Source organism: Photinus pyralis, unplaced genomic scaffold (assembly GCF_008802855.1).
Source record: "Photinus pyralis isolate 1611_PpyrPB1 unplaced genomic scaffold, Ppyr1.3 Ppyr1.4_LG5, whole genome shotgun sequence".
NCBI classification, from domain to species: Eukaryota; Metazoa; Arthropoda; class Insecta; order Coleoptera; family Lampyridae; genus Photinus; species Photinus pyralis.
Genome location: NW_022170596.1, coordinates 49,022,342 through 49,089,410, shown reverse-complemented (window position 1 = coordinate 49,089,410; position 67,069 = coordinate 49,022,342). Strand labels below are relative to the sequence as shown.

The 67,069-nt window shown below is 37.0% G+C and overlaps 2 protein-coding genes and 1 long non-coding RNA gene across 4 annotated transcripts; 1 reads left to right on the top strand and 2 right to left on the bottom strand.

Moving 5' to 3' along the window:
- Positions 1–10,550: 10,550 nt before the first annotated feature.
- LOC116170785 lies at positions 10,551–29,080 on the bottom strand. Its single transcript, XM_031487288.1, has 8 exons — positions 27,894–29,080; positions 27,702–27,844; positions 21,679–21,968; positions 21,517–21,625; positions 11,435–11,563; positions 11,007–11,075; positions 10,843–10,956; positions 10,551–10,793 (listed from the first exon to the last, which is right to left on the bottom strand). Exons 1-8 carry the CDS (start codon positions 29,078–29,080, stop codon positions 10,672–10,674), a joined length of 2,163 nt encoding a protein of 720 aa, XP_031343148.1. The 3' UTR covers positions 10,551–10,671.
- A 19,112-nt stretch (positions 29,081–48,192) lies between these two features.
- Positions 48,193–54,053, bottom strand: LOC116171767. 2 transcript variants are annotated; one of them, XR_004145514.1, is made up of 3 exons: positions 53,568–54,053; positions 53,351–53,489; positions 48,193–52,913 (listed from the first exon to the last, which is right to left on the bottom strand). It is a non-coding gene; the product is annotated as an uncharacterized LOC116171767 (long non-coding RNA). The 2 variants fall into 2 exon arrangements; XR_004145515.1 differs by lacking the exon at positions 53,351–53,489 and having other exon boundaries at positions 48,193–52,246; positions 52,300–52,913.
- Positions 54,054–54,122: 69 nt separating this feature from the next.
- On the top strand, positions 54,123–55,583 carry LOC116171766 (uricase). Its single transcript, XM_031488745.1, has 4 exons — positions 54,123–54,264; positions 54,322–54,836; positions 54,902–55,212; positions 55,294–55,583. The coding sequence occupies exons 1-4, from the start codon at positions 54,239–54,241 to the stop codon at positions 55,468–55,470; spliced, it is 1,029 nt and encodes a 342-aa protein (XP_031344605.1). The 5' UTR covers positions 54,123–54,238; the 3' UTR covers positions 55,471–55,583.
- The last annotated feature ends 11,486 nt before the right edge of the window (positions 55,584–67,069 follow it).

The following is a 67,069-nucleotide window of genomic DNA, read 5'->3' as shown; positions in this document are numbered from 1 at the left end:
CGTTCGTCATCTCTAGGCTCTCAATTCTAAGGGCCGGTTTTACAATTACACTTTTACGCATAATAAGATATCCTTGGAATAACTGCCATAGCAACATGTATCTCATTGGTTGACACCATTGTAACCAACGCAACCGTCGACAATTATTCTAGGTATAGCTTATTCTCGGTATATACCTGCATTGTAGAATCGGCCCTAAGTGTTGGAATTTGAAGTCCGCAGCCAGCTCCTGATGCCGATAGGCATGGGCGTACGCAGGAAGGGGCAGGGGGGGGGGCAGCTGCCCCACCCCGGCCTGGCCACAGGTTACGTTTTATGTTATTGTGAAAAAATATCTGTAAGAATTTTCTTTACCTGAAACCGTCAAGAAAATGTAAATTTCAGGGCTATTTTGACATTAGAAAGTTGATCTTTACCTGACTAGTACTGTAATATTTTTGCCTGACTCCCATTACAGTCCTAGTACATGCAAAATAACAATTAGATCATTCGTTGAATAAGTTATTCAATCAACGATTGGATAATTATAATGCAGACTATGTGGATATTTTAAATATTAATATACCTACACAAAGGATAATGGTTTTTTATTACGAACAATTAATGGAATATGTGTGGAAGTAATTATTCCTTTAGTTTTGCGCCAGTCATTAAAAGGTTTCTACGCCTTTTCGTACCTTTTTTTTTGACTTTGTGGGGAGCGAATATTTCACTACAGCGGCCGCAGCTTCGGCTACATTATAACAACGTCTTGCATAGGTACTCTTCTTCACTGATACCTGCTTTTGTACCTAGTTATAAAGACTGTATAGTTGAAAAGTACAAAGTATAAACTGAAAACTGCGTTAAAAATGACACTGACTGTTTTAATTATTTTGAAATCTCTATGGAAACAATTAAATAAAGTGATTTTAGCATGCGTGATTAGGTATCAAAATTTCACACATGAATAATTTAATTTGGAAAAATTTTCTACATGTTGCGGTTTCAGGTAAAATTTTATACATAATATGTCATGAAAGTGAGTCTACCTGACTTGGAGGCATTAAAGAGATACTCGGACGCTACGCGTCCTCGTACTTTTCAATAAGCCTCCGCGTCATGTAAACGACCACTTTCATGACTTATTATGTAAATAACTATTGTTGGCTTCTAATTCAATCCTTTGAGATTTATAGTCTAGGCCGAGGTCTAGGCGATAGAGAATGTAAAATAGGCAAACTGAACATTTTGAGGTGGAAAAGAAAAAAATGGTGGAATATGTTCAGTTAGGTGTCAGAAACAACATATTAAAAATCCCCCCCCCCCAGACCCTGTGCTAAAGGCTCCAGCCACCCCACCACCCCCCAAAAACCGTGTTTTCGCCCTTTTTGGCTGATATCTCGCGATCTATGAGGTCTATATGAAATATTTTTAGCTGAAAATATTTCTCGTGAAATTTCATACAAGGTAGATACTCAGAAGTTAGCCTAGGTGTACCTCTTAGCCTAGGAAATTCATAAAAGCAGGCGAAAATCATCAATTTTCGTGTTTTTTTGCGTTTTTTTGCAAATATATCGCGACCTTCAGGGCTAGATGAAATATGTTTAGCTGAAAATGCTCTTCGTGCAATTTCATACGAGGTAGATAACTGAAGAGTTGGCGTAAAGTCACCTTTCACCTTCAACTTTCATGTGTGAGGAAATATTCATTGTAAAACAAAGTATTTCTATGTACCATTTATTCACGTAAAACAGTATTTTCATATCAAAATATTCACACATTCATTTATATCCCAACGTAATCATTCTCTTCTTCGGATTCCACTTCTTCAGTCTCTTCGGCGTCCTCTAGTGATAGTGGGTCGTCTGAATTACCGTTACCGACTCGTAGTATTCTCCTCGTCTTCCGCTTTACCTGCATTGGTACCCTGAAGAGACGACGTGGCATTTAGGCACGATGTTCCATTACACTGGACGCAGAGTTCGTTACACTTCAGACCTACAACAAGCAGCATTATGTCAAAAAAAATTTATAATTAAGTATACGAATATAATATTCTCTCGTGTGTCCTAACTCCCAAGTGCCCGGTGGAGAAGGTTTACCTAATTTTCTGAAACTGCAAGCAGTCATGCAAACACGTTCACAGCCACATGAAATAAGTTTGAGGAGACTTTCCTGACACCTATCACAACGACTTCGGATCCAGCACCGGAAAGTCTCCTCAAACTTATTTCATGTGGCTGTGAACGTGGTTCCATGACAGCTTGCAGTTTGAAGTTTCAGAAAATTAGGTAAACCTTCTCCACCGGACACTTAGGACACACGAGAGAATATTATATTCGTATACTTACTTAATCATAAATTTTTTTTCAGGATACCAATGCAGGTAAAGCGGAAGACGAGGAGAACTACGAGTCGGTAATTCAGACGACCCACTACCACTATAAATGAATGTGTGAATATTTTAATATGAAAATACTGTTTTACGTGAATAAATGGTACATAGAAATACTTTGTTTTACAATGAATATTTCCTCACACATGAAAGTTGAAGGTGAAAGGTGACTTTACGCCAACTCTTCAGTTACCTACCTCGTATGAAATTGCACGAAGAGCATTTTCAGCTAAACATATTTCATCTAGCCCTGAAGGTCGCGATATATTTGCAAAAAAACGCAAAAAAAACACGAAAATTGATGATTTTCGCCTGCTTTTATGAATTTCCTAGGTTAAGAGGTACATCTAGGCTAACTTCTGAGTATCTACCTTGTAAGAAATTTTACGAGGAGCATTTTCAGCTAAAAATATTTTATCTAGCCCAAAAGGTTGCGATATATTTGCAAAAAAACGAAAACAAAAAACACGAAAAAATTAATGATTTTCGCATTTCTTTTATAAATTTCCTAGGGATTTACAACAAATGTTAAGTTATTGAACAAATTCAGAACAATGGAATTATACTCATATTATTGAACAGCACAGTTCACTGCTTTATGTAAAGGATTTAGTCACTGTCTTCCGAAAGTTCACTAAAACTCACTGTCCTCCGATCCGAGTGAAATAATTAATGGTTCTATAAGTGTATCCATTAAGCCATCCAATCTACACATCTTATTTTCTTCCTTAATAACGTGTTGCACACAATTCCGCCCGTCTTAGCTCGCATTTGCAACAGCGTTATGACCACCGGAACGTTTAGAAGGGGTAACAATCCAAGTACTTCGATCTTCTTTAATTATCCGATATACTGTTGATCGTGCAACTGCTAATATGTGTCATACTTTAATAACCAAATATATACCTACATCATTACGTTACCTGTGGTAGATGCAATCTTCAACACAAGCGTAGCAAAATTCATATCCGGAGTATCAGACAACATATTTTGTTCATAAGTGTTTATAGTAAACTGCTTCTCGGAGACTGATAAATGACCCAAAAGCGACTACGTTTTTCCAAAGGAGACAAGCTTGCTTTACTGGTACTTGGAGTTGAATCTATCACTAATTCCAGTACACTTAGGACGCGAAATACCAACTTTAGTTCTCTTAAAAGAACTGTTTTTTTGTTAAAATTTATGCAAATGGACTAAGAACCCACAAAAACTCAAAAATAAGTCCAACAGTTAAGGACGAGAATCGCGATTAAATTTGACATTAAATCATGTCAATAGCAATTTTACCTGGGTGTAAAACGGGCGCAGCGCGGGCCAATAGAAACTAAGATTTTTTGCGGGAACTTTTAAATCCGTCTTCCTAGTTAAAAAACAGAGTATAGACTATTAAGCAATGAAAGAGGTTTTAAGCTATAAATTAGGGTACCGGCTCGCCTGCCGTCGGGCTGAGCCAAGTTATCGTTCACTAATCGCGCGTTAACACAAACCACTGTGCAGTGGTCACCAATGATGTTCCGTCTACCGATTTTTCGGTAGAGCTACCGATTTGCCTAAAATTCTACCGATATACCGAAATGGCCTTTATATCTACCTATCTATTTTCGCCCCGTGTTTTTTTTGCATATTGAATACAAAATTAATTGATATAAAAGCGGTAATGGGTAACTAATATTTTGAGATATAATAATTTTGAAGACGTTTTTAGTAACTATTACCTACTAAAAATAATCTATTATACATCTGTATGAATACATACAGGAGAAATAACTCCTTTATAATTAAAATGCAAAACATTTTCAATGACGGCGCTAGTAAATGTAACTAACAAACAATAACAATTTCAATGCAAGTTTGCCAATCTTGCGAATCCAAGTTTCTCCAAAACCCTTGTATCATGAATAAGCACGCACTGTCATTGAGGTTCAGTCAACCCCATTTTAGATGTTCCCCTCCGCTTCGCGTTACCAAATATTATGAAAATGATGCATAAGTGTTACATAGGCAACAAGTAGCATTGTTTAATATTCCTTTGTTGCCACTGAGATTATATTCGCAATCGGCCGGTAAAATTTAATTACACCATTTGCTTACAACATTTACACGTCTTAAGTATTAGCATATTCCAGCTTGGGGTTAATGTTCTTAATGAACCTACATATGCAAGACTTGGAAATTATCTCTCGCAATTATTTGTAATGCGGTGGTCTATACATATAGCGAGAGTTTCGTTGTCTTCGCTTTAATTAACAATTTCCGTTCGTGTCTTCAAAATTTACGTTTTAATAACCTTGTAACATATGATTATTGGGGTTGGTAATGAAGAGGAGGTTTAATAGGTGCCCAAGAAGCGGTTAGAGATAATCATGCTGCAAGATGGCGTCTTTGGCTATATAATTTAAGAAAAAATGAGACTGAAAAGTAAACTGCTACTTAAAAATAGCAACTCCTTGAATAGACACATAGTTCATTATAAGTTGTAATAAGGTATTCTAACTATACTGATTTTATCAGAGCTTACTGTCTAGGGAGTAGTCCGTATTTTCAAAAAGCAGCTATTCCATACGCAAAAGGTAATAATAAATTCGTATAAACCAGCAAGTTCAAAAAGCATCAATGTTTCTCTTTACAAGTTCGTGATTGATACAGAAAAGATTCGCATATTACTTTACCTACTTGCTTGTATACGGTAGACATTAAAGGTTATATTCCATTCTACTTTTGAACTTTTTCATTTATTGAAAAAGCTTTTTCAAAGAATTTCGATTAATCTTTGGTGGATCCCTTCCACAAAGGCGCGTCGTAAATTTTACACACCGCATTATTCTGAACATAAAATTATTAATACCGTGCCTACTGTTTAATAGAGGTAAATTTTACGTTTACTTGCTGGTAATACTGCCCCGAAATGGTAATTCGTGTAATCCCCAAAATGTTTCCTTTCGTACCTTGATTATTCTCGTTGGCAATTATTCGGTAATTAGAATTTATGAGTACTGATTCGAATGAGAAACGCATGAAACTCATAACGGCCATATGCTCAATTCTCAGATATTGACACATCTTGACTGTTGGTAGCAACACTTTCGTCAAATCATTAGCACGTTACCTTCACAAATTGGAACCATCGAGTACCTAAGTTTAATAGGCAAAGAACGAAGCATTCGCTTTGCCAATTATGGGAATAGTATGTAAATCTCTCTTTGATTTCCTTTTGTTATGACGACAGGTGTCTGGTATAAAAGAATATTTAAAAAACGGGTTTAGACACATTACAAGAGTCGAAGACCTCACTTGCATAAAATAAAATAGAACCTCTACTGCACTGGCACTGGTAATAAAAATGTTTTTATACCCCTTACCTTGCGGAAGTTTGGCCTCTTATCTCCCCTTAAAATCTGAAATTCAATTGAACTCTAATGAATAGGCACGTGTCCATGCTAAATTTGGTCTACATCTAAAATTCACCTTTACCACATATGAATTCCTGGTACATTCCCTTTTTTAACACATACAGCCCTGAATACTGAACACAGTTTTAATCCAGTCAAAGGGCTAGTATTACTGCAATTTAAGACAAAATTCCAATCAATAATCCAAAATAACTAAAATCCTTTGTTTGAATTCCATTCTTATCAATAACTACAATACAAAATCTGTTCATGCAAATGCTTTTCACGAGTCGATTCCCTTAGGAATATTAAAATTATTTATACAAAAGTATGTAAACTCCTAAAAATAATCGATCACTACTTTACAAAAATCCAAAAATATAAAATCAACGTGTAATTTCAGGTTACAATTGGCCTTAGCTCTCCCGAAAAATGCCTCTCCCTTTAGAAATATGCAAATAGGCCACATCAATGGTACAGGTTACTACGTGGTAAATGCAAAACAAAATGTCCCTGCACAATCTTAATTAAAAGTTCACATCATTTCGTCGTAATCTGTGGTTATGTTACTTATATTTCGTCATTCTTTAAGTTGGTGAAACTGAAAAATCTCCAGAAGTTACTAATTTTTGTAAGATGTTATGTTAACTGCTTCGTCTACTAAATTGAAATATGCTAGGTTTAACGTGTATATTAAGAGTTAATGTAATAAAAATGGTCTATGGAACTTGGGAGAGATATTCCTTCCTCTTTCGGGTGTATAAGGCAGTCGATGCTAGTCACCGGTTGATACGAAAAAGGCGTTCGAAGTTAATCGGCGGTCGATAACGAGGAGGCGGTCTATGAAAAATGCGAGAGATGTCCGTTCCCCTTTCGAGTGTGTAAGGCGATCGATGATAGTCACCGGCTAATATGAAAAATATTTTCGAAGGTAATCAACGGTCGAGACGAAAGAGTCGGTCTACGTTACTAATTGGTGGTCGATGCGGAAACTTGTTACGTACACGAACTCTTATATACTAAAGCAATCACTCACCTCACTTACTGCTGTGACTGGTAACAGTAGACCACCATTATCTCTTTTTCTTTCAAAATAATGAATAAGATTACAAATAAGCGGCTTACTTTTTCTTAGTAAACCCGATGGCATTTTTGGGTTACACAGCTTTTAGCGCAGAAAATCGCAGTGAGAGTTACGGAAGCTATGCTTCTATTATACGTTATGAAACTAACGGTTTTTTTGTCGGTTAATGTAGCAGACAGTTCTCCAATTTGACCTATCACAATGTAAACGTAAACTACCACAATTTCGATTGACAGGTAACCTGAAAATTAAAAAAAACCTTTTCACTAAAGGTGAAAGGTTTAAATAACGCACAACTCCGCCTCAAGAACCTATATTTTGTGAAATTCATAGATACGTAATTCCAACGTTGTGGTTTAAAATGATTTTTTTACTTTCTTAATACGTTAGTATTACAATGTTCTCCAAAAACAGAATGGATGACGTGCGCTCAAAACTAAGGAAAATCGTTCTACACATATACCTACATTTTATATATTTATAGTAAGCTATGTAGGTGTCCGTAGTCAAGGAGTGAGGGCGTTAGGGTTAAATTGAGATAATTGGTGACCAATCTAATTCATTAGAACTTCTAATATTGCGTGTTACGTAAGATGCTGTCCTTCGTATGTATACCACATACTCATTATACTCATTACCTGAAACCAAACTAGACTCATTTAGTAGGTACCTAAGGGAACCTATTGATAGGATGTTAGTAAATAAAAGCACTAGTATATACCTAATCACTGTCATTAGGGCCGGGGTAACAATGCGCGGGATAATGCCCGGTTTACTTTTGTATTCCCTTCTAGTTAATGAGATAATCGTGCGAGGCGTTTTAAGCGCAACTTAAGTTGTCTATCTTTATACGTTAGATTTTTTTTTCTGCACATTGCTTAATCTATTTTTACCACTCGCATGTTAGTAAGGGAGGTATTGCATTGGGTTAAAAAATGACTCTCCACTTTTTTTACGGAAATACACGTTTTGAAGCACAGGGATCGGATTCAAACAAAACCCAGATGATGTCCATCGGTCTGTCTGTATTCTTATTTCCAGCTAAAAGGCTGAACCGATTGGACGCAAATTTGGTACACATATTCTTAGACATAAAAGGGCAGAATCGCGCACACGCAGAAGTACGGGTGGTATCTACAGCAAATTATTGTTTTTATTACTTGCATTATCACAGTAGATGGAAATAACATCACGTGCCGACGTTAAAGACTGTCGCACTTCCATATTGCTGCTGATCGTTTTTATACACTGGGTAAGAGTGTTTTACGTATCCCCATAGCGTCGCCAAAAATTCAAGATGGTAGAAATAGGGTCGTTTGGGCAGGAATTACCGTAATAGTTTAAAAATAAGACTGACTTAAAAAAAATACCACAAATAATTGAAAACAAATGTATGTACCTTGTTCCTAAAGTCAACATAAAGTATCACTACTACGGTGGAGGCAAAATAAATGAACCAAAGAAAGAAAAAAAAACTTAGAAATCTTCGAACGGAAACGACACGGTTTGAATCTGGTTCTTAAATACTTAAAGGCGGGTACACATCTAAGTATAATCGATACGTTACCTGAGTTATATCTTCAAATCAATAAATACTATCAAATGCAAGTAATACATCGCCTGCTTTATTTATGATGCAAATGTTATAGGGTACACTTTAAATAAAAAACAATTCCCTGTAAGATTCGAATCATAATTTAAAAATTTATCTTAAATCTATACACAATTTGAATGGATATTTTAATGACAAAAAATTCAGCTATAATGTACCCCCAAAGTCTTACGCGCAAACGATATAACGAATTGTTCAAAGAAACGCAAACGTTTATATTTAGGTACGTATAAAATGTAAACAAACTAACCTTATCCTGTGCCTGTAACGTCACAATAAACATGCAGATAAACGACTAAGCCCCATTCAGATAGATGGTAGTGTAGTGCCGTTGTCTTGGTGTGCGGTGCGGGTGTGGGTCGGTGTTGTCATGTTGACATCTGCATTCACAATCGCCACGCGTGCGGCTTACTTTAACCTAACAAAATTATGAACAACAAACAACAATAGCAGCAGCAAATCGTCAAAATCCATCAATCAAACAATAAATTAAATGCACAACCCGCGCAAACACTATGAAGAGCTTATGTAATTAGCTGTGACAGATTGCCATGACAAACATGATGCGTTCCTATCGGTGCTTGCTAACCGTAGTGTGCAGAAAGTTTGAAGTTTACATACTTTCGGCAAGCGGCTGCAAGTCGTATGCACTGCACATGTCATTGTGAATTGTCATATGGGTATGCGTATTTCAAACTTTTATACAACGGCACCGCACCACAACAGCACTGCACTACCACCTATCTGAATGAGGCTTAAGTTCCCACAATCTACGGAAAAGTATAACGATAACAAAGGCAGAATTATTACAACGAAGGCCTGCTTCCAACCTGACGTTCTCATATTATATCCATTCATTTGCCTTATGTAGGAGAGTTCTAACGGAGGTCTACTCGACGGATACTCATCAAACGTGATAAAATGAGTGTTATTAACATGAGCAGACTCCAGAGGCGTACGTTGTCGACATTTGGTCAACTTCTGATTCCACGGTTTTCTGGTAAATGATAAGGGAAACTTTATCGACACGAATACTTAGGGAACTAGCCACCTCTCTGCCTACCTAATTGGTGTTGGACTTTGAGGGGTTGTGATATATAGCTTGGAGTAGGAGAGAGAATCAGCTCTGCTGAATAATAGGTAGTTACGATTCGTGCAAAGGTGGTGGGGAAAGCTACCGAATCGTCATAACGTGTAGGTCGTCCACTAAGATTGTGGTTCGCTAAAAATATGAGTAGCACAATCGAGCATCACTCGCTTTAGAGTACGGACCATTTGCGAGAATTTCAAACGCGGAAGAATCAAAGTAAATACTCTTCAAAAACCTTAAAAAGTTAGTTGGTTCGAAAAAGTTTGAATAAAGTTAATGCCAGCGGGCAGTTTCAACCTCAACGAAGTTAAGGGTGGTATTAATAAAAGACTAGAATATCAAGCGGGCCGGTATAAATTCTGTGTGAGCTAGACTAAGGACGAGGTCCATAAATAAAACTCGATCCAGCAGCAACGAAGCATGTAAGCGCATTGCTTAATTCACCTTGCGAAATACGTGACATCGTAACCTAGTAGCTGCATTTTGGAGAGAGCGGCGTATGAAGTGGTTTTCTTTCTGAACTTGAACGACGGCAAATTAATTTCGTTGTACAATCGCATAAGCTAAAAATAGAAAAGTTATATTTGCGCAAAATTAATCAAACATAATCCAAGCCGCACGGACGTCGCGTCGATGAACTTTATCACTGAAGTCTGAAGACATACCTTGCCGTCAGGAAACCTGAAGCTGTAAAAATCTATTGCAAATTCACCTTCATATTTCGCACAGTTGAATCACTGTCAACTTTATATATGTACCTCGAATACGAACTTCCACCTAAGTGAAACCTGAATCCAGACAATTTCTATGGGAATCGATGCGACTTTGCAAGAAGACTAATTAATTCTTCAACCGCCGTGAATTATATATTTTAAGGGTATCATAATAATTTCAATGTAAAACTTCTGGCTATGTGTAAATTTTACCGAGGTTCGAGGTCCATGGTTTGAAGAATGCCAACCCAAAAAAAGCGTACTGGAAAATATAAAATTACGTGAACTAGTTTATTTACCAAATTATCATTTAATAAATATTATGTCTAGTGATAGTGGTTTATCTGTATAGCCTTCGACATTTCAAACCGGAAATTGTAATGTTATCATATAATTGCACTTCTAATTAAGTGAAAATAACAGTGTATATGTCTTTACATGCAACTTCGTGCGCCGTAATACTTTCTCTCATTATCCTATTTCCAAAAACGACGCCCAAGGCGTCCTTGGAGGTTGGATGCATCATAACTGAAAGACGTCTCATCATTTAAATATTAAATCATCATGTTCAACTCACATGACATTTTTTCCGTTATTGGGATGCATTTGGAAGAAGGAATTTGCGTTTTGATTATTTTGCAAATTTTGGACGCGAGGTCCTCCTTGCTATTCAGGAGCAGTCCGCATATATCTACAAAAGTGTAAATTAGGCGTCGGTTGTTTTCGAGCACCTTGGCTGACCTTTGCTAGGTGCATCTTTTTGTATCGGCGTTTTACCCGCAACTAATCGTTCCGGTTCGACTGTTGGGACTGAAACAAAAAAAATTACTACTCGTGTAATTGTTAAAAAATCAGGAAAAGGATAAAATGTAGGTTAAATCGTACACGGGATTCTCTCTGAGAATGAAAACCGATTATAACCGGTTAGGGTGCCAAAGATCGTCCTTACATTAACTTATCAAAGCGTACAACTGGTAAATACTACTGAGTACTGACATAAGTAGTGTTAATTTTGAATTACAAACAAAACATAACCGAAACCCCAGATTTATAGATAGGGATCCACCCCAACTTCCTATGGTACTGCCCAAAACTATGAACAGAGGTATGATGCAGAAACGTCATGATTAGTGCTATTCTAAATATAAAGAGTATATCTCCATGCTTACCATCAATAAGGTCACAGTCCGTGATCATCTGCCGGCCACTAATCCGGAATCGTAAACTGGATTTGACTGGAAGTGTTGATGACCGTACATATGTTATGGGTAATTTGGTATCAGCAAACTCGATAGTAACTAAAAATAAAGTTGATTACGTTCAATTTCTAATATTAAAGACTAAAACCATGCAAAATCATTTTTGAAAAATTGTTGAGATACCTGCTTGGAACCCAAGCCAATCTAACTAATTTATTCTAATCTGAATTATTTAAAACAACGTTATAGTATATTAAGTATGGAGAACGGTAAGGGATTTTTACCGTTCGAAGACAATTGTTTGGAGGAGGAGCGAAGCGACGACTCCAATAATTATTGTCTGAGAACGGTAACCCTTAACGTTCGACGTGCTTATAACATTTTTTGCGCGATCGAAATTAAAATTATCCAACCAATATAAATATGCACTAAGAAATTAACGAGCAGAATAAATCGAAATAATCGAAGTGGTTTGGTGTACATCACTAGGTAACCAGTTTAAATGTCAAAATTGAAATTAATAATTTCATAAAAATGTGCATGTGTCTGATGTAGTTTACTAGCTTTGCACTTCCTTTATGACTTTATGAGCGTCTTGCTATAGGAAACAACAGCACAAATTGTACGTTTAATGTACCTAACAATAATTAAAGATTAAATGTAATATAAGACTGTTGATTTTTAAAAAGGCGTCGGTAAGTATTTTTGCTGTTCTGTTTTTAGATCGGTAAGTAATTTTGGCGTCGTCGTAATCATAGCAACTGGTAAATTCTACGTACTGTCATAGAAACATCCATGGTAAATAGTCAGAAATGACCGATCGCGCAAAAAATATATTTTAGTGGGTAGCGCACTGGATTGACCTTGTCAGTTCACAAAACCGCCATGAAGCAGTTTTTTAACTGCAAGCTTTAAATCCGAGTTAGATAAAAACTAAAGAGTCCAAACAGTAATTGCAAAGTCTACTTTTTTCGCGATAAAGGTTTTTTTCAGTTGCCAAATTTATCAGCACATGGATAGATGTGAGAATATTTTTAGAATGCCTGTAGAATCCCTAGAATCTTCAAATCTTCTTAAAAACTTCTTAGATTCTTCTTAAAATCCCAGTAGAAAGTATCTCAAATCCTTAGAAAGGTCATTGAATCTGTTTACCATGTTCTTAGAAATCTTGTCCCTATCTCAGAATGTCCTCTCGGCCTTAGGATCATCTCATATTTTTCTCAGGGTTATCTTAGGAACTTTTTAAAATCTTATTGTCTTCTTTGTTAGAATATTTTTGGAATCTTTACAACCATCAAAACCGTTAAAATCTCCCTACAATATTCCATAGTCTTAGTAAAACCCTCTTGGAATTTTAGAATTTTTTGGAATTTTCTTATATATTCTACGAATTTTTTTAGTATCCTTTTAGAATACTTTTTGAATTCTTTATTAGAATGTATATACGGGAATTTCTAGAATATACAAAACTTGCAGAACCCTTCGATTTTTTTAGGATTTCAATGAGAGCATTCTTGAATCGCGGTAAGATGTACTGTGTGTGGTCGTTAAAGTAAATAAATCAGCAACAAACATGAAAAACGACAAAAAACACTTCAATAATCGGAACATATTTCTATGTTTATTGGAGGTTTCACAGTTAAATAAAGAAGTGTTAATTTTTGGATCTAAACAACCGAATAAGCCGCCCGGTTGACATTTCCGACCGTATTTTGAGAAGTTTATATAACGTGACACCACGATTCACGATTTAGGGGGATCGTTTTGGAAAATTTGACTGCGCTCCGTCCGTTTCTTCAATGAATGCCTGAGGCTACCGATTGTGCAAAACCTTCGAGACCGTTCCAAAATCGCCGACCTTGGCCAGAAGCAAGGCTTTAATCTTTTGGTGGCGCTCGAGTCCGCCCAAGTTTCCGCCGACTGTAGCTACTTTCGCTTGTGTGATTTAATTCCAATCATTTGTAAATGTATAATTTTTCTTTTAATTAAGTTTTAATTTTGGTTACGCTAATTATATTGTTTAATTTTCATACCATTATTGTGCTCCGACTTCCTACTGAAGTTAGTGATTTTGAATCGCGGGGCTGAACAAGGCCCGTATCATTAATCATCCATCGCCGATTTAATTACCTGGCACCATTTTGTGGGTTATTTTGTAAATTTAAAAGATCAGTAGGGATTAATCCATAAGGATAACGTTACGTTCAATTGGTTTTGATTTGAGCCGTCGTAGAGCTCATTACGGGTAATCAAGAGAGAAACATTCAGTTTTAGACCACGCGAACGTTACGCTACCTTGTTCAAGAAAAAGTGACAATGTGAAATGGTGAAACCTTGAACGAGTGAACAGATAAAATAAAACCTCCCTGGCAACGTAACGTTTTCGCGAACCTTCCACAATCTAGAGAATCACATTAGAAACTCCCTACGAAAAAAACCATAAGAATCTCATTCCTCTTAAAAGTCCTTTTACGAGTCCTTTTATAAAACTCCTGTAAATTTTACCCTCGCTCTGTCAAAGAAGCTTCCCAGAATTATATTCACTAACTCACTTCCGTACGTGGCCCGAAAAATTTAGCAAGTATTTGACTTCTTTTCCATTAAGATTGGTTTAGTCAGTTTCAATGAACATTTTAACGTAAATGGATTCAACTTTGTTAGCCATAAGGTGTACATTCTTTGTAGAAAAAAATGTCATAATTTTTATTGTTCATTGAACACGTGGCCCCGATACCAGGGATTGATTTCAAATGTACATCATAAACATAACAAATATTTAAATAAGTAAAAATGTAAAAGAAAGTGAAATTTGGATTTTTTTATTCCGTCAATATATTCAACCATTATTTTGTGATCAAAATATTAAAATCATGTCAGAAGCGTTCTGAATACGTCAGATGCATTTCATTACATAATTGTGCTCTGAAAAAGGCGGAGGTTTATTTAAATAACAATATGAATAGCCATATTTCTTTTTGTGTTAACTTTAATAAGCGTTTCACATTTACTTTTTTCGTATGTATACCTATAGTTCAAATCATAAACATGCAGACGTTATTTCGGTAACGACGGGACACCCTGTATGTGAGAGTATTTCATTTTATCAGGTGTAAATCTGGGGGATTATTTACGAATAAACACAAAGTTATTTCATGTCATTTGAATTTGTCTTAGTGTTATTTTTTTTAAGTCTATCGATGCAGTAATTGCTTTATGTATATTTGTTTATGTAAAAAGTTAAATTGCGTGTTAAAATGTAGGCACATCTGGTCGTTTGCGAAGAGGTTTTGTTATAGGACTAGATTTAATTAGCGCACGTGTTTTTATCGCGGTTACAAAAGATAACGACATATCCAGGTTTACAACGATACGCGCATTAGTTCTGCGTAAGTGGCACGCGAAGCTGGAGTTATCAAGTCTAATTATGATTGGCGGTCTTATTTGAAAGTCCAGAGGAAGAAGATTACTTTATAGTGGAGTGGTAATTCCTTTAAATACAGGAATCAACCAAAAACAGGGGGGTTGCTGGTTCGCGACCGTTAGAAAACGTGTAGGTTTCTTTAAGCTATTTATTTTTTTTTTTTGACTGTCTGTGGATTTGATTACTTGAAGACGTAGTTTGTCATTATTATAATAATTTTGTGTGAGAAGTTTAAACCGATTTGTCCGTTTGATGGAAAAGGTCTGTCAAGTTGAAACCCTTCTGTTAAGGTTCTCTTGTTATTAAAGTTGAAGTTTGTAGTGTCTGAACAGTCATCAGCAATTCGTCATTTTATTCATCATGCTTTAACGAAAAGTGACGTTCAGAAGCGTTTGAGCCTTTTTACTGCAAACCTTGTACAACCAGATTATTAGGATTACTAAAAGAGAAAAAAAAACTGTAAGTAATTATAAGACTTCCTCATTTTATTTGTCGAACGTCAGCGTCCGGGTTTTATTCCAAATACGCTTTGTAAGCTTCTTTCTTCCACAAATTTTTGTCTTTGTCAATCAATTAATTGGGTGTTTATTCAAATCCCTTGTGCGGCCCGGATAGGGTTTTCATGTCAGATATTTCTTCTCGTGTCCAAATATTAATGAATGTGAATTTTTCTTAATCTACTCACGTGTGTCTACTCAAAGTAACTGTTTTCCCCTTGAGAAATCTTTGTATTTCTGGTTTATGGTCAAACTGATTTTTTTAAAGATAACCATTCGATACGTTTTGATCTGTTGGTTTGTCAGTGACGAGAAAGTAAAAAAAAACTTTGAAGAGATTTCAGTAGTATGTTACAAGAGAAAGTGGTTTCGTAGAGTATTCCATTTGTAATTAAGAGAATGTTAGGGGCGTTTCAGAAAGGACAGCAAGTGTGGGATAAGTGCGATTACCAAGAACTTTCGAGCAATAGTTTCAAACCCTACGATTTTTTAAGTAATTGAAGCACTGTGCTTACAAGTACTTAAAGTAATCGCAAGAACTTTCAATGGCAACTCCAACTATGTGTGTTTTCAGCTTTATAGTTATTGTGTGTGGAGACGGTAATGGTAATGATCGTTTTATGAAAAATAACGATAAAATACCAAAGTTAACTTCTGTCGTCTACCGTTGCAGTTCTTTATTTTAACCTTTTAATACATTTCCTTGTGTCCAGTGAATTTCCTTTTCTCCAGTCTTAAAGTTAAATTAATTTCAAAGCGTCGGTGTGATTAAATTGTTTCGATGTTTTATTGCCACAGCAGGCAGACAACACCATGTCGTAAGTTCTTTTACAAAAGACGTGACTTAAGCGCAGCAAAAGTACATAAAGTTCATTGAATTTTAGATTGATTCCTTTACAAGACAGAAAACTTTACACCGTCCTTATCTGAAAGCAAAATGACGCACTTATTCATAACAAACATTATTGTTTATTAGATCTGAATAATAATATATTGTATATCAAGCCGGGTTTTCGAGCATTATATATGTAGCACAGGGTTTTTGACGTTCAAATTTGGGTTCTACTACTCTCACGGGACCTCACTACACACTGTGTGTCCATTTCAAAAGTATCCACCCGAAATAACTCTTGACCTGGTGTGATTATTGCTTTGAGTGGGAACACGTCGATTTAGATATTGAGGGGGAAGTTCAAAAAATGTACTTGCAAAATTTTAGGTTTCATCCCTTCGCTCCCCAGCCATTCCACTTCAAAATTTAAAATTGCACCCTTTACCTTATGATACATCATTTGAAAGGGCATAAAATTCTCTATTCAACCGTGATAACAAAAATGAAATCGATTGGTTTGTTCTTAAGATAGACTACACAGAAGATGGGAGGTATAAAATCAATTTCAAATTTAGAAGTGGGGTGGCTGGGGGACGAAGGGGACATTCTCTAGGTACCATTTTTTAACTTCGGCCTCAATATCTAAATCGACGTGTTGAACTCAAAGCAATAATCGTATCAAGTCAAGAGTTATTAAGGGTGGATACTTTTAAAATGAACACAATGTATATTCCTAAAATGAAGATTATTTGCATGAAACAGATTTTGTATTGTATTTATTGTTACGAACCGGATCCAAGCAAAGGATTTGGCTTGTTTTGCTTCACTGATTTGGAGTTTTGTATTTAATTTCAGTGGGGAGAATGTACCAAGAATGTATTAAGTTTAAGTATTAAAAAAATGGCAGATAGGCATTGCATTTTTTGTATTCCTTTTTATGAGCCAAACCAGTATTTAACATCCAGGAACGTGTAAAGGAAAATGGAAATTGATCGCTTTTGTTTTTATTAATATCTTTCAACTAACTAATGTGATCTGATCAATCAAACCAAAGCATTAGATTTTGATCTTCAGGTTTTAAGAGGAGCTGATAAGAGGCCAAACTTCCACAAGGTAAGGTGTATAAGAACAACATTTTATTACTGAGCTAGCCGTAGGTCAAATAAAAATTAATTATCATATTAAAATTTTTCCTAGTGCCGTAGAAGTTCCAATGCAAGCGAGATCTTCTTCTTCTTGTAAATATAACTAAGCCGTTACAGACCTTGAAAGAAATTGCGTTTGTAGTCGCGGAGAGAGAGAGAGAAAGAGAGAGAGAGAGAGAGAGAGAGAGAGAGAGAGAGAGAGAGAGAGGGAAGAGGGGGGGGGGCAAAACAATTACAATCATTAATACGATTTTCATTTTTATTTGAAATTTATAAATCAGGCTGCCGTATTTAGTTATACAGGGAGAGTGGGGTTATTGTTTCAATAATATAATTATGGTTTTTAACATTTTACATTAGTTATTGCTCGATTCATTAGGGACGCCACATTTAGTTTGCAAATTAAATAACTGTTGAAGATTTGTTGCCATTTTTGCGGTTGTTGCGGGCTAAGTCGGATTAGCTCAATATTGTAAGAGCCAGAGCAGGAACAATTCCTTTCTTGATGCAATCCTCGACACTATAACGATTCAAATTGCGAAAAAAGTAGAGCAATGGCTCTTAGGAGAAAGACCTGATAGTGATACAGCGGTAGGGACGTACGGACGGACGAACAAAGTGATCACTTAGCGCATCTTTTTTTTCATTTTGTGGATATACCTACGCTAAAAATGCACGGATTTATGCATTTGTTAATTGTGTCGTATTGGTTCTACGTTAAGTACCATTTTTCCTGAGAACGAATGAAATTTATTCGCATAGTGATTTTGTTTTGTTCTAGATAGCAAAAATTTTCGTGCCAATTGCCACAGTGAGAAGTTACTCATTTATATCGCGCTCTTTGTACTAATGGGGAATAAAATAGACTGACTAACACTTCTACAGGGTGGGGCAGGAAAGTACAAGTATCCTAATTTTGAAGGTAAAACTTTATTGGGTCATCAAAAGGGTACAGGTGGAAGTTAATTTTAATAATAATTTTACTTTGTTTTAAACAACACATCATTCAAGTAATGTCTCTCTTTGTCAATACACTACTTGTACACGGTCACTGTTTTCTGCAGTTCGGACGGTCCTTTGAGCCCCAACCCTGGCCCCAACTTTCCTTTTTCACTACACTACCAGTGGTCGAAGTGAGGCGGTATGCGGCGGTATGGCATACCGATAGATTTTTGGTTTTTGTGAAACATACCGGTAATAAATTTATCCACATAGGCATAACGGATAAAATTTTTTCATGATAATATACGCATACATACAATACTAAGATTTTATCAGTTCAGCCATACCGGTAAAAAATATTTGCCACTTCGACCACTGTACACTACCATATGCACGGAAGTTTTCCACCCACAACAAAATGGATTTTGTGTCAGGAATAGGGTTGCGAATCCGACAACGAGTTCGCAGCGCAGGCTGCACTACAACATATTATATTAAACTTATTCTGAGAAAAATACGTCTCGACTGCAAAAGCGCGTTGCTCATTCGACCAAGCCATGTCCACAACTGACAGCGGTACTAACGGAAAAATCCATGGCCACAGCGTCATTCGAGCTTAGCCCAACTCCAACACGTCTCCACTACTCACAACGCTATCTCAAAAGTAGGGATACTTCCCTGCTCCACCCTGTAGCTATAATGTTGGTACAAAATGCAAAAGCAATTGGAAGCAACATAAGCTGAAAGCCAAGCTGAAAACTAATTATTTTGACAATTCGGGGAACGGCATTACAAGTTTCAATTAACTCCCCGAGACGAGGACGATCCGGTGATGATAAGGATAGATAGTACAATATACATTGAGGCCGCAGTACTAGGACCAGCACCCTTAGAACGAAAAAATACTATTTTGCCAATCTTATCGCACATCTGACGTGGTGGTGACGAACTGATTGGTCCACGTACCTCGAGTTCGTTAAATCATTAAGTATGGAATATTACTTTTCAAAACAAAATGGAAATGGCAATAACTATACGATACCAATTGTCGTCATGATGGAATCTTTAGTGTTAATATTTTGCTGGAAATATACTTATGTACGTAATATCCGCGTTTTGATAACAAAATCATATTTTTATACTATATACGATTTAAGATAGGTCAATGTAAGTGCAGCTGCAACAATACCAACATTTAAATAAATTGCGGGAGCGTGCAGCTATTTACCGATTTCATAAGATACGATGACGTAGCATTTTGGTATTTTTCTGTAGACATTTTTAGATTCTTGGTAAAATTTCATCACTTATTTGTGTTGAGATCTTGACTTTAACTGGATTTTGTTGACGACAAAAAATTACTCACCTTGTTTAACAATCTGTATTTTTATAACAACAATTACAAAACTATGGAAACTGTTCTTTACCGAAAACTAATATCCCACTATTTCCCCGTAAATGGCGCGCAAAGTTATTCGCAATTTTTAGCTGAAGAAACCAATAACACCCAAAATAAATCCTGCAAATGTAGGTATGGGTATTACTCAGCATTTACCTAATACCTACCTTGAAATTCCATCACAAACTTTAATATACAGGGCTTTCAATTTCAAAGCGCACCACCAATTATTGTCATTTGTAAAATTGATAAAAAATCGAAAATTGCAAAAAGACGTCCATCTAAGTAGCCAGAGGAAGGTTTACCTTAGTCTTAACATTCAATCCCGCATCTCCAGCTACCTCCACTTTAAAATTATATATGCACCCCTCATCGAGTGACGCATGATTTTAATAGCCGTAACATTCTTTTTACTGGAATAGCCAAAAACTGAAATGCTGATCATCCATTCTTATTAATTCGCAGAAGTGAATTCTCCAATCGGTAATCATCGACGCCTAGTTCTTATATGTAAAACTTGTACAATGTGTGCGAAAAACTTGTTCTTTTTCAGTATTTTATGAACTGACCTGATAGACACATCGTCAACCTTGCGACAGTTAGAATTGATGACGTATTGAAAGATTTAAATTGGCGACATCGGGGCGCCATCCAGTCACTGGCGATAAGGAATGAAGGCAGATGTAACGCATTCTTTTCGGAACATATGATGTGTTCGAGAACCCTCTAGAAGAATTTTCGTCTGCTATATAATCGGATTGAGTTAGTTCCAACATCGACACCGAATTGATGAGTAGGGATAAATACTGACATTCGTGATCATATGTTATTAACCTACATGTTAAATTTGAGTAAAAGTGAATGATAAATAATTATTAACTGGATATAAATCAATCTATTTAAGGACTGTTACAAATTCATTAGTTAGTGTACATAAATAAATCATAACTAAATTTACGTTACAATACGAAAAGTGGTAAAGGAACAAAGAAATAAGAAACAAGCATCTAAAAAAGCTAAGAATTTGAAGAGTCTGTGCAAGCATTTTCGCTGAAAAATTCAATATTCAATCACAAAATCAATAAGATTACGAAACCAAACTCATTTTTATAAAAAGACAACGGCCATATGCAAAAACCGTCTGTGTTATGCTGAAAAAGAAGTTAAAAAAGAGACTTTTGGGGTCCTAGCTCCCAAGCGTAACTTTTCGGACTTGCGTAGTTTATTTAGAAGGAATTGCCAATATTTCAAAAGATTAGACCTAAATCATAAATCATAAACAGAAACGGATCCAAAATAAAACCTTGTGGAACTCCGCATGAACGGTTCAGGTTGAAATGTTAGAATCTCTGTGCCACTTAAATAAACCAAAATAGGAAGCTCATGGCCCAAATATCATTAATAAAGTATAAGATGTCGTCGACTTTTAAAATATAACGAACAAAATTTGTTAAGATACGAACCGTTGGCTATACCATAAATTTGCTATTATTGGAACTGGTTTGAGTTGGTCTAAGTCAAAAATGTGTGCCTAATCTTACAAACGAGATCAATGTCAAGACCTCCAGATACTTTGCTCACACTGAACCAAAACAAAAATATTTATCTTCATGGGTTCATATGTGTAGTAAGAAAAAATATTGCAGTTTTAATGGTATTTCCCTATTACCTCTATTTTTATCTACTCAAAATATTCCTAATTTTGTTATTGTCTGTCGTATTTTTTTACTTTACGTTTAATCGGAATTTTACTACGTATAAATAGAAAAAAAGCCGGAAATGTATTTGTTGCTTTGTATGAAAATAATTCGCTTACCGCTTTCTCCATTTCGATTTCCACAGTACCGCGTATTGCCAATCAGCAAATATTCAAATTTACAGGAGAGACTGAACTGCTCAAATTTAAGCAGTAAACTACACACTCTCTGAAACAACCACCTTGTGTAAGTACAAGCATTAACAAACATGCTATACTTACCTCGTCATTTCTAATAATATTAAAAATACATCTCGATTGGTGGTAACCGTAAACTTCCAATAAAAATACATTGTCCCTTATATTTCGGTCACATGGTTTATGCGGCATTATCGTAGGAGTCGAAGTTATAGGCGTCAAAGTGGTAGGTTTCGATGGATGTACAGGATCAACGGGGATTCCATCATTATTGCAAGGAATCCGCTCATAAACACCCCTGAAACCTCGCCTACACGAAAAACCATTTGTTATAAAAGCAATCTCTTCGTCGCGGTTACGTAGATCGAATGTCACTGAATTAGAAAAAAATATTATATTACATGATAGTGTCACAATACGCCTACACTATTAGTTAATACTGAAGTTAGCAAGCAGCAAAGAATTTTTTTTTCAATCGTTGATTACTTTTGTGTTCAAATGTTTATTCTAGAGAATTAATTGATATAGTTATTCAACTTAAAATCTGCTTATAGGTTTTCAGAGGACACGTAGCGCAGCCAGGGTAGCAGCTAACCTCTGTTACAATAAATTACCAAGACAAAAGGACAAATAATGTTAGCCTTGCCGTTAATTTATTATATTATAGTAAATCTAGAATATTTTCGATATAAGTCATATCGTGTACGTAATTACTTGCCGTAACCTTTGAATATAAAATTAGAAACGCAATTGAAACTATACGCTAGAGGCGGGAGAGGTTTTTAATATCTGCCTCTATAGTAACACGCACTGCGAACACGCCGTTTTTTTCAAAAAACAACAGCGCATTACAAACGAGTTAGGTTTTTCGACTGACTAAGAAAATTCGCAGTTCGCCAACGATACCGTTAGAGAAAAGATGTAATTAGGAAAACATGCTGCCATGTAGTGCGCTTTTTCCAACGAGGCATCACGCATTCTCGTAGCATGTGCGAAGATCGCACGGTAAACGTCTCAATAATAAAATCGCTAAAAACGCATTGAGAAGCCTGGAAGTCGACCTCTTTCATTACAGATCCCTTTTAATGCAGACATCTTGAGAACGGAAAGTCGCATTAGGTTCAATGGATCTTGGTTAAGTTGTTACCGTAGGCCCGCACTTTGGAGAGACGTGACCTTAGATAAAGACACGCTAACACGAGTACATGCATCCTTACGATACATAATCAAAAGTGCCAAAGCGACATCAGTACGTTTGATATATTACTGGCTATTCCCAGCTTGAATTTCATGCAATTCGGTTCATAAATGGCCGAGATGATAAAGATTATCAAAGTCTTCGTGTGAAATCGAAGGGACTTCAGCGCATTTTTGTGTGACAGTTCAGTATTTTTTAGTTTTAGTTTTAACTCCACCACCAGTTCTTGTTCTTGTCGGGGGCTACCATATTCCCAACTCCGACGCCCCGTTCACTCGCAAATCGCGTTTGAAGTTTTTAGAAATATGCAAAAATGCGTCAAAAAGGCACTGTGAATGTTGAATCGATTAGGCTCAACTTTTGGCATTGTGTATTATATCGTGGAAGCTATGCCGCGTTTGAATTTCATGTTCAAATGTCAAAAGGGCCGTCCTTATTTTCGGCCTACATTTCCATTTCACGAACTCCGATCTGCAAATCTTCTGATAAAAAATCCACCTACAAATTTTCGTCGTAATCGGTCCATCCGTTCTCTTTCGATGGACATGAATCCAACGAGCGAGCGAGCGATCGGACAACCGAACATTTCGGTTATGCTTGCACTTCTTTACATAATGGCATCAGTACCGGTAAATTCGCTCTCCTCTCAAATAGTCGTCCAAGAAAATTTGCAATTTTTACATCGGTCTTTTCCTGAACGTGAATTTATCTTGGAGCTATTTCCTGGTGAGAAACTATTCTGGCGGAGGCGAATTCACCATGTGCCAAATTTCCAGAGACGAATACTCTGGAGCCGAACTTTTCGGAGCCGAATCTTTCTACAATCCGGTTCGGGTCTCGGAAAGCATTTTTCGAGAAACGATTATTTAAAAATCCACGAGTAGCATAAAGAATTGAAAAAAAATCTGGGAAAAACTACACAAACTTGAAACCACGACTGCTACAGCTAAGGAAACTACAGCAACTGATGGAATTACACGAACTAATTAAACTAAACAATCAGAGAATATGAAGACACTTAGAGATACTAGAAAAACTGAATAAGCTGAGAAACAGGAACAGGTGGTACATCCAGAGAATCTAGGGAAAGTAGAAAAACTGAGGAAACTAGGAAAATTAGAGAAATTAGGAAAACCAGAGGGACTGAGGGACAAAACCAGTGAGGCCAAAAAGACCGGTGATACCAAAGAGACGAAAGATGCCAGAAAGACAAGAGAACCTAGATAAAGTTGAAGAAACTACGAAAACCAGAAAAACTACGGACCCTGGAGAAACCAAAGAAATTGGAAAAACTACGGAAGCTAAAGAAACTAGATAAATTAGTGAAACTTAAGGCAACGTGGAAAAAAAGAAAAAAACAAGAAAATAGCGAAACGGGAAAAAGTGTTAGACTCGGAGAAACTAGAAAAACTAGGAAAATCAGTGAGACCAGAGCGATCGGTGATGCAAGAAACTACTAAGTGTACTGTTGTTAATGGAATTGTCCTGTAATTGGGCGATAAGCCTGTAGGGCAATAAATAAATAAATAAATAAATAAATAAATAAATAAATAAATAAATAAATAAATAAATAAATAAATAAATAAATAAATAAATAATAAATAAATAAATAAATAAATAAATAAATAAATAAATAAATAAATAAATAAATAAATAAATAAATAAATAAATAAATAAATAAATAAATAAATAAATACCAACGGTGTCAGATAGATGCCAGAGACTAGAGACCACATTAAGATAGAGGAACTGGAAAAACTACGAAAACCAGAAAAACAACGCAGAAAGAGATGTCACAGAGACAAGAGAGACTAGATAAAGCTGCTGGCACTAGAGAAACCACAGAAACACCTAAATCTAAAGAAACTACGAAAATTGCGGCAACCAACACTAGACGAACGGAGATAAACTAAGGAAACTACGAAAACAAGGGAAAGTAGAGGGCATTTGAGGAACATGAAAAACTGGATCGACTTCGCACATCGAACATCGAAAAATTTAAAGAAACTTCGAGAAACTATAACAACTGTACAAGAGGTTGTAGAGCCAGAAATACTAGGAAAAGTAGAGAAACTAGAAAAACTGGGGAAGCGAAAAAATTTAAAGAAAGTATAGAAATTAAGGAACTTAAAAAAAACTATGGAAAAATTATGGCAGCCACGAAAACTACGGAAACTGCGACAACTACAAAAAATACAGCAACTGAATGAACTTGATAACCTACATAAACTAGGAGTAGAGTAACAGAGGCGTAGCTGGACCGCTCAAGGTCGTGCCCTACATGGCGTGATCTCAGAAAGTAGGTCAAGTTGAAGTTCAAAGGAAATTCTCTTCCCGCTCTTCTCTGGTATAGGAGCATTGAAAAGTGTATGACCTTGGAATCGATTTGTCGCCCCCAAAGGTCAATCACGCCATTTACTATACGCTCATAATTCAATGTCAAGGTCATCAAAAGTCAATAACCTAATTACGCGAAAACGAACCAAAACGTGAACTCGAACCCAAATGTGAAAGTTCAATTGGCTTTAACGTCTGGAGCTGACCCACGTTTGGGTTCGATTCGCGTTAATGTTTGGGTTCGATTTGAGTTCAATGACCTTGAAAATGAATTGTGACAACAAAATGGAGTCATTGATCCTTTTTAACCATGACATTGAAATACTGAAGTAAATGGGGACATTGACGTTGGGAGATTAAAGATCGATCGTTCATCTTTACCTTGACTGACCTTCCAAGGTCAGTACCATAGGAGAGCGGAGCCGAATGATCTTTGATCTTCGCCTTGACCTATTTAGCGAGGGCACCACGAGTGACCTTGAACGGTTCCGGTACTCCCTTGTTAATCTACTACTAAGAAAACTAAGGAAACTAGGGAAATTAAAGGAGCTTGATAAACCAGAGAAACTGAAGAAATAGGAAAACATAAAAAAATATGGAAATCATGAAAACTACGGAAACTAAAAAATGGAAAAGCTAATCCGGAGAAATTACTAAAACCAAAAATCTAGAGAAACGAATGATTCTGGAGGAACAAAATAAATCAAAAAACTGAAGAAATAGGAAAACAACAAAAATACGAAAATTATGAAAACTACGGAAAATAAAGAAATGGAAAAGCTCATCCGGAGAAATTACTAAAACTAAAAAACTAGAGAAACTAGTGATTCTGGAGGAACAAAATAAATCAGAAAACTGAAGAAAGAGAAACGAATAAACTTACACAACATAGATAAACTTTAAAAAACTGGAGTACCTAACTAGAGCGGGAAAATGTGGAAGACCTAGAAATACAGAGGAAACTAGGAACACTAGGTAAGCTAGGAAAACTATAGAAAATGAACAAGGGAAGCTAAAGTATCTAGGGAAGCCAGTAACACCACAGTGATGAATTCAGTGAAACCAGAGAACCCACAAAAGTCAGAGAGATAAGAAACTACCGCAAATACAGAAACTACGGGAAGAACTAGAGAAAATATAGGAAATAAAAGAAGCAGAAGCGAAAGAGGAAGTAAGTAGAGGTATTGAAGGCAATGAAGAAATTTTGGGAAGCGAAGGCAGGTAGAGGAAGTAGCGGAGGTGGGAGAGTTGAGGAAAGTGGAAGGCGTAGAGGAAGTGGAGCAACAAAGCACATAGAAGAAGTAGCGGAACTTGAATAATTACATGGTATCGAACAAACCTAACGGACTGTAGAAAAACGAGGAACTGGGTACAATAGTTCAATAATAGAAGAAAGTAGTAGTCCTTTCCAAAGTCTCCAAGAACTTATAACATTCAAGAGGCTTTTAAGCACATTTCAGAACACATAGAATCCTTTATTAGTCTTTAAGAGCTTATAAAAATCTTTTAGAAACTTTAATAAGCAACGTTGATGAATCACAATAGTCGCCACAGTCTTTTAGTGACCTGGAAATCTCTAACAGGTTTTTAAGAGTCTTTTGATCCTTGAAGGGTACCTTCAAAGGGATTGAGATGTCTTTAAAAATCTTAATGTGTCTTTAAGAGTCAGATTTTTTAATAGCCTCTATAAACCTCCACAGGTTTTCAAGAGTCTTCAACAAATTCCAAGCGTGTTCCAGTGCGGTTTTGATAACTTTTAAATGGCATAGTCTATAAGAGCCTTGATAATTCTTGTAATAGTTATTTATGTATTAAGGGCATAATAGTGATGTTTATATTCTCGAGGGCGACGAGTTAAAAAGCTCGAGGGCCTATGGCCCGAGAGCTTTTTAGTCGCCCGAGAGTATAAACATAGTTTATGCCCGTGGTACATACACAATTTTATGTTTTACAAATAGTTTTCTTCGTCAAAATTCGTTTACAAAATAATTCATTATGTTTGATCGAGTATGCGTGGTTCGAATTTATTAATGTGATTGAAACCATCCAAACGTCAAACGTAATTTTAAATAATTCAATTCATCGTGAATTTCCAAGAAGTTCCAGAAACTATACGAAATGTCAATCTTGTGATTTAGTAGGTATTAACAATTAATAATTGACGTTTCTAGTTTTCAATGACCTGCATATCTTTGTTTGTTTTGTCATTAAGTATAAATGAGTTACTATGGTGATACTTAATGCCCTAGGGCATAAAGTGGTACTTTATGCCCGTGTATCACAGATATATAAAATGTGCTCTTATAGGTTAGTAAGACATAAAAATATTTAAGAAGCTTGTTTTGAAGAACCTTTTGTAGCTTTTATAAGTTTTCAAGAACCCGTGTGAATCTCAAACAGTCTTCAAGACTTCAATTGGTATTATTTAAAGCACGTGGTTCTAATGAGCAAGATGAAGCGTTTTGCTTAAAACCCTAAAACACAAAAAGAGGAAAGTATTTAATTGTCCGGTTAGTTGCAGATTTCGGATCAATATAGGATGGTTAGAATATTCATAATTAACGTTACTCACATGAAGCTTTGTGTAAAGTCCGTCCACAGTACTTGTACTGCCCGCTTAGTAAAAAATAATCCTTTTCACAGTGGAAACTATTGTCAACATCAAAGTCGAGAATATAAAGCCTAACGGCACAATATCCGCGTAGTGATTCGAATCTGTACAATAAATACGTAAATTTTCAGCCATCGAGAAATGCCTACAAACCTGTAGCACGTATTCAGTCCTTTGGGATAAAAGTAGGGATATTCCGGGCTTTGAATATATCCTTTAATTAAATTCGCCTGGACACATTGCGAGCGAAAAGAGTTACTGCTGAAGGTGCTACATTGGGATATTTGTTGCCACAAAATATCCTTGGACTTGGTCAACACTTTCAGTCGAGTGATATCAAACGGTTTGCACTGATATACATCATTCGGGACAAAAACGACGTCCTCCTTATCACTTCTCTCGTTATCACCGGTATCTTCAAAAACATAAACATGTTTCACTACATCCGGCTCGGATTTATCCGAGTAGATGTCTTCTTGCGTCAGACGTGCCATTTTTAAATTAGGCTCGCTGATATACAGTGCTGGCTCGTCGCTGAACGATGGGCATTCCTCTTGCGTTACCTCAATTACAAATCCAGTAAATTCGCCGCGGCATTGCCCGTTTTTAAACGTAATCGTCTTCGTGCTCGAATTAAACGGCATTACCAAGTGCAATCCAGTGCGACAACCGCAAAAGTAATTATCGTCTAATTGCAGAAAACTCTTGTGACACGTATTGCCCGTCTGTCCATCGAGCGAAAAGTACAAAAAGTGAATTTGCAAGCGACACACGTGTGGTGAAAATTTATAAATGTCGTACACGCATCGATCTTGAACGTTATTACTATACGGAAAATTGGGACTTGTCATATAAAACTGTTTTGCATCGTATCTTCCGGCGCAACAGGAAGGGTGTCGTTCACTTTTGAAAGCAATTCGCGACACGTTTGTATCGTCTCGCGGTTTTACAAAGCAAGGCATCCTCGTGACCAATATTTTATACGAATCGTCGGAGAAGTTGCCTTTCAACACGATTTTCATTCTCAACATCCCCTCACTGGAAAAGTAAGTCCTAGTTCCGTGAATTCTCCCACACAAAACTTCGTTACCGACCACCTCCAAACTGCTACCTTTACATCCCGCAAACGGTCTCAAATCAAATTCAATAAACTTAACGTTAAAGAAAGTGGGACAAGAAGGTCCCTTAAATACGTAACTGCAATTATAAGATAAACCAAAAGATTTGATTTCGTACCGTTCGTTTTTTATAATTTTGTTACAGATCTCGCTTGATTCGAGCGGTTTGGAACGCGAATTTATAGTTAAGATCATCAGCAAGAAGACGCACTCCCGATACATTTTGATCAAACGATCATGCTTTACTGAATCCCATTTGCTTGCAGATTACAAAAAAAAAGACGCCTGTCGGATGTGCAATAGGTGATCATATTTAAGAAAGAAACAAAGGTCGGGCTAAACAAATGCTTTCCTCAGGAAGTATGTGTTTGATGAGCATGAGATAATAATGGAGTGATGTAATTAGAAGTGTATGAGTATTGTATTTTAACCATCCGTAACCCTCATTAATAGATATTGGGAGAGCAAATAATTACGTAGTTCAAGTCAAACAACTAATTAGGTAATTAAACTAGCAAGAATCAGAAATAGTACCTAAGTATTAGGTACAGAGGATAGTCGTCGTTTTTCTTATGGAAGTTTAAGGCCAAAGAGAAAAATTAGCCTTGACTTCCAAGTGTAATACGAAACGTCATTTAGTAAACAGCGAGTAATCTCACTTTCCCCCGAAATATTCGCCCCTAAAATCAGGTGAATTTTCTCTCAAAACAAAATTCGTGCGTTGCGATTTCCGGATGGGGACCAACGAACGAGTTTTCTAAGAAAAATATTCTGGAGGTAAGTTTTCATGTCCGATTTGATGGTTTGATGGAGATGCGTCTATTAATGTCAAATAAAAGGATTAAAGTTGGGCCTGAGGTATGAGATCGTGTGGCCACTGGTCTTCTTGGTGTGAATGGGTCTTGGACTAGTTGATTCACAAGATCGTTCTCATGTCCTACAAGGGAGTAGTGATAAGCAGTTGCTCATCTTCTGATTTCACTGGAAACACATGGAAACCCCAGGTCTTCAATCAAGGTCTGGTTATTGACGTACCAAGGAGCGTTTGCCATCATGCGAAGTATCTTGGACTGGAAACGCTGTAGTATTTTAGTGTTTGACGGTTTTGTGCATCTCTATAGTCGGATACCGAACGTCCAACTTGGCTGCAGAATGACTTTCTAGAGGAAAATTTTATTTTCTAAGGAAAGTTGCGATCGCCTTCCAATTAGCAAGCTCATTTCTCTAACTTTGAAGTCAAGATGTTTTCTTTTTGACGTTGAGGTAAGTCTCTAATCGAGGTGCATCCCTAAATATTTAACTTCTGATTTTACTGGTATCTCTGTTTTGTTAATTATGACCTGTGGACATATGTACATATACTTCGTACTTCGCTTGCTGAATGCTGATAAAGGTGTCTTGGGTGGATTTGTCGTTGTTCACACTAATTGTCGTAGCAGATTTGTAGGAGATCAAGGTGATTCTGGAGGTTTTCAGATGCCTCTAATGGATCATCATTTCAAATAATTTCGACATTAGTGAGAGAAGGTTTATAGGTCTATATGAAGTTGGTTCTCTTGGTGCTTTGCCAGGCTTTGCTATCATAATAATTACAGCATATTTGGCTGAAGAGGAAAATAGCATAGATATATCGTGCTATTGTAGATGGTAGTGAGGAGTACAATGTTTTCCTGGGAAGATGAGCGACTTATCTTGAAGACGAATTTTCCTCGAGGCTAATGTTCCGTATTTACCAATACAATTTTGCCTACATTGTTAGTGAAGATTCCAATACAACATTCCTGACAAGCAAGCATTTGCGCTAGAACAATTTCAGGGACAATTTTCCTGAGGTAGTACTTGTACTACAATTTTCTTAGAGGCTAATATTACGCGCTTTGAGTAATATGAGTTTACATTTTTGTTGAATATTCCAAAGCAAAATTTTTGGAAGAGCACACCATTCGACTGAAATAATTCCGGGGGCGATTTTTCTTGGAGTCTAATATTCCGTACTTTTACCAATACGACCTTTTACGATCTTGGTGAATACTCCGAAACGATATTTCCGATGACCAAATTTTGAGGTCGGAACAATTCCAAGGGAAATATTCCTGGGGTACTGGGAAGCGAATTTTCTTGGATTTCGTGCCTTTATCAATACGATCTTGCATTCTTAATGAATATTCCAAAGCAAAATTTCCAGGAGCAAATGATGATTCCAGGGGCGATTTTTCTGAGGTACTTAAATACGAAGTTTTATACTCGGATGACCATGGGTTTAGGATGTTCTTCAATGATATCTACCAATCAGCACTGAAACGGTCTGCGTACATCACGTAATTTAGTTGCCTCGCGTTATTTGTGCGCAGATAACACTTTTAAATGGCATTGTGTTTACCGGCGGATTGCGTAATTTTGTGCCATCGCGAGAAACATTACTTTTACCTTTTATTTCTCCTTCCTAGAAAAGACACAAAGGTCCGGAACTACAATGTCTCGTAAGAAATCGCCCGGTTGAGTTCGTCGAAGTATCGGGTGTTCAATAAAGCTGGTGGCTTCCATCAAGCGTTCATTAAAGCTGGTCTAATTCCTTGTACGATTTGATGGGAAATTCAGAGATAGTTTTAAGAAGAAATCTTGAGGGGAATTTGAGTAATATCTGGGAAGTGAAGAAAACATGATGTGTAAGCTCAGGAAAACACTACAGTCATATATTGGACGTCAACTTCAGACGAGTATTTCGGGTGCGAATATTACAAGCGCGACTATACTGGAGGCTGTTTCAAACAAGACACTACTAGTGTCGAATTTCGAAATGTCGGTACTAGGAGCTTGGGAGGGCAGGTGGTGTGGAATATTCCGGAACCGGGCCGAGTATCCGTACGTATTCTTGAACGCTTCCAAGGAGAAATCTAAAGAGCAAATTTGCAAGGAGAATATTCGAGGTTGGGTTGAAGAACTTGAGGAGAACTTGAATGGAACTTGAGAGGGACCTGAGAAAAAGGTGAGGGAAGACTAACAAAAACTTCAGGGACGATTTTTATTGCAGAGCAAAGGATGAAACGGGTCGTATTAACATTCTAACTACAGTTTCTGGGACGAATTAGCTTATAATCTTGATAGAGGGCGCAGGCGCCTGTGAGCTAGTTCACTTGCTGCATTCTAGTTTTCTCATAACGAATTTTCGTTGAGGCTGTTTTATTGGATTCTCCTTCACGGGAGGGGAGTTCCAAATCCATATTGCTATATGCAATGGTATGCAGCCACTGCACCACCCACAAAACGTCTGTCCAGCTAGCTCTAAACAAATCAAAATGGAATTTGGTATTTAGTGCAGTCAGCATAGGTTGGTTGGTAGTTTGCAAAACATTCAAAGTTTTTGAATTTTTGGTATGTTGTTCGGTGGTGTTCAGTAATACTAGGCTCCATTTATAATCTCTACTCGTACACATCCGAGAAAAATCCTAAAATGACTTAAAATTGCTCAAATCTAGAGATACCGTGGCCTCGATCAACTTCCGAAACAAAGAATTTATTACACAATCTTTTGATTAACACCTGAAATAAATCTTGGGCACAAATAGAAAAATCTGGCATGAAAACTATATCTGGGTCGCACAAAGGATTCGAATAAACACCCAATTAGTTGATTGACAAAAATTTACTCCGAAACGCATGCAACAAATAAAACAAAATCCCTGAAACAAGGAAAAGCTTACAAAAAAATTCTCGAAACTCGAAGATACTAGGGGTGAGTTAACATGGATGCTAGTTTTTTTTAATGTCGGAAAGTTTGTTTAGAGGAGAACAGTACTGAGGTAGGCTTTCGGGCCAGAAATAACTGAAGCTAATGTACAGAATATTTCATAGAAGTCAGGATCAGAATATTTTCTTGCGGACGAATATTCTGAAGATAGGCCCAGGATAACTTTTTAATAAACCTTTACTTCATTTGTTAGGGTAAAATGTCACTCCATGAGTGAAAATATACAGGGATTTCATTAGTAGAAAGGGCAATTTTACCAGCGCAGGTGAATTGTCCAAGATAGAATATTCCAGAAACTAGTTTCCCGATAGGGAATATGCCTACGGAAAATTTGCGGAAAGCGATGCCCGGTTTATTAGAAGAAATATTCCGAGTATAAACTTAAAAAGAAGGGGAGAGAAGTTTTAATGCCCAATTTACGGGTCAATTTATTTGTTTTTCAGGACAAATATAAAGAATGCGAACGAACCTCTCAGGATCTATGAGTGCTTGGACGCGCATTTCTCAAAGGACCGTCAAGAAGAAGGAAGACGTTAGAGGTTTTGGAGACACTTTTCCCTGGATTTTTCGAAAACATGTAACAAAACACCCTCCATAATGCAGAGAGGAGTTAATTCTTCGAGGCATATTCAGCAGAGGGCGCGCAATCGGGCCTGTAACCGATCACCGTATCCTGTTTAAATCAAGAAAATGTTTCGAGTACTGCTGAGTACTCCCTGAACTTTAAATATTCCAGGGTGGCATTTGCCGAGTATGAATGTTTGATTCTAAGAGCCAGCTGTTCGACCGTGAAAATTCCACAAGCGATTTTTTGGAGGCATGGATTTGGACAATGTCATTCGCGATTACTTTGAAGGCGAATACCTGTAGAGCGAATATTCCAGAAGCGCTTTGTAACAGGAGTGAATATTCCATGGGAGAATTTGAATGCGAGCCTGCTTTCTTTGGATTCAATCAGTTTGACGCCACCCACTTTGTTAGTGCACTTTTTGCAATCAGATATTTTGACCAAAGATTTCAATTTTTTGCATACAGTTTTTGATGTCATAATCATTACTTTGGTCAGAGAAGAAGCAAACTAAATTTTTTAATTCCCTTGAAATAGTCTTTAGAATTTGTTTCAGGCCCAGTTCATTCTTGATCAAAAGATGTCAAAGTCAAAGGTGTTACATTGTTGCAAATAATTAAAATGAATGTTCGCGAAACTGATGGCCGGATTTATTGATTATCCAAAATCGGCAGTGAATTTTTAGCGAGGTAAACATCGTTGGTCTAGCGCACACAGGTGTTAAGTGATATTTTTTGCAACTTGAGTTAAATACATTAGGTAATGAAGAAGTTAAGGATTTATTCAAATTTTTTCAATTGTATTATGAAACAGTTGTGTACAGATTACAAAAAAAAATAAATAATTCGTTCAAAAACAAAACTTATTTTAATTGACACAGCAGTTTTATTTATTTTATTTTAGTATGCAAATTGCCTATTTTTCACTTAGCACCTTTGTGCGCTAGACCAACGACATATTATGGGCGAATTTTCTGAAGTACAGTACTCCAGGGGAGAATTTTAGGGCTATTAGTCGGAGAAACATAGGATATGACCTTTAAAAAATTGCAAGAAACTATTTCATTATTTTTTTGTTAGCTAGTGGTACGAAGACAAAAATAGTAAAAGTTGGCATTAACACATGCTATTACGTCCATGAAATTCTTTTTAAATTTATAAATAAACCAACGATAAAATTATCAGTGAGGTATTTATCGAGGCATTTATATTACCAGTGTTTTAAAATTAATCAAAGACATAGTTTCCTTTTTAGATGTCAATTTTACGGTGAGTTGTCAAGGTCTTCGTTACATAATACGTGCACTTCTTTTCAAGGGTAAGTTATGAGAATCGACCATACCTTTCTTATGTTTTTCAATGGCCTTCTCGTTAATATAGTACAAGCGGCACGATCAAGACCATTTCCAAAGGGGGGTAAGAGCGGGCTACTTGGGACCCGCTTTGCCCGCTCTTAAAAATTTCTTAATATGACACAATATAGTTTGATCTGTTTCCTAAGAAAATTGGTGCATAAATAGGGATTTAGAATAATATATCGCTTTTAGGCCATAAAGTGATAGATGCCAAAATTAATTTTTTATTGTTTATCTGGAACTCATAAGCTTTCATACAGCGAAAATCTGAAGCCGATATGATGTCTTCTTCCCAAGAAAATCCGTACATAAAAATGTCACCAAAAATACACATGGACCACTTCTTGAGCATTGAGAGTTTCCCAAGAAAATTGATACATAAATAAAGATTTTGACTTCCTTTGGGTAAAAATATTTAGGTCGCCTAAAAACGCATGTATCATTTCTTGGTGATCGAGCAGTTGAGTTTGATCTTTTTCTGAACAAATTGGGAAATAAATAACGATTTTGACCACAAGGAAATGATGAATAGAATGCTTAAGTTAATTTCTGATAGTTGCGCACCTGGAACTCGCAAGCTTTCATTTGGGAAAACTCGAAGTCGATACGCGGTCTAGAAACTGAAATATAGCATGGAACGACAGACACACGGACGGAAATGTAAAGACATAAGCGCCCACTTTGGTGGGTTGCACTAAGAACGAATTTATTCAGCGGGTGGTATCTGCCCGGAAATTATTAATATTTCGCCTGCCCGCTCTGTAGATTTATTTGCCCGCTCTTCGTAACTAATCTGGCTACGGCCCTGGGCACGATTTATGCACTGTTATTCCAACACTTATTACTATGCTATCACTTCTTTCAATACTAGCCTTGTTTATTCCTTTAGCTACCTACTTGTTATTTTATGTTATTAGCCATGAGTGTGTTAAAATAATAAATCTTTTTGTATTATGAGAACTATGTTTTGCTGAATTATTCCGAAATTACAATTAAAATTTTAATGCAATATTCGAACAACTTCTGGTAAATATATTTTTACCAACTTTTAGTATGTCATTTTGGACACCTCGTACTACAAAATAAAACCATAAAACATTATCTTGCAATTTTTTTAACCATCCTTGTATCTGTTTTTTTACTTTGACTATATGAAAATTACAGCTTTTTAGAAGCGAATATTCCGGGGGACAATATTTCGAGCAAAAATCAATATTGAGAAAGCCAAAAGGACGTGAGTTTTTCGAGTCGCATTATTTGGAAATAAGGAAATATGTAAGTAAAGAAGGTCACGTATCGAAACAATTGGTTTTTAACAACCGCACGTGGGTTCCAAGCAAATTAAGAAAATCGTCAATTTACTTTGAAACCCTGTTTCAACAACCCTTTCATCACGTTTTCGTTTTTAGACACTTTTTCACAGAATTTGCGAAAGGGGTACTTTCATTCATTATCGATTTATAACATTTTTCAGTTACCTCATTACTTGGATACCTATTTAACACAACGCTGCCGCGCCCCTGCTACATTCTTATCTTAATGTGAGCACATTTTGGTGCATCCCGTTTTTAACTAATTTAAAGTTACCACCGAAATACGTGCTCTATAATTACGTTCTTTTCATTCGAACAAGGGGAGCAATTCAACCACAATTTCCATACATTACCTAATTTTGCTAGCGAGTGTTAATTCCCGTACTTCCGCCAAAATTAATGATTAATAGTGTAATCTCTAATGTAAAGCATGTCAAGGTGTATGTCAATACACCCAAACGCTTTATTGCCTAGCTCAAGGGGGAGATATCGTTATTACCCTGTAATTGTGAATATTGTGATTTCAATCAGTCCAAATTTACACATTGAAACCGTGTAATTCAGACGCAATCAAGGACTTTCCTTGAGAAACTCTCATATGTCAAATTTTGAGAGCTTCAAGTTATAACGTTTTGTACTATGAGGGATGTTCAACTTGTAACCGTAATTTTAGTTTATTAAGAAATCTTGAATAATTATACTACAAATTTATTTATTAAACCGGTCTTCAGCATTTTAATAAGAATTAGAACAAAAAAGGTTATGTATTTGTTTTTGTGTGAAAAAAATGCAGAAAACCAAAAAATAAAAATACCTATAGAATCTTACTTACATAGGCATGATTTATTAAAAGGTAACGTTCCTACATTTATAATTTGTTTATCTTAGAGTCTAAATGTTTAAAAATGGAAGAGTTTTGCTGTTTTTGTCATGTTCAACTGAAGTTTTTCTCATCAACCCCCCAAATATGATCTTCCATCATGCTTCCAGCTTACTGGCCTTGGTAACGTGCCTAAATTCCAGTATGTCTTGATGAAAGTGTTGTCCTTGTTATTCCGAATAAGCTCCCATATTATCCTTAAATTAATATAAATGAGAATGTAACCTGTGCATCTTTAAAGACATTCTATACCCGATGATGCAAAACCAAAACCTGTCAGCTCGTCATAATTTTCAGCTCTATATGGTTTCCCAGGAAACACTGAACGGGAAACCATAAAACCATAAACCATAAAACCGTTCCAGGATTTTTTTTCCCTCTTTGCTAAGTAAACGGGGGAAAATATCACCCTCCATCTTTATTTTTATTTGAGGGAAAACAAAGATACCAGCTTTAATTTTCGCCCTTGAAAGCTTTCAATCAATTCGCTATAACTTTTTTAAAAGCAAATATTTTCGGTGTCTAATCGCACTTTTTATTTATCATAGTCAGAATATATTATGTAAATCCCATGCGCAAAAAAATGATTTTTTTATTGACCTTATTTCTCGATATAATCCCCTTCATTGTGACGCATGTTTTCCGCTAGGCTCCATATTCCTATTTTAAAGAAAGTTTTTGGTCAGCACTATGGTGGGAAGCAAGACTACCCTATGGAGATTTTGGATTTTAGCTGTTTTCCTAGCTGTCTGGGTGGCGAGTACTGTCGTAGAGCAAATGAAAACAGCGTATTGAACAATTCTGCTTCTTGTTATGAAAATTTGGCTTGAAGTTATTTTCTGATAAATTGCTGTAATATTCGGCGTTGGTTGCTCCTGCCAGAATAGTGTTCTAAGAACTAAGTAAAAATCGATAACGCAGTCATTTGTAAAATTCCTTTAGCTGTCGCACCCTGCCGTCCAATCTAAATCCCCATCCATTGAATTAAAATATCTTATTATATTCCCGTGTTTAAGATCTTCCTCGTCCCCTACAAAATAATGAATTTGTATTTCACCGTAGCTTACATGGGATTATTCCCGAATTTACTCCACCCGTTTACTAATTATTCTCAGCTAACCCATTAATTTTTTATTTGGTTTGATTTCTTTGCTTGTCACACTCGCGTGTACTACCCCTAACGACAATAACGATAGGTTAAATAAAACCTGCGAACTTCACGTTAAATAATGCTGCATTAGTGTCTTAAGTTTGTGCTTAGGTCAGTCGACCTGACACCTGACACAAACACAATAGGGTAGATGACAGGCGTGAACCGTATGATGCGGATAAATGTTGACTTAACTGTGAATAAGTTGCCATCACGCTTAAGAGTCTTCTGTTCGACTGCAGCCAATGTAAGGTTCCATAAGAGTGCCCGCCATAAGAACTGTAGTTTCAAAAAAAAAAAGTTGTTTTAAGAGCTACTTTTTATACCTTTATCTACAAAATGTTCGTACGCTTACGTACAGAAAGCTCTTAAAGTGGACATAGCTTACTGAATCATCTCAATATGATAGCTTCGATGACCAAAAACAAAGCATCTTGTATTACAGTTTTGATACGGTTCTGTGCAACGTCTCCCTGTCTATACTGATACGATACGGGGATATGATGATACGAGGATACGCAACAAGTCTGGACCGGCCTTGTACACATTCCTCTTAAATATTTACATTTCTTGTAATAAGCTTAACTTAAAAACCTACAAGACTTATATGGCAGTTTTCTGATGAGCAAAAATCTTTGATGCAAGTAATATTCCCAACATCATTACGCCAATTTTTGGCAGATTTGCTTTCGTATACCCACTTTCCATCTTTATCTGGTTTTAAAAACTAAACTTTAGGATAATATGATCACTATAATGGAACAAGCACTAAATTAAAAAAACGCGAACAAACTCTATCAACGCACAGAGGATTAGGATAATGACGTCACGCGCTCTGATTGGCGTTTGATATCACGTGACAAATGTCGTTATTTTTTAATTTTTTTTTACTAAAATATAATAGTTTCTCGTGTACATGACCAAAGAAAGTTATTTTACGATACCCTGGCACCTTACTCTATCTTATGAAACAAACAGTTAGGTATTTATTCTTTTTCCACTGTCATGTAGCCTATTGTCAACGTCCTCCGTGTATGCTAGGCAGTATTTGACAACCAGCACCGTACCCATCGGTAGTGTCTCCGCGACCGGTCATTACAATCTAGAACGGCGAATTCAACTATGGTTACCTCTCTTGTACTACAATAATATATTAACTAATTACAATATTTAAAACGATTGCATCTTTTGACTTCTGGTTAGCCGGCTTGACCTTCCAGAACGCCAGACTGAAAGCACAACATTCACAGTTCATCACAGACGTCGTTTTCTATCTGAAAATGATGATCTAGACTTCTAGAGTCTCGTCACACGTAACTTTGATTTTAAGTAACTACCGCCCTCTCCTTTAAAACATTGATATCACCAAGAGCTCTTATGTCCATTTGTGTCAATTAAGCGGTCAGCACGTTCAATATTGGTTTTATTCACAGTATTGGAAGTTCGCGCAGCAGAGAGTGCGTTAGTTACACTTTCGTATTGTTGGTTTTTCAAAAATTTTGCACCACTGGTAAACTTGAGTTTTCCATTAACTGTGCAGACGATCTCACCTTCTCTGACGCTTTCTGCAATTGAACTTGAAAAGTTCGTGTACCTATCACGTTCCATAGTTTTATTGAACTAACGAATCACCAGCCACGTAGTCGTAGCAAATATATCAAACAAGAAAGATACGGATCGAAAGTATGCCAACTATATATTTTCAGTGCATTTTATCTATTCGTTTTCAGGTTTAATTTGTTTCTACCACCCTTGCTCTTCAAACGGCAGCCTCAGAAATAAAAGTTAATGCGTAATGGTTTAATTACATTTTTAATTAAAGTTTTCAAATTTAAAAGGATACAGAAATACTCGTGTACAACGACCGCAAAAAACCATTGGGATCAGTTGCATCACAAATTACCTCTGCTATTAATATGCTGACAGGCTCGCTCCTCGTATGTTCTCTATTTTGTAATGTATGGCAATTTTCAGCCTTAAAAACTTAAAATTTTTAGCACCCACCACTTTTTGACGGAAATACACGTTTTGGAGCACCAAAACAAAATCTCGATGATGTAGGTCTGTCGGTCGACCCGTCTGTACTCTCATTTTCGGCTGAACGAACTGAACTGAATACATAAATGGAAGAGCTGAAGATCTTTTGAGCAGGATCGCGCATGCGCAAGTGCGTCGAACTCTCATTTCGTGCTAAAGGGCTGAACCGATTGGACCCAATTTGGTGCACATATTCATAGTCATAAAAAAAAAGGGCTGAATAGCTGTTAGATAGAACGTGAATACGCTGGTGTGCGGGTAGTATCTGTGCTAGCCACAGCCAATTTTTGAGGAGGTACTAGAATGATTCCGAAAAAAAAGTAAAATAACTTTACATAGTGTAAGAACAATATTTTGTGGTAGTCCTTAATAATGAAAAAGTAAAATGTCCACAACCCCTATATTTGATAAATGTGGCAAGTTAAGTTCTGGTCACGATCGTAAGGGATGCTAAATAAGGAATCGGAAGTATTAGTGAATTTAGCGTAATAGCCCTTTTATGTGAGGGTCTTCCACGTGTAGGTAGTAAGTGTATTGTGCAGGTCATCGTGCTGGCTGTGCGTTGTTGTTGCGCGATTAGGTAAAACTCCTCGCAGGTATCCGGTAATATTCCTAGGCTTTTAGAGTGCATAATCTGCTCGAGCCTATGAAACGGTCCCTGTAGCTCTCGTTGATTATACCGCCGAGTGAGGAGTGACCTATTCGTTCTAGTAAGGGTATGGTGTTGACCGGTACCGGAAAAAAGGCCCCTGGAAAAAAAACCAGAATAAAAACCCCCGGAATAAAAACCCACAGAAAGAAAACCCCACCGGAAAAAAAACCCGGAAAAAAACCCACGGAAAGAAAGACCCCTAGTAAAAAAAAACCGGAAGAAAAACCACAGGGAAAAAAAAGGAAATATTGCGCGAGAGCTAAAGTTGCATATTATTTACTGAAACAGGAATATCAAACAGAACTCGGTTGCGGTATTCTATTAACACATTTTCACAATTTTCACAAAATACGTAATTGCATAATATCCTAAACTACCATTAACCCTAATTAAACCTAATATTGTGACTTATAGCTTCTAAGAAATTTACCACATCTCTTTGTCCGGCGCTGTATTCTTCGCAGATATTTTTTAGTCTACTTTGCAGCAGTACATATTTTGCTTTCTTCCTTTTTGGGATTAATTGACCTAAATGTTGTTGGTGTAATTTTAAATGAATTTAAAGTATGTTTTCGCAAACGTGATTAAGATCACAATCATTTGTTAACATGTAACAGATGACTAACGTTGGTTTGAGCCCATGTCATTTGGCAAACATCAAAAATCGACTAATCATATGCTATATAATCATTGATTAACTAACACTCTTTATGAAACCGGGTATAAGCCACTGAACAACGCTTTTTACAAGCTAATTCAGCACAGGAGTACACAGTTTGCACTTTTAGTAATTTTACGAAGGGCCGGTTCAACAATGCAAGTATATACCAGGTATAAGCTATTTCAAGTATAAATCTAAAAATTCTATCCAATTTTCAAATTTTGTATTTGGAATAACTTATACTACCTATAGGTATATACTTGCCTTGTACAATCGCCCCAAGATGTATATCTACCTATTGTGGAGATTTAAAAAGGGGGGTTTTCATTCCAGGGGTTTTTTCCAGGGAGTTTTATTTCCGTGGGTTTTTTTCACGGGGTTTTTTTCCTAGACCTCGGCCCAATACGAAAAGTAAAGGCCCCATTGTTAATAAAAAGAGTTCTGGGGTTAGCTTGACCTGCAAGGGTGTTACGGATCTATTGACCGAGGGTCCTAATCAGAGGGCCGAGGAGGGATGTGGATCCTAAATAACACACGTGCACGCATCGTAACCCTTCCTCAAATAGGTACGAGCTCCATTTTAACCCTTCAGGATGTCACCTCCAACAACCCCAATCGCCGACAGAAGTGTTCGGAGGTCCAGGAGAGCTCAGCGCCAGCTCGGGGCTAACGCCCTCCCGTGGGTTGCCTAATTAATTGGGCGCTAAATTTTGGTTTCTGTTTTGAGTACAATTATCGCCTTGGCCCAAGTTAAATTTATAAATTTTGATCGCGTTCCTTAAAAGCATTGGAAATTATAGAAATATTTAAAGTTTGATTTGTGTATGGACTTGTTTGTAAATTAACAATTCCGCCGTAAATAAGGCGTTCACGAAGTGCAACTACATTAGTTACGACAACTAATGCCAGGAGGCCTGATCTCGAATCTCAACTATAGGCTGGGAAATTCCGCACGACAGCCCATTGTTACCTGTCTCTCAGGGGTAAGACTCTGCTAACACAAAAACTCAGGTTTAGAATCTATGTTCAATTTGAGTTGAGATTCACTATTCGCGTCCCGTACTTTTAAATGTTGAATTTGCCCTCTAAGGTCATGTAATTTTCCGTGTAGCTTTTAACAAAAGGGTTTTATTGTACCAAACATGAGTCACTTATAAAACTACTTTTTTTTTGTTACCTGCTTGTATCCCAACCAATTCCTTGTTTTGTATTTGTTTTCGTGTTTTGTGAATGTGATATATTTATTATGCTTTATTATCAATGAATTCCAAAAATGTACTGTATACATTGACAACAGTGCCATTATTGCTGATTCGAGATTATTGACTATTAAGATAACTGATCAAAATGCAAAAACAGTGCAAATACAAATTATACTATTGAGCCATTATTTTGTTTTCCTTCCTTACCGTAGGTACTTTAGGACATAGCGTTGTAACGTAAGCGGCCCTGCCTTAGATGTGTGATAACTTTTCGATTTCGAATTTAAGCGGGATTCGGTTAGATTTTGGAAGAAATAGCCAATGCTAGCCATTTTTAAACGTTGAATTTAGCGTAGAATCTGGAGTGCATTACAAGATACATCTAAACGTGATTAAATAAAACGTAATCAAAGCAAAGAAGATTTTAATCCGTGAAGACCACTTGGAAAAAAGGGATTTGGAACGGATTTTAATCTATAGAGATAGCATATTATTCGCTTTTCAAAAATATAACGTCCATCAATGATATTCAAAAATGATTTAAACAATTTACAAAAAAATTCAATATCATTAAAAAAAAATTTTTTTTTTTTATTTAAAATTAATGTGTCTCAACATCAAAGGTCATTGACACAGGAACAATCACATTTCTAAACTTAACTTAAGAGCTATTCGCTAAATTTTGTCATATATATTGATACTTTGGAGGAACTTGGTCACATGGTGGAGTTGGTCGGTAGAGTTTAGAATTTCATTTTAAGCTGTTCTTCAGTGTGTGGAAGCGTCGAGTATTTGCATGATGTTCGCAATCGATAAGGATGTGTTTAATAGTCAGTGGATTGTTGCAGTGTTCACAGACGGGTGGAGGATCGGAGGTTAAGAGATTCATGTGAGTCAATCTTGTGTGTCCGATTCGCAGTCTTCGGATGATAATTTTACTTTTCCTGGACATGGGGGCAGCTTTAAATGGCTTTACTGTTGGATTGATCTCGTGAAGTTTTGAGTGAACACTGTTCCAGTGCGTCTGCCAGGTTTTGCGTATGTGGCTCTTATAGAACGCTTTTAAGTCTGTGGAAAGTTGGATGTTTTTTTGAATCCTGTTCAGAGAAGCTTTCTTTGCGGCACGATCTGCTGCCTCATTTCCGGGAATCCCAACATGTGAAGGTGTCCATACCAGAGTTATGGATACGCCCTGGGAAGAAAGATGTCTGATGGAGTCGTGAATGGATTGCACGAGCGGATTTTGGGTGTATACATCTTTGAGCGAATGTATAGAAGCCAGGGAATCTGTACATACTGCTACCTTGGTGTATCTTGGTGTTAGCGTATTTATGGCTTCTAGGATGCCGTATAGTTCTCCAGTGTGGATGCTGGTAGTGATTGGCAGTGAGATGCACCTAATGATGTCATTGCCATTGATAACTGAACAACCGACGCCAAGTTCGCTTTTCGAATCGTCAGTGTAAAGGACTCTGTCGTAACGGTTCTTGGTAACTAATTCTGTAAATGTCTGCTTAAGGATCTCACTTGGTGTTTCGAGTTTTGGAAGTATGCTAAGCGTTGTGTCGATAATAGGAATTGTTTTCCTCCATGGAGGGTTTATTGCAACTGGGTGGGGTAATGTTTTAGAAAGGTCAACATTAGCGAGAAGCGGCGGGAGCATTTCAGGTAGTGGGATTGGGTTGTGAGATGGATGAGAGAGTCGGGGAATAGGATTGAACATCGGAAAGAGTGGATTTTGAGGATTGGCTGATACTTCGGCAAAGTAAGCTAGGAGAAGTTGTTGTCATCTAAGCCAGAGAGGGGGCTCATTAGCCTCAATGTACATGCTTTCAGCAGGGCTGGTTCTGAATGCACCAAGGCATATTCTTAAGGCTGTGTTGTGGACTATGTTTAGTTGTTTTAGATCACTTTTTGACGCTGAGGAGTATATGAAGCATCCGTAATCTAGGCGTGAACGGATTAGTGACCTATATATTGTGATCAACATGCCTTCTTCGGCCCCCCACTGATGATGGGCGAGTGTTTTCAAAAGGTTCAGTCTACTTAAGCCCTCTCCTCTGATATTTTGAATGTGGTATTTCCAGTTTAGTCTGCAGTCGAAAGTGATTCCTAATATTTTGTGATGACTTACAATGGAGAGGCGTTTGTTGTAAAGTAAAATCACTGGCTCGGGGGTTTTGATACGTATTTTGGAGAACTTCATTACCTTAGATTTGGCAGCAGAAAATTGAAGCCCGTTATTTGAGGTCCACCGTGAGAGTTGGTTCACTGCGTCCTGAATTAGGTTCCCTGTAGTTATGCTGTCCTTCCCATGACAGAATATGACTAGATCATCCGCATAAAGAAGGTATTTTATGGGGGATGCAAGGTTCAAGCAGATGTCATTGACGGCAAGACTAAAAAGCGTTGGGCTCAGTACTGAGCCTTGTGACACACCGTTTTCTTGTGTAAATAGCTTAGACAGTTTTCCATTGACTGACACTTTAAAAGTGCGGTTAGTTAAAAAGTTATTGACGAAGGAAAAAATATTTTCGGTCAAACCACATTCTCTGAGTTTTCTCAAGACTAAAGATCTAGGTAACGTGTCAAATGCCCTCTCAATATCGAATATAGCGGCAATGATTTCGTGGTTATTGCGAAAGGCGGTAGCGATATGTGTCTGTACTATGGCTAAGTTATCCAGTGTACTGCGGTGAATTCTGAACCCCGACTGAGCCGCGACGATTATTTGATGTTTCTCGAGAAACCATAGTAATCTCTTGTTGATCATTTTTTCAATTAGCTTACACATGGTGCATGTCAGGGAGATTGGCCTGTAGGGATCGGGGTTGTCTGCAGGAGCGTTTTGCTTTTTTATAGGAATGATGATCGATTCTCGCCATTTTGATGGAAACTTTTTTGTTACCCAAATTATGTTATATAGTTCCAGCACTTTTAGTAAACTATTTTGTGATAGATTTTTGAGAAAAATAAAAGGGATATTATCAGGTCCTGCAGTTGAGTTTTTTGAGGTGGAAAGAGCATGTAGTAGTTCTGGAAGTGAGAAGGGAGTGTTGAGGAGATCGGCATCATTTAGATTAGTTTTAGCGGGAGAAGGGGATGAGTTTTCAGGTAAGGGTAGTGTTAGCTTGTTCATGAGTTTATTAACTGACTTTTGATGAAAGAGGTCACCGAAGACATCGGCGATTGAAGAGCTGTCATTGACAAGGTTGTCGTTATATGTTATGGCAACAATTTTCGAATTGGTGTTCTATGCGTTCATTTGTTTGATTTTAGTCCAGACTTCAGTGGTGGGTGTGCTGCATGTGATAGTAGAGACGTACTTGTGCCAAGATTCTTTCCTACTTTGCTTGAGTGTGCGTCTAGTAATTGCTTTGAATTTCTTGAAGTTTATTAGATTTGCTTCGGATCTCTTTTTGCGGTATTTGTTAAGAGGGGTCTTCGAAAAATTAAAAGATCCGTTGAATAGGTATTTTAAAAACAGCAGATTATTCAAAAATAATACAGAAACTTTTGTAATACAAATTGTTCCTTATCGCTTTTAACTAAGAATTTTTTTATTATTTTTTACTGAGCCTATAAAAGTGTCAAAAATGAGACACTCTGTAGATACCTACGGTACTTCTCTCAAGCGAGCTACAGAGTCACTGTAAAGATGTCACTCTACCCATAATTAGAGTCCAATTACAAGCAAGTAGTAACCTAAAAACCTTAGAACGAGAACGACGAAAGAGTAATTAATTACATAAGAATTTTTTGCAGATACGCCTATAGTGAAGCTAATAGCTATCAGTGCAGAAGCGCCTCAAAAAAATTTTATACACCTCAGGCATTGGATTTTGACTCGTGTAGGTGGGAGGCAAAGTATGTGTTATAATAACGTTGGTGGATGTAATCATAAATTAATGTCTAAGCCTTAACAGTCTACTTTTAGAGACTACGAATATGCGCACAAACACACGTCTAAAACTCGCATCTTTGCGTTTGGCGTATAAAGTGTAGTGTCAGAGGCAATATGTCTGCCTCTTTGGCGCACAATATACTATTTTAGAACAAGAATTGAATGTTTATTTTCTAAAATTAATAAATTACCGCGACTGTAAATCAAGTAAGTACATTACATTTGTATACAAACCATCTAATTAAAATAAATAAATGTAAATATTAAAGCTTGCCAGGGTATAGGAGGTTACAGTGTGCAAGTGGATTATGGAAAGTTCTACGAATGTGATGTCATATACTCGTAATAGACTATATCAAGTTTTTGGGTCTAATAGTTCCTGAGAAACAGCCGTCCAAAATTAACAAGTTAAAAAGTAATCGTAAACGATTTACATAAAGCGCATTTCCACTTGCATTCATTTCCCATTTGTAAGATGCAACTTCTGTTAAAATCGTAAAATCCGGCCACAAATATGAAAGATAGCGTTGCACATGGGCAATCCATTGTTGACGTGCTACTTCAATTTCAGTTTATGAGAGGAATTTCATTTCAATGCTTTTCTAAATAAGAAAGTTGGAACTGCGCATGCGCAAACCTAAATTTTGAAACTAATGTTAGATTTTCCTTTGTTCCAAGCGCCTAAATATCAAATTTCACTTAAATGCTTCCATAGATAAAAAAAAGTTGGCACTGCGCATGCGTAAAACCAAATGTTGAAATTGGCGTTTGATTTTCCTTTATTCCATGTGCCTATGTATCAAATTTCGCTTAAATTCTTCCATAAATAAAAAAAGTTGGCACTGCGCATGCGCAAAACCAAATTTTGAAATTGGCGTTTGATTTTCCTTTATCCCAAGTGCCTATGTATCAAATTTTGTTTAAATTCTTCCATAAATAAAAAAGTTGGCACTGCGCATGCGCAAAACCAAATTTTGAAATTGGCGTTTGATTTTCCTTTATTTCAAGTGCCTATGTATCAAATTTCATTCAAATACTTTTATAAGTAAAAAAGTTTGCAATTCGGTTTATAAATGGTCGAGATGCGAAAAAGGCACTGTGAATTTTGAATCGATTCGATCCAACTTTTGGCATTGCGTATTATATGGCTAAATCTATGCCCATATTGAATTTCATGCAATTCAGTTCATAACTAACGGAGATGTAAAAGTGATCGAACATTTCTAAACAAAGTTATCGTTCACACGGACAGATAGATGGACAGACAGACAAAGAAACAGACGGAGAGACCAACCGGCAGGCGACAGATAGCAATGCAAAATTATAAACGATCTCTAGGATCGTTAATAAACGGCAAAAGTGTAAAATTATAGAACATGTAAAAAAACGGTTTTTTGTTTTTTTTTACAATAACTTCTTTTGTAAGCGGTACAGAAAAAAATCCTTCCTTGGTACAAGACTCGACACCATAACGAACCAAATAGCGAAAAAAGTAGAACAATAGCTCTTAAGATAAAGAACTAGTAGCGTCACAAAACGAGCGGACGGACGGACGCACGGACGGACAGCCGAACGGACGGACGGACGGACGGACAAAGTGGCCACAATAGCGCGTTTTTTTTTATTTTTGTGGAAATGCGCTAAAAAGATTTCTACAATCAAACAAGTTTTGACCCTTTTTAGGGCAGAATAACAGCTGAAATAGTAATTCTAGGTGGAAGTCATAAGTTTTCTTGTTATGTGAAAAGGTCAAGTAGGAGAAACATCGGATTTTTCGAAATATGGAGTTTGTCGATTTGCGGTCATTGCTATTTATGGAAATAGTTGATAACTTGATAGACCGCCTAATAATCATAGAATGGTTATCAGATTTAGCTTAAATAAACATCTAAATTTTCAAGTCAGTCAGTTCATTGTATAGGTCGTATAGGTAGTACAACGAACGTGGGAGGCCTAGAGCTATCATTGTTTCATTCCTTACGGTAATCAAATCCGTTTACTCTGCAACTCAAACAATGTAGAAACGAAAAACCTCTGTTATAAAAGGTGTGACTGGATGCCTCCTCGGAGTCATTGGGAAAACAGGAACAACCAATTGTAATCAAAATTTGCACTGTGCAGTTTTGTCGTAACTGAAATATACCTACATTTGTGATTGAGAATTCATTACTTGAACAGATAGACAGACGAACCGACATCACGACATCAATATTGAATCTAATGCTTTTGTTACTTAATAATATGCTTCAAATGGGCATAAGGGATATTCAACAGCGGCAAACCTTCTAGCATAAAAATAAATGCCAGACAAGTAAATTGAAAATCGAGTTTGGTGGTCGTGGGATGTTGGACGAATGTAATGTTGAAATCCGACTAGATTCGGATCTGATTACCTACGTTAATCTATACTTTTTTCAATTTACTTACTTCCTGATATAGGTACGACAGCTCTGCGGCTTACTTTGCAATAAATTCTGCCTCGCAATGTGTTTTTATGCCAAATAATGCCAATATATATACAAATCGTTAGGTAAAACGTCTTAAATGTTAAAAAACGGAAAATACTGTGCCTTGGTGGGAAAAAGAAAGGAAAGGAAAAGCCGTATCCTGTTGATATTCAGTGCCATAACTACACAACGCTCAACGGCCTTCATTCTCACAAGATTTGAGATTTTCTGGAGTCTTCAGATATCAACACCAGAAATTGCTGCAACATTTTTTTTACAAAAATTAGATTTTAGTTCAAAAAAGATCCTTATTACCTAGAAGTCACCGGAGAAGGATCGAGTAAAAAAAAACCCGAGATGATTTTTAAGGGAGTAAGGCATTTGGGAAAACGGAATAACTTTTTTTCAACTCTGTTTTTACTATATCGATGATATGCACCTCCGCGCAATCGCATAACCCGTCCAAGACCCGGACAAATGCTAAAGTCACAATAATAAATCCTTAGCCAAAAAAAAGGCCAAAAGGTGACAGCATCATTGCTTATGCGCTAATTTCAATGGAAAAACGTCGGAAAGCTATGCGCCAATACCTAACTAATTAACGAAATTTTCAAATTGGTATATTTCAAAATTAAATGCCGGGAAAGAACTCTCAAAGAGAACATGTTATCTGTCGGGATGTACTATGTATTACTCAGATACTCACCCCATTTCTAAAGATTGTACGAAAAATCGTAAATCCAAGCAAACAAACCGATTGTTGCAAGAATTTATTTTATATTTACATTGCGAAGGATATAAAATTGCTGTTGCGTTCAGTCGAATGGTACAGTTGACTCCGTGATGAGTGCAAAACAAAATTATCCTTACGTATTGCGAGTCCAAGCAAACCGACTTCAATTTCGCGAAAGTAATTTTTCATTCTTTTGCGGGTAGTATACAAATTTGATTCAAAATGCATTGTCTAATCACTAGTCACTCAACTTTGGTAAACGTGCTTTTAATCAGCCGTTACTATTAGCTATCCGAAAGAACTTGTTTTTATTGTATCGATTTGTTTGCTTGCGGTTTGGTTGTGAAAGACATTCACCAACTAGAACATGTTCCTTCGCGTAAATTTTATCACTCGTAAGTAAACGACTTTGCTACGAATCAGACTGCTAAAAAGTTTTTCTTCGCCCCGTAATCCACTGCAATTCGTCTATTCACACACGTATAAAATTATAGGCAACGAGCAATTTGTGACGAACCCGAATTTGCTTAAATTTTTCTCTACGATACACAACGAAATGTAACAATTCTCGCTTCTTAATTTTTACCCATAATTAAACTGCTAATTCTTTACTACTGTTCGGATGGATTTCGTTCAATAAATGCGCGTTCCGGCTCTTCAAATCTCAGCACGAATCTTCTCACATACGCGAAATAAAATCTGTCATACACAAAATAGTACGCACCCTAGTACGCACCTGCTTTTATATCTTTGCTAAGAATTCAGTTCCAACGCACTTAACGCGATGGTTCGCGAAAATCAACTTAGAATAAATTTTCAACGATAAAAAAATTCACACACAAATAGTGTACGTCATCGCTGGCAAATGCGTTTTCCAATGTAATTGTAATTTTTACCGTGCCCAAATAGTACGTTTCAGGTCGCGAACTCAAGAAAGGATCTCCCGCTCTCGCACTTCTTTCGCTATTTAAATCTCGCCCGAGAGAAATACCGAAACGGGCTTTCCTTTCTGAATGCACTGACCGCGACTAGCGTACATTTTTTTTAAACGAATAATAAAATAGTGAGAAATACTTTTGTTTGTGTTCGCTATGAAGCGGTTGATGTATAAATTTTCCTATGTTGACCAAAATACAAATTCAAAACCAACTTCTGGAAAACGGCTAAGCGATCATTTGTTACGTTAAGTGCGTTTAAATCCTCCCACTATGACACCGTATTGCCCCTATCTTGAGGTCTCCCCGTTATTTACCTTACGAATTAGGAAAACCTAATTCGGAGTGATCGGCAGAATGCTCGAAATCTAAGGAAATTCCCATCTCTGCAACAGATGAAAAATTCTTACCTCAGCCCAGGTTCGAACACCCGGCTTTTCGGCTATGTAACCCAACGCTCTACGACTGAGACTCATAGGCGGCAACCATTCATGCCTATATTTTACACCTGCCACATTTTAGCACCCAAGTTTGAAGACTAACGTCAATCTAAAAGATGTGCTTCATTTGCGGTCGCCAGACACATCAAATATAACCAACACTCTGTATTAAATCTGTATTAACGGTCACAATATAGCAATATGGTGCTCAAACGGGATGTACCAATATCCTATTATTTACTTAACATGGTTTGGCATGAAACTGGCAAGTATTAGCAAAAAATAATACAGAATCAGCACAAAGGTGTGGATTATTGGTTAATGGAGTCATGTATTCCACTAGTAGCTAACTTTTAGTGAACAACATGTGTAACTTCCAACAAGATTAGCAAGAAGGCTGTGGCGCAGACAAAACAAAACAGATCGGTGGATACACAACACACAACAAAGACCAAACCAATGAGTGGCAAATTACTCGCACTAATTGAGTGTCCAAAATTTGGATACATAGACATTAAATATCGTAACATTTACACAAAATTAAGTAATATGTACAGGGTGGTTCAAATTCGTCGCTCACCATTGGGATCTCCGCAACGGTGAGCGATACAGTGTAGGTTAAATGGGGTTAAAGTTGCACCTTCATTTTTGAAATTTTTGAAAATCTTTGATAACCACTGAGATATCACCGAAAAACCTGAAAATGTCGTTTCGGAGATCCCAATAATGAGCCATGTATTTAAAAACCACCCTGTATAATACGAAACAAAAGTAGCACAACCTTTTCTGACACTAGCAAAACAAACCGATCGTATTTCAGCATAAATTTGATTGCAACCATTGTATTTCCAAAACTACTAATTGGGAACACATCGAAGATCAATAACACAAGGTTAGCACAACTTTTTATGTTAAAGTTGACTGGAACTGTAATTTTTTCGGAATTACTGGCCCAGATTGGTAGCACAAAATTTGCGAAAATTACAAAGTTATGTATATAAAACAAAACAACCTAAAGTTGGCTGTGTTCATTCTCCTGAGTCACTCGCTATGTATGGGAGCACAAAATTTGGATAATCGGGCTCAAATAGCACAAAATTAACAAAAAATTACGTATTACGTACAAATGGGCCGTACTGCAGGCTAATGTTCGTTGTATTTATCTTCTTCCCAGAATTACCCGCACTGTATAAGAGCAGAAAACTGGGGTGCATCGGCAATAAATATCACATTATTAGCACAAACTTATGTGATACTTTACTTACAAAACAAAGCTCAGCGGTGGTATTGCAGCTTAAAAATGACTGTACCCATATCCTCTGTTGGGAGTTTGTGTCCCTCAGCAATAAATAAGACATACTTAGCTTAAAATTAATTTTTGAAAACTGAACGTTGAATTGTCATAAATTTAACCTACCATTCTAGTAATACTAGTAGCGAGCGTGGGAAACAGAAGTGCTTTTGTGGGAAACGGGCAGGAAGTACGTTAATCAGGAGTAATTGACTTTGAATCGTTTGGAGCGAGCTCTGCACATAACGGTTGATGTTTAGAAATTAGGAATGGAAAATGATGCTCAGCTAAATATGACGTAAAAACTTCTTCTATACATACTGGAAACACCTTCTTGACAAATGCAACATTGCAAAATGACACCCACCAGCGGCGTAAGTGGAATTAAATCGGGTGGGAGGAGAGGTGGGCCGCATTTGATTTTCCATTCCGGATAGTGATGGACATCTGCAACATCGTTTGTTTATGTGCTACCTTTCGCAATCTCTTTAAGATAATATGCACTTGTAGAGGAAGGGGTCCAATAACTCGTCCGTTATCACCTATAAATTTGCCCGCGTCCAATTGGATACACTCAGTTGTCTGAAGCAGTTGCCCGCGTCCAATAGTCCTTTTCTTTCAAGTTGCTGGTAATCCGTTCTCCGCGCCCAATTTACCCATGTGCATATTCTCGCCCAATTTGTCCGCACCGAGTTGGAGTGCCAGTTTATCGCAAGTCCAGTTAAGGATACCCAAATGTCCTACAACATCAATAGATATAGTGTAGGCAATGTAACCTTGAATGTGCTGATAAGGTACACATAAAACATAAGCATTCTAAAATAATTATTGCTGTCATTACATTAAAATGCAAAAAAGTAATAAATAATAAAAAAACGCGAGTAAAAACTGTGCTCAAAACCAAAAACTCTTGTATAAGATACAGTACTCGCGTGCTCGTGTTAAACGTAACACGGACTTAAATCAGATAAATCAGTAAAGTGATTTGATCATAATCATTTTTTACGAATCGTCTAAATGTCCTAGATTCGTATTTAGAAAGGAGCTACCACAGTTCGTCGTGTTTCCATTTTTGGTCATTTCGCAAGTGTCCAATTTTGTGCTGCATTTTATGATCGTTACATATTCAGATTAGTCTAAATTTATGAGAAGTAGGACAAAAATCGTTGATGTGTACCTACAGATCCCACGTGTATCGGTTTTTTTTGTTGATCGCAGTCCATTTACATTACGCAACCGGTTTTTTTCAATGTAACGCTCTTACCACATAACAAATAAGAACAAATTCGTCTTTGCTACCTGCTAAACCTGTATACCTGTTAAATATAGTTAATGACAAGGTCGTAGATGAAGCAATTACCAAAAAGGTACAAATTAATGTGATCTATACTTACGGTCTTCACGGTTGGCTCTCCGGAAACCGAGTGTTTAAAGCTGACATCAAATTTTTGTACTCTAGTAAGTTTCCTTTGCGAGGGGATGACGAATTTGTTTCCGGAACCGGGTAAAAATCCCATAGAGGAGCATTTTTTAGGAGGAAGATTACCAGCGACACACATTCACGAGATCGTGACACATCAAATGACGTCTTATGACGAAACACCAAAACACCAGCGAGTGTTTGTTTTGAAAATCTTACTTAAAAATCTTCCTTGGTGGTGTAATGTAAATATACCGTAAAATGTTTACTATTTCTCGTCTTCATATCTGGGTTTGCGAATCACTGACATAAATTAGGAATAATAACATATAGGAAAACAACTTTCCGCATATAAACAAATCATACCACTCGTTCAATAACCCGATGACGATTTTTTTTACCTTCTCACGAAATGTAGTTTGTCCAACAAGGCACAGGTAGTAAAGTGCAAATCTTTATGCCAGTAATCTTTAAACGATGTGTGTGCAGCTCGTGATATCGCAGAATTGCTGCTTCAATGCGTATCTTTCGATAATAATTGAACTGTGTATATTCAAGATAACGTCATGCTAGCTATATAAGTCCCTGTCGAGTTCTTCTTGGCATCACATCGTATCGAAAACCACGACAAATATTAGCCAAATCATGCGCCGCTGGAGCAACACCAACAGGTTAGTCTAAACTTGTTACTTTACTTGTATTTTATTTTAACGTTCTCTGCTTTTTAGAATTAACGGTACCCACCACCAACATCCTCCGTCCAATGGTGGAAACGGGAATGGTAAAGGAAAACCGAAGCCCGTCGCGGGAAGTATGGATCATGAAAATCGCGAAAATTACGAGTTTGGAAAGTACGGTTACGGCAAAAATCACGTAAAGCTGTTACACGTTTTTCGTGAAGGCCCCCTACATACAATCAGGGAGTTCGAGGTCGACACCCATTTAAAGTTGACCACGCAGAAAGATTACCTCGACGGCAATAATCAGGACATCATCGCGACGGACACTCAAAAAAACACAGTTTACGTGTTGGCTAAGAAGCACGGAATCAAAACTCCTGAAGAATTTGGTTTGCTGATCTGCAGCCATTTCCTGTACATGTACAGACACGTGGAGGAGGTGGAGGTGAACCTCGAAGAGTATCCCTGGGAAAGATTGCAGGCGGATGGACAAGAGCATAATCACGCCTTCCTTTTTTCTCCCAATGCGATCAGATTTGCAACCGTTAGTCAAAAAAGAAATGGTAAGTTCGTGTTTAATCACCAGTCCATTTTCGTGACATCCCTCTACGTACTTTTATAATTTCAGAATCCCCGCTTATTATTGGAGGGCTGAAGGGACTCCGCGTTTTAAAAACAACACAGTCCGCCTTCACCGATTTTTATCAGGATGGTTATCGAACTCTACCAGACGATAACGACAGAATATTTAGCACCGTTGTCACAGCAACGTGGGAATTTTCAACGGCAAACGGAGTCGACTTCGACGACGTTTGGATTACCATTAAAAATTGCATATTTGACAAATTCGCGGGCCCGCCCGACAAAGGAATATTCTCACCTTCAGTACAAAATACACTATATCTCGCGGAGAAGATGGCGTTAGACAAAATTCCTCAGGTAGGTTACAATAGGCGTTTATTTGCATATTAATTCGGCAACATCCCACACAATTCTAATTATTATTTATGACTTCTACAGATAAGCCGCATACAAATGCAAATGCCCAACAAGCACTATCTGAACGTGGACATGAGCAAATTTCCGCCGAGTATATTGGAAAATAACGAGAATAAAGAAGTTTATCATCCCATCGACAAACCTTCGGGGATTATATACGCAGAGTTGCTAAGAAAAAATCTAATGTCCAAATTGTGATTTATAAGTATTGTTTTTATGATGATTTAGTATTGTTCAATGTACGTTTTAAGTTATTTATTTTATTATAGGCTATTATAGGGTAAATAAATCTAGAACCATCTTTTTTCATAGGCCAAATTTTCCGCTCTAGACCTTAACCTATTACTTCATCACGCGTATACGCTTGTAAGAAACCTCATCCATTGAAGTGAGGATAACATCTTGTAGTTTCTTGTCTTTTAGTACCTTCCACTGTGAATATCATCAATTCATCACATTCAACTACTCTGCTTTCCATTTGAGTGAAAGAGGAGCTCTAAGCTGTACCGTGCACGATGCCCTGTGTTCCTTTTAAGAAAGCTTCGAGCTCTGACGCGCCCGAAATTGGGTTTCCCTTGTCCCCTCATGCACCACCTATTTGCTTGGGGCTTGTAACACTTTTGTGGTTATTTACGTACTGTGAATGTCAATTCAAATGTGTTAAAAATGAAAAACTTGCAAAATGAGCTGCTCCGAACGAACTGCACCAGAGCTTCACGCACTCAAATGGAAAGCAGTAGTAGGAACAGGCGCGTACATTATTGACACTACCTCCTGCGAATATTACACACTGTAGAGGGTCAAACGTTGTTTTTTTTAAATTCCAATCAGTATAGACGCGATTGATCAGCTGTTTACTAATTATAATACAAATATAAATAGATTGCTAGTGGCGCGAAAGGTTTTGATAACAGAATGATTAATAGCGATGCTGACGTATTTAGTGAACATGGTAAATGAACATTTTTTTATCGGTCCACGTTCTTCTTGAATAACCAGAAGGAGAATATGTACTCAGTTGACCCTAACGTACCTACGTAGTAACAGGTTGAAAACCTTGATATTTGGATTCTTTGAATATTCTACGGTTACCTCAATCCATTCATTACAAGTAAAGTTAGTAACAAGGTTCAATGTAACTGTTCATATTTACCTCATGAGAAAATCGCCTAGAAACCGCATTTAACAAATAGGAACTAATGTCACAACTTTATGAAGCGATTTTGACCCATGTTTCAACCACTATGATATTCAACAATTAGCAGTATTTATATTATGCCCTTCTGGCAGCATTTGCAGTAAGGGGATTTGGAGGTGCGTCAGTGCGTGAAGCAGTACATCAACGGCACAAAACGCGGGATTAGGTGCATTGTTTTGTGCCAGCTTTGTGCCGAAATGTGTCGCTATCAATGTGTTAGCAAAACATAACGTTCCCAAATTATCGCATCTTTAAGTGTAGGTACTCCTAACCTCCCAACTTTTTGACGGCACAAAACTCCGGAGTAGGCGCATTGTTTTGTGCCGGATTTGTGCCGAGCGAAAACTGCAACAAAACGCATTGTTTTATGTTGAATTTGTGCTGAAATGTATCGTAAAAAGTCCGTCGGTATCAAATTCCATTCTCAAATTCAAGGTGTATTGCTAATTTTTAAGTTTGACCATGTTGTCTAAAGGGTCCCATTCAAATGCGGATATGTACGGCGGATCTGTACGGCGGACAGATCCGTGTTGAGCTACACACAGGCGGATATGGCTGTACACAGATCACGGATAAATCTCAATAGACGAGCAGGCGGCGTTCTGTCGCTATTTCAGTTTTGTAGTACTAGCCCTGGGTTGTGTTCTTTTGAGTGCTGTGGTAATTGGTAAGTATGGATCATAAGAAGAAATTGTAAATAATTGGAGGATATTTGAAGATACGAAAAAAAGAGACTGTGGTCAAAACAGTGGTTCCTGAAACGAAAAAAGTACTCTCATATGAGTTTACTTAGAGAATTGGAAACGAGAATTTCATGATTTGCACAATTTTTTGCGCCTTTTAGGGATCAAGATGTGCAGCAGCTCCACATGAGTTCTTCGCACCACAGTTTCAAAATGCCGACCAACACAGTAAATAATTGCTTTTAAATTCTTGACCATCAATATCGTGAGTTCGTTCATTGTTTAGATACCTGTATTGGCTGTATTAAACAAGGATTCAACTGTTTGCTAATGAAATCGGAATAGCGAGATTTTGAGGAACACGGCCGTTGCGTTTTCATGGATCCTCAGATCTTTAATGGTTTTGTATTGTTGCATTGCATTGCATTGTTTTTAAAAACTTCTGATTTGGTGTACCTACGGCTATGATTTTTGAGTAGCCGGGTGGTCAAAAGTTATGGGTCGTCAAGTGAACAGAGAATAGGAAATATTAAATGCTGAAATAGTAGAAATCGATCTATGTTATTCCCTCCATCGGCCTTTCTCTATAGATTATGTCCTACAAAATTTGTAACAATTGAATATAACCCCTTTTTGTGACCTAGTTAAAAAGTTTTAAAGCAAAACGTACCCGAAAGGGGTGGCAAAAAATATACCAAATTTCAAACTGCATGCGTATTGATTAAAGGTGTCACATTTTTTGGGACCACGTCAATTCGATAATTTGATACCCACGAGATGAATGTAATCCATTTCTAGCGTTTTACATTACAATAACGATGATCAAAAATTATTATACAACCTGTGGGGTATAATACCATTCAACCAATAAATGTACCGCTACTTTTTTCACGGAAATGTATAGTTACAGAAAGTATTTTTCGTGAGCCTCATTAACTAAAAGACCACTGACACATGTCACTGACTCTCCTACTGTGATTTCGTTGAAGAAACGTCAAAACCCATTTGTTGAAGAAGTGCATGAAGAATCGTGCACATTTCTCTAAGATTATTATTATTATTAAGTAATTAAATATATGTAATATCGACTACAGTTCATGCTAAATGCATTGGCAGTCAAATTCAAGACATTTTTGAAGTTGATAAATTCTTCCCAGTTGCGCATATTCAATCACTTATGGACGGATAAACCCATGTTCGTCGTATTTGGAAAGCTGTTGCTGTCGGATGTTTTACGAAAAGTATTCAGAATTTATCGTAGACTTGCAAAATGCTACAATATCTATTGCATATAGGTACGTGCTCTATTGCCTATACGTGCATTTTCCTTAATATTTACATTGTAATTGTTAATAGTAGTACTTATCGTAGTATGTATTAGTAGTATCGTGCAAAAGTAAATCTTAAAAACGAAACATTGAACAAGTCTTTTCTATGATGTGATATGGCACACGGCATACTAGATTTCATGAATTTTTTAAATATTGAATCACGAATTTCTTCATTTTCTTGTAAATCAACCATATGCATATTTTGTCACAGAAAATTGATTGCTCTTTTTAAATATCGTAAAACAAGTTGTAAATATGCATATGCATGATGAAAGCGCATTTTTGGTAATGCATCAGTTCAGTTTTCATTAGCAAAGTTTAAAATTATCGATCTTACGAGTAATCTAACTCAAAATAGTCTAAAGCCTGAACATTTCACTACCTTCATCATAAAGCTTTTACTGAAAATTTGAAGTCTCTAGCAACTGTAATTGTTGAGATCTCAGCCGGGCAGCCAGACAGCCAGGCATAACGAATATAATAGCGTATTTTTTTTTCAAAAATGCGCTACTAATTAAGTTGTTATACTGGTAGCGCTATCTAACGGTAGAATTCTAGCACCTCCGAAAACCATATCGAAATTATTTTCTTCAATTGTCGATCTCACAAGTAATCTAACTCAAAATAGACTACAGCCCGCACATCTACACTAGGTACATCAGAAAACTTTTAGTGAAAAGTCTCTAGCTATTGTAATTGCTGAGATCTTAGTCGGACAATCAGCCAGCCATAACGAATACAATAGCGTATTTTTTTCCAAAATTTTTTCCATAGGCATTGCATTTGAAATATATATAATTACAATTGACAAATTTTTCGTATCTCGCCAAATAAAAGAGATATTTGACCTTCTTATCTCGAACACACTGTATATTAGCAAATCGAACATTCAGTACAGTTCCAATTTCAATGCCAAAGTAATAAATAGTTCGCGCTGTTATAAATTATGTATATGTGAGTGATAAATAATATTTGTTATAAATCAATTCATTTCAAGGCTGTTATGCATTTATTGTTAATAATAATTTGAGAACGGCAAGTTTTACTCACAAACTGATAGCGGCACGAATTCGGCACAAAGCAATGCACCCAGTTCCACTTTTTGCGCTGTTCATGTACTGCTAACTTCGCGCACCTGGGAATTTGGCCTTACATCTCACTTATAACTCAGACATATAGGAAAATATAGTTCATCAAACAAGCTCCATGAAGATGCCAACAAATGACTCCCTCGTCACACAAGATTTGCGCCCTCTTTGCGTAACTACGTATAGGGCCGGATTTACAGCTTGCGGGGCCCCCAAGGACAAGTTAGGAATGGGGCCTCTAATTCTACCTTAAAACAAAAAGAAAGGTTTGGTAAACGTTATTTCAAGAGTAACGTATACTTAATCATTTCACAACTTTCCTCTACGCGCCGCATCCTTTCGCTCCTCCCTCACCATCAAGGCTGCCGCCGGTTCAAGAACCACCGTCCCACCCATCGCCTTTACTTCCGTCCCATGGAATACAGTCACCTGACGGTACATCACCATGCTCTTCTGGTTCTAATGCAAGTTCCACAGCCTCCACATCTCCACTCGCCATCACCTCCTGTCGCTACTGCATCAGGAACATTCCTACAACCATTACCACACAAAAACCAGTTTATTCAACAATCGCTCCACTTCAACTTCCACTTCCAAACCTTGAACTCAACTGCAACCTCAACCCAAAACCCTCAAACAAAACTCAAAGGCACTTTCGGCACTCCTACGAGCACCCAATTATCCGGTCCCAGACCCCGCATCGCCACACCCATAATCCCCCGCTGTTGTGAAAACAATCGCCCTTCACAAGCAGCTCCCAAACGCAACAATTGTACCGGCCCTCATTCTCCCTACTCCTTCGCCGAGATGACTCACCTTCAACTTCCTCGACCTCTCGCACTACCGACTCATCCTTAAAGTCCTTACGCACTCTTTGTCAAATCTGTTGGCCGAGAGACGTGGTGCGGTCATCGAGATCGTAGATCCGTAGCCGTTTCGAACTACTTCTAGGGGAATGGTGCTGGAGTCCTGGAATTTTTTGCAGTAGGTGTGCCAGAGGGTCATCAAATTTCGCTGTCTAAAAGCCCCCCCCCCCCGATTTATTTCCTGAGATGCCGGTTTTGAAAGTAAAACGTGCATAACTTTTACATACGACAACCAATTGGTCTCAGATTTTGCATACGCACGCCTTTAGTGGTGCCAAGTTAAATGGGGGGGGGGGGGGTAAACACCCTTCATGGTACTCTAATGAAAGGTCCCAACGAAAGGAATTAATTTCTACCAACCATAGCCCTCCTCCTCGACCTCTTATCGTGATCGGGTATATTCCCTTATACCTCAAAAACGGATTGTCGTAAGAGGGTAGTCACAAAGGGCGATTGATACTTCTGCAAGAAATATATCCATTGGTGATGTCAAAACGAAAGCTACGAGTATTTCGGATTTAAAAAATTCGCTTTATCTGCACAAGAGTTGTTCACAATTTATACTTGTTCTATATATAACCGTGCTTCCCGATATTTCATGTGTACTTACTGCATCTTCAGAAATTTGAATGGAGGAAACCGGAATAGGGGTGACGAGTTTCCCTTCGTCAAGGTGTTGAAAGTCCACCTTCGATGGCTGGCCAGGTACCTAACCATAATTTTGGGGCAAATTTTGACCCACTTTCACCGGTGACATAACTTTATCTTTTTATAAGTTTCAGTTTGTTTACCAAATTGTTGGATAACGACGCTTGACCTGGATCAGAACCGCATGTAATGGTCAAGGCCACTACGCTGCACTTCTCCTCAAGGAGTTATCTTTATCGTTAAGAATATTAATTATTTGGATTTTCACAACACGTGTTAATCTCATTATCGATAACTGTATTTTTTTTAATTTGAATTTGGCACAGCCTCGTGGTTCACTATTTTTTAGGTATCTAAGTATGTGCATTGTTGTTGCTGTTGGAGCATAAGAAGCGCCCGGACCTTCAACCAGACGGTCCGCCGCCATGGCCAGGACATCCCGTAAAAGCACTTACATTTTTTACCAACGAAAATTGTCACATTGTATAAAAGGATAAATTGGCCATTGTCAACCTCCGAACCGTAATTCCTGCATCAACTTTGTTAAAATTAAGACTAGTCGTGCTAATTTTTTAGAGGTATCCATTGGCGTAAACCTTTCCTAAAAATTACAGCATTTCCTGAAAGTCTTTCATTAGTAAATATGGAATTGAGTGTAGGATTACCATAGAACATAATTCAATTAATTAGAGCTTTGACTTGCGTGATTTAATTTTGCCTTTTTAATTCTAATCCATTGGGATTTGTTCCACACATGTAAATAGCATGACAAAGGACTATTATTAATATGAAAGACTACTAGCTACATTCCATTAGAGCTTTAATGCGCGTATGTACTGAACAAGGACGATTTTGTCGTTAAAATAGGTACCTAGTGCTGTTTTAACTTTCCTTTTTCCACATTCTGCCTAACAAGAAGACATGAGGTGTCTTCGTTACTCAAATAATATAATTAGGTGTAATTCTTAGCACATATATTAATTTGGCAAATAGCTCGATTTGATTTTACCGAAACTGGACACTTCCTCCTTTCATTGTATCTCACTTAAGGGTTACCTACTTGCATGGCATATAGTAAATGTATGGAACCTTCAGCTCGTTTTTTAACTTACCAGAGATAAATCTGTTATCAAAATAAGTATACGTGGTTAGGTAAAACAGGTATTGGTCGTAACCTTATTTTTTAATTAAGCACCATGTATACTTTCTCTTTTCAAAAAACAAGAAAAATGTTAAAAACTTCAATATTTATTAAAATAGATTCAAAAAAAATATAAAACATATTCAACATTCACAAATCTTTTTGAAATTTGTTGAATTTTTTTTAACCAGTTGAACCTTGTTTTTAAATATTTTTGAAGTTTGTTTGAATCACTCTCATTTTTTAGTACACTTTTACTTAAATAAATAAAAAGTGCACTTTTTCGCTCTTGATGTCTGTCTGTCTGTCTGTCTGTCTGAGTCACAAAGGCTTCGGAACGACACCACTTACAGCGCTGTATTGGTGTCATTCGATCAGAAATTAAAAATTATTTCATGGTTTTATTCTCGTTAATGCATGGCATGTCCATAAGGGCTAATAAAATCGAAAAAAACGTCAAAGAAACGCAAAATCGTAATAGTTCTTGGAGTTCCGGAAATCTGAGACATACGCACGGGGTTTCATTCGATTTGTCCGTACGAGAACTGTAGAATGGCACTCCGCGCGTATGTCTAGGAGACCCCGGATGCTCCTTGGCGATCCGTACATCCTAGACATGCGTTCATGGGTATCGTTGGATTATGCTCGCCAAGGGGTCTCCAATAACATCAATTCCGCACGTCTACGATGTGTTTCAAATTTGAAAAGTGCAGTGTCTGTCTGTCTAAGTCGGAAGGCTTCGGAACTACACCACTTACAGACTTGGTATCGGTGTCATTCGATCAGAAATTAAAAATTATTTCATGTTTGTATTCTCGTTAACGCATGAAATGTCTATAAGGGCTAATAAAATCTAAAAAAACAAATTTGAAAGTGCACTCTTCGCCTCTTTCTCACAAGCGACTTAGCCATTTTTTTAAATATCATTAGATCATTAAGAATTGGCCAATAGAATCAAAGGTTTATTGTACGTCGCTAATCAACGAAACCATACCTTTGTTTCTATAAGCTCTTTCTTAATGACTGATGTGATATGATATTGATTGTATACACCCACCAATAATCCTGCGTACGAATAGAAAAATTTATCTTGAATACTCCCGATTAAACACTTCGGCAACTTCACTTTTTTAATGTCACTTGATTCTCGATCTACACAAACTGGCTCCGTCATAATTCCTGGCTTTTTGGTGGTGGATAAATCCACTTTAACTGTTACTTTGAAAGCCTTATAGAAAGGCTTCACTTCTGCGATAACTGCTCGATAGATTCTCTTAGACTCCGTATGCGTAGGTATCACTTGCGCTTAGCTCAAATTAAAACATTCACTTTCATAACGACGTATTAAAATTTTATAGAACAAACTCTGAACTTTCTTCCTCAATACAACACTTTACGACCACCAAGACTGACTTCCAAACACCAAATCGCTTCACCAAAAAAAGCCTAACCAAAAAACCTTCGCCTTTTTAAAATAATCTTCCCTTCAATTCGTTTAGATCCTCGTTCTTTATCATCTTGTCAATGTACACCAATCAAATTCACTTTAGCCACCAGCAAAACCAAAAAACCGCCACTAAACATGTTTTCTTTCAGCGATACCGAACTCCTTATCGGCAGACCGGATTTAAACCGGATTTAAAAATGAGATAAACTTTTACAGCACATCATGCAATTATGTCCAGATGTCCCTAGTCTTTTCACACGTAAGATAAGTGAACAATAAAATAAACAAAATACAAGGTGGTAAATGTATAAAATTTTGTCGCTTCCATTAATTATCCAACCCCATTTTGGGCATAAAATTGACAACTTGTCTAATTACCAGGTTATTATTTAAACAAAACTAAACATCTAATAACTCCGACACACAACACATTAACCACATTTAACCTTAAAAAATTGAAATTTAACTCATACAGGGTGTCCCATTATTACTATAGGTGCTGATCTGATACTAATAGCAAAGAGTAACCATACTCTTTGCTAATAGAAAGGTCTCCATAGCGTAGTTTACACAACAATATACAGGGTGTTCCAGTTAATAAAATGGGGTTAGGTCTGATAAACGTTTTTAACTAATTCCGGGTACTTAATTTGAACACCGAGTTTGAAAACCGAATATTCATCAATTATTATAAAGAAACTTTCGTAATCCAATTTTTTCCGCATCTCTATTATCTAAGAAAATATAGGCTCATTCTGAAATGGACAGTTATTTGAGCATTCCCCCGTATCTCTTATAGTCCAGGCTAGCGTTGGGCAAAAAAATCGATTAATCGATTATAATCAAACGATAATCGATAATCGGGTTTGATTATTCTATTAAATTAATCGATTAATCGATTATTTCATTAATCGATTATTTGATTAATCGGTTATTTGATTAATCGATTGTTTGATTAATCAATTATTAAGTAAATTTTAATTGATTATTATTAGCTGGATCATCAGTTTACGCCAAAAGGAGCACTCACAGCTCACAAGTATTATTTTATTTTATAGCGGCTGTTAAAACGTCACTTTAAGCAGCTAAAATGAATTAAGATTGTATCATCAAAACTAAAGCACACCTCATCGGAGAGTAAGCTGCCTAATCATTTATTTTTATTTATTTATTTTTATTTTTGACCTTCATTTTCAAATGGGCAGGGTTTCAGCCAAGGCTGTTCTACCAACCAACCCACTATGCATTTGCAAATATCCATGCCCGAACCCGGATTCGAACCAGGGACACTTTGTTGATTATTGATTAATCGATCTGCCTAGTAATGAACGATTTGATGAAAAGAGTAAGTGGAATTATTTTTTATTTTTATTATTAAATAATTAACGTATTAATGCATACAAACAGATATTTATCACTCCTTGTATGTGACAATCGACTTTTGATTAAACGATTAGGTGATTAATCAATTATTTGATTAATCGATTATTTGTTTAATCGATTATTTGATTAAACGATTATTTGATTAATCGATTATTTGATTAATCGATTATTCGATTAATCAGTGTAATCGATTATTTTTCATAATCGATTATCGATTATTCAAACCCGTAATCGCCCAGCCCTAGTCCAGGCTAAATAGCTCTAAAATGATTTATTTTCAAAAAAAAATTAGTTACCGGGCGAAACCGGGTTTTTCAGGCAGGTGAAATGAATAGAAATTGGGAAAAAATAATTAAAACAGCTGAATTTTTCCGCGGGTGAAATCACGGGGGTTGAAAGGGGTGGAAAGTGGTATTTTGCAAATTGTGGCAAAACTATTAATTTTAGACGAAAATGTTTTGCAACAATTTGCAAAATACCACTTTCCACCCCTTTCAACCCCCGTGATTTCACCCGCGGAAAAATTCAGCTGTTTTAATTATTTTTTCCCAAATTCTCTTCATCCCACCTGCCTGAAAAACCCGGTTTCGCCCGGTAACTAATTTTTTTCATACAAAAATATTATATAGCCTGGACTATTAAGCAATCGAACATTTTCAAATTTTGATTTTATATGATCAGTTCTAATTTTACGACATCCGGCCGCCATCTTGTAGAGAGTTATCTCTGATAAGATCAAGCGCCAACTTATGCTTTCAACAGAACTTAAATAACTAAAATTGTTTTGTCAGTTTTTGAGTTCATTTAACTAACAGTTACTTTGTATTTCTGATCGAGTATTAATTACTCGAAGTCAATTTTTTTTGCTTATCTAATTTCATTTGTTATTCGAGATCTTGTTTTTTTTATTGTGAATGAAAGTACTACTACCCTAGCCTATTTCCTAGTTTAATGTGTTTTTTTCAGGTAAATGGGATGAACATCGCTTTCGTAGAGCTCCAGGAAGGGTGAAGATTTCAGTAAGTTCAAGCGTTTACCAGAGGCAGAGAGGCGTGACCCTACGGGGTTATTGGATTTGACCCATTTTCAATAGACTTGTTACATGTGGCATATAAGTCTACTGTGCAAAGTTTCAACCGATTAGGTTCAAGCGTTTGGCAGAAACAGAGAAGCGTGACCCCGCGGGGTCATTAGATTTGACCCATTTTCAATAAGCTTAATACATGTGGCATATAGGTCAACTGTGCAAAGTTTGCACCAAATCGGTCCAAGCGTTTGACAGTTATCGTGTTCACGGACAGATGGACAGACGGACACCATCGACTGCCCTATAAAGCTTGCATCGCATTGCTCTGCCGCTTAATAAACAGCGGCGGTATTACTTCGAATAAAAATTGTGCAAAAAATAATGCCTTCCAATATTTCTTTTGGACCCACTTAAGTGTCTATGCATAAAGTTTAACCTGGTTAAGTATCTGCCTAGAAGGCGTTGCCAAGACAAAGCGGATAAGGTAGGACTATGAAGAACATAAGGATAATTACTATGAAGTCCTAAACGTGCCAACATACTTCGTACATGACCCGAATCAATAAAGTATGTCGGGGGCTACAATTTGTCGATGACCCACCTCCGACGTCTCGTTCATCCGCAATTCGCGTTTGAAGTTTTGACTCCTAGGGGATGTAGGTAACAGATTCGACAGACTCGAGTGTTAAAAAAATATATGTACCAGGCTATGAATGTGTACCGCCCTTTAAAAATTAAAGAAATAATTGTTGCCGTTTGTTTTTTGTACCCTTTACCCTTTACTTTAAGAAAAACATTCTTTTATTACTGAATAATGTTTTAAACTCATGAACAGAACAAAAAATACAGAAACGGAAATACAGTCCGTATTTCCATTTCCGTTAACGAGATTTTGAAAGTTCAATTGAATTTGAGTTTTCATGTTAATGAAATAACTTCCACCATAGATTGTATTTGTTCTATGCTTCCACGTATTGCATAATTT

What these genes read in the sequence shown, in the direction of transcription:
- LOC116170785 (XM_031487288.1), bottom strand. Translation starts at nt 29,080, where the DNA reads ATGTATCGGGAGTGCGTCTTCTTGCTGATGATCTTAACTATAAATTCG. An exon ending in GGACTGAATACGTGCTACAG is followed by an intron (nt 27,845 to 27,893) that starts GTTTGTAGGCAT and finishes TTTATTGTACAG; the next exon opens with ATTCGAATCACTACGCGGAT. An exon ending in AAAAGATGCACCTAGCAAAG is followed by an intron (nt 10,957 to 11,006) that starts GTCAGCCAAGGT and finishes ACACTTTTGTAG; the next exon opens with ATATATGCGGACTGCTCCTG.
- LOC116171766 (XM_031488745.1), top strand. Translation starts at nt 54,239, where the DNA reads ATGCGCCGCTGGAGCAACACCAACAG. An exon ending in CGCTGGAGCAACACCAACAG is followed by an intron (nt 54,265 to 54,321) that starts GTTAGTCTAAAC and finishes TCTGCTTTTTAG; the next exon opens with AATTAACGGTACCCACCACC. An exon ending in CGTTAGTCAAAAAAGAAATG is followed by an intron (nt 54,837 to 54,901) that starts GTAAGTTCGTGT and finishes TTATAATTTCAG; the next exon opens with AATCCCCGCTTATTATTGGA.